This window comes from Megalops cyprinoides, chromosome 22, assembly GCF_013368585.1.
Source record: "Megalops cyprinoides isolate fMegCyp1 chromosome 22, fMegCyp1.pri, whole genome shotgun sequence".
NCBI lineage: Eukaryota > Metazoa > Chordata > Actinopteri > Elopiformes > Megalopidae > Megalops > Megalops cyprinoides.
In genome coordinates this window covers 19,585,863-19,657,951 of record NC_050604.1, presented here as the reverse complement: position 1 = coordinate 19,657,951, position 72,089 = coordinate 19,585,863, and the positions used below count along the sequence as shown (strand labels likewise).

Genomic DNA, 72,089 nt, shown 5'->3' with positions numbered 1-72,089 from the left:
TATCCTGACCGTGTTTTATTCTAAATTTTCTGATGTCTGATACAACAGTCTGTTTTATTGAATCTTTTTACGTTGTTACATTCAATGAGACTCAACATTATGACAGGGTCGGTCATTTATTCATTTCATTCAAGTGAATGAAAACACTCATTTGGTTTAGCGTGTTCCAGCATAAATAGGCTACGTATTTTAATCACAGTAAAAAGGTACTGCAAAAATAAAGAAGAAAAAAATATTTTGGAAATACAATACCCTCGTCTCTCACACACACCCATAGAACTGTGAATGTTCGCCATCTCTATCCACGCATGCGAATAGGCTACGTGTATTAGAGTTTTATACTTTACCTCGTCACCTTGAGCACCTAGACAATGTTAGCTGGACCTTAAACTAGAATAAATTTGAACGGAAAAGATTTAAGTCATGCCTGTCCTTGTGCAGTTATGACAAATATTCATTTGTAGTTAACTGTAGCTGACTGACCACCCCCTAGGTCAGGTGGAGATAATTTGGGTCATTTGTGTCAATTAACACTGTTGACCTTGAAGGACATTCTCTCTCTGTTTAATTGCTTTAAATTTAATTGAAGGGAATAGTCGCATGAACTGGTGCTTCTTCACTTGACTCTCTTGATTCTCTTTATTATCTGATGCAACAGGTGGTTAACGTACGTAAAGACAATAACCTTAAAATGAATAAATTACATATATCAAAAGCTTACAATATAATGTCCCGCCGAAAAAAGGGTGTCACTTTCTTCCAACTCATTTTTAAATGGCCATTGCTGCGTAATCAGACCTCTTGCAATCGACCTGCTGAACAGGCAGACTTCACAGAACAAAACCCAAATCAAAAACTGGACAGATGGCCTTTTGGTTTTCAAGAAGGAAATGGCCTTATTTGTCAATTGACTTCACATGATATCGAACAAATGCAGCACACAATCACTTTATCATCAAATCATGATTTTCATGGTACTGATATTAAGCTACTACTTTGTCTTCTTCCACGAGCTAAACGCTAAAAGCTTACTGAAAATAATTCGTGAATATATACAATTCATATTATTATTGTTATTATTTTTTATTATTACTGTTATTATAATATTATTATTTTTTATTATTATTATTGTTATTATTATTATTATTATTATTATTATTGCCCTTGCAACACCAGAATTAGTACCAAAAAATGTTCTTACCGTCGAATTTTAAAGGCTTGTTTGTTTAAAGCAAATTCTGCTTGTAGGAATGGGAAACATCGTCGGTGATTTTCTTTGCTAAAAATCATTGCGAAATTGCACGTGGAATATTCCGTTTTTTGCAAATGTCAGGCATCGAATCTTAAAAAAAATGGGTAGCTGTTCCTTTAAGGAAAGGGTGAGGGCTGAGAAAGCCTGCCTCTCTTGTAAGCCAGCAGCCAATGGATGAGTGAACCCCGGGGTTTTGGCGCAGACAACGTCTCACCTGGTCAAAACCTCTTCGACAAGCATTACAGTAGAATAATTGCCGATTTCTCAATTAATATTCATGGTAGGGTGAATCCGTTTATTTTATCTTCAATTGACGTGATGCCGTTACACAGAAAACGTCTTCTGGTTTATCTGGACCTTAAGTAATTGCTGCAAATCTGCAGTGAAGACATAGACCAAGACATCACATATTCCCGTCAATTTGGCAGGTCTGAATTTTTTTGGATTCGCCTCTGACGCGAACGCTGTCTTTAGCGGCGTATTGTAATTGGTTATTTCTGCGCTGTTTTCCTGTTGTCGGTAATTCAACCGAAATCCGCCGAAGTGCACTGATAGCTACTGCTGTCGGAAGGGCAGCCAAGTATTAATCACGATGGATTATATACGGTGAGTTCTTCCCCATGTTCTGTGTGTTTTCCGGACGAGGGTAAAAGCCTTACTACTGTAAACTCTATAATGGTCTGTGACCTGCACGAGAGATTTTTTCCCCGTTAATTTTTGGCAGTCTGGGATATACTGTATGTGATATATATTCATGTATATACATGTACATATTCTGACATTAATCTTGTGGCAAAAAAGTGGTTCGACACGCAAATATGAACACAGCAATGGAACACACTGGAATTGAAGAGGTGAATCCAACGCATCAGCAGCACGAGCCTATCAGTTTCGGAATTGATCAGATTCTCAACAGCGCGGACCAAACCAGCAGCTGCATGCTACCAAACCGGACCAGCGACACGGATTACCAGCTGGCGTCCAACGTGTACGCCAATGGCTACAACAGCGTCTACAACCCGGCCTGCTCCATGGCCGCGGGACTCCCGGGCTCGTACAATGTCAACATGAACATGAACGTAAGCATGAACATGAACGTCAATGTTAACTCTGGGAACGCAGGAGGGGTGATTCGGGTGCCCGCGCACAGACCCATGCCGCCCACGGCTCATCCGCATGTCCCTACTCATCCGGCGGCCATGTCAACCGGTATGCCCACGGTGCCAACAATGTCTGGCATGGGAAACGTGGCGAACTTCACCTTTCCTTGGATGGAGAACAGCCGAAGATTTGCCAAAGACAGACTGACAGGTAAGATTGTTTATGGTGTCTCCCTCTTTTCCATTTTAAGTGTGTGTGTGTGTGTGTGTGTGTGTGTGTGTGTGTGTTTTCCTTCCACCATTCCATTAAGAGTATGGGAATATTTAAGCCGCTTATAACTTCAGAAGTATCATGCATTCAATAATGTAATAAAAATAAAATACCAACGTGCTGTCAAAAAGTTTTTTTTCAAATGTGCAGTGGTTTATGCCACTGCTGTTATTGTAATACACGGACAATAATGGACGGAATAGACGTGATTTTTTTGTATATGTCATAGATAGGGTATGTTTCTCGAAATGTAAACACAAAAATGTTAATATTAAAACTGTTTTGGAGGTTGCGCTATTAAATACATTGATTTCATGGACGTATGACTACTAATACACATCCTCGACCCGTCCTTTTTATTTCTGAGGTTCAAATTTAGCGATAGAAATTGAAGCTATTTAAAGATTTAAAGAAGCTTTGGTTCTATTGTAAATAAGAAACCGTGTATTCGTGCAAATAGTAGGATACTGTGGATATATGAAAACAAATAATTTCGCACAGCATTTCTTCATGGGTTTTCATCGTCTGATGCTCTTATATTCTTAACTGAAATTTGGTGATATATTGCATTTGTCACGCAAATTTGTGGCAGGCAGCGTCCCCATGGTTATAAAGTAATTGTCTAAAATGACCTCATATGTGCTTCAGTGAAATACAGACAAGAAAAATATTTTCTATTTCACAATTTAATCACATTTCTAGCCAAATAAAGTAAATATCTGACACTTATAGATATCGTGAATGGAAACAATTAAATGTAGGCTAATCGTTAATCAAATCCGCTGGTATATTAACTTCCTCGTTCAAGAAAAGCTTTGGTTTTTAGCAGAATTAGCTTGACGCGGCTTCATTCAAATGGAGGAAAGTAATCAATCATTACTCATAGATTAGTTCTAATTAAAGTATTATTGAATTAAACTGACGTAATTATAAGCATAGAAAGTGGTGTAATTTCGCTTGGCTATGTGTATAGTAAAGTAGTAACTAGGCCTATACCCATGAAACCTCGCCGGTCTGTTGCAGGTATTGTAAGATAAATTGCTGCGTACTATTCGTTATTAAGTTACATATTTTAGCTCTCTGCTATATGGCAGATCTTTTTCAGTTAAGTTTAATATCGCTTAACAATCTAGAAACAACCCAGCGAAAACACACAACAGACAAGCTCACAGAAACCTTATGCGCTGAACTTTTTGGATTAAAAAGTGTCATAAATACTTTACTGGGTGTTTGCAAAACACAGTATATGTGTAAGACACTAATGTCTAATTTAGACACCTCTACCCGAAACCTCTTTATGAGAACTTAAATTGCTAATACAAGCCGATTTGTTGGTGTTGCAGTGATTTAAGATACTTAAATGTAAACTGAACGGCTCCAAGGTTAGCCAATTATTCGGTTTGATATACAAGAAAAAAATCCTTATGCGCATGTTCTATGTACGAACGTGCTCCAGTCAAAAAGCCTATAACCCATCGCGCTTAAATTTAATACGATCTGCAATCAAGTTTGGGCAGTGTGTTATTGGCAAGTGAACAATGATATTGATATAATCTGGGCCCAAGGACGTGCTGTTGGCATAAATAAGCAGCAGCCGCTACATTCAGCCCCTGACAATAATTTTATTACGATGTTCTTCGTTTAAAACGTGTTTTAACGAACCGCCGCTAACCTTGTGTCTAGCTCGTCAGATGTTTAGCCTACCTTACCTAAAGATATCATTGTGATAATTACTCTGCGTCAGCCGTTAAACCATAGACTGCCGTGTTAAACGGGGTATGTACAAATTTAATTGATTGGCGTTTTGTTAAGTTGAAACTACAGTAGCTGTATTGATTCAGCGTTTCGAAATGAATCACGCGAATACCTGAGATGTTTGACTGACAAATTGATGTTATGCGTAGGTTAACAAAATGGAAGGGTTCAAAGGCCGTAACGAAACAAAAAGCACACAAAAAAGCCGTTGGAAGTAAGAACAAGCTGCAAGGTGTATGCAGTATACACTGTGTATATTGTAATATCCATCTGCACTGTACTGTACCTGATATTTGTTTTGTTCAAAATGCCGTAAACAGGCCTATTAAATATCATTACAAACGGTATGGAATCTGGAACGATTCGATATAAATAATGGGGAGGAAAGAGGGTGATATTTCATATTAATGGGCTTTGACTTAATATGTTTTATCTTAGGATCACAGACGCATCCCGTTATGAAACAAAACATGAGTTAGAAAGAGGGTTAGGCTATATTAAGTTCCCCCGAATGAATCAAATATTCTGTCGTTTTTTTTTTTACGAAAAAAAATTTGACTTGTCAAAATTTCGCTGATCAAATGTGTTGTTAGGGAAAGGAAATATTTTTTCTTTACTAATACGAATTGAGGACAAATTAATTCAAAATTTTGGCAACTCGCGACGTGTTAGGTTCTGCAGACAAGGTTTGTGTGCATTAACGCTTATCCTGACGTCATATAGGCACAGAAATTAATTTAAGAGCAATATAAATTCTTAAGAAAGACATTTGTGACTGGTTATATAAATGGAGAAAGGTGTGACGTAAATACTTTTAGAATTGTATTCATAGTGAACAAGGTACACTCGTTTGGTTTGGTTATTTTTTTTTAATGGTTCAATTTAGAGTCGGCTACTGCAAAGAAACTTCACAGAATGTAATCAGGCAACACATTAATTATTGTATGTGTAAAGAATGAACTGGAGACAAAACCACAAACGCATTAAAAGTAACACCTAGTGTTTTAGCAATCCTCAGATATAAAATACATCATGTGTCCAAAACACCCACTCACTCACTCACTCACTTGTAAATGTGACAATAACCGTAAAAATCACGAACTGTATGAAATAGGGCCAGCGCATGCGCAAACAGTGTTTTCCTTTGACCGGATATATTTATTTTAAGATTGAGTGATGTCGTCACACTGTACACCTTTTACACCGTCACACTGTACACCATGTCCGCAGAAAAGTAAGCAGTGGGCAAAGACTAAACCCGCGTTTTATGAGCTTCATATATAATATTATATTTCAGATATTAAGTGTTGTCATTCATAAATTTCGTTGTCAGGTCGCACGTTAATTTTCTTTTTCAATTCACAAATATTAACATGAACTTAATGCTAAATTCATGCGACATAATGGTCACACATTGTGAAAACTGTCAACAATGATATCCTCAAGAAATTTGTAGATGAAATAAGGCTTGATTATTTTCTGTCTTATATTAAAAATGATAAACTTACACTTATATATTTTCGATTGGCAGAGGCTCTTATTCAGAGCAACTTAAAAAAAAAAAGTGCATTCAATCGGGTTAGGCAAGTGGCTGTACAGATACCTCATCATCAGTACCATACTAATAGTAATATAACACAGATTGGGAATCATTGCCACAATAAGTGTTGCCATAGCACACACAATTGCATCAACGTTTTCATATAGAACTGGCATAATCTACTATTTCTCAAAGTTTTGATCTACATAGAATTCTCTTTAAACTGAACTGAAGGTAAGGTACTCCAATATGGAATTATTTGTTCTGCTGAAAGACAACTAATAACGTCCACATACACACATGGCTGCCTAAATATGAGGGAAAAAAAAATCTCAAATACACTCAAAAACAGTTAAAGTGTATTGTCCTCTAGTCCAGCAAATCTAATGCTGCATAGTGACTACCCAGATTTTGTCAGTGTAAGGTCCCGGAGTGAGAAGCAGGCATATGCAGGGTATAGCTCTCATCTGCTATTATCTGTGATAATATTCAGGCAGGATCAAGGTTAATTTTTCCACTCTTCTCATTAAGTGAGACTGCATGGCTCTTGCACCAATAGGCCAGCCTGTACTACAGGATTGAGGAGATGTGTGTGGAGACAGTGCGGGCAGACGGAGGCTGACCTACTTTGGCAAAGGGCAGCAAAGAAAAAACGCAAACAAAACAGACTCTGCATTTAGATGTGAAATAAACGGTGGTGTCTAAACAGAACCTCCAACCGTGGCATGGATGAAGTGCTACATGGGCTTCTGTTTGAACATTCACCATCAACATCAACACACAAAAAACCAAAAATCCTGCTTTGTACCATGTTATACGTTGCTTAATACTGTGCTGACAGGACGGTGGCGATTTCACAGAGAGCGTGTATTTGGATGAGGAGAATCCCCGGTGTGGGTGTCTTCTCAGTTTCCAATGTTTTTTTTTTCTCTGAATAAATGTGACATAAAGTGGCACAGACTAATGACAGTGGCTGCAGGGAAACAGATCGGTCTTTCGTCTGGCCAAAGTGGAGACTTAAGTGCTTGTGGTGGATATTGTTAGTGTCAGTGTACTACTTGGCCGTTTTGGTGGAACAATAAAGGTTGTTATAGGTTCCGGGTATTTTGCCCATCAGAGGGCCTGATTCAGTTTAACTAGAATCGAACATTTGAAGGAAGATTCTACTTTTTCATTGATGTCACATTCTTCATTCATTTCAGGACCCGCCAAACTCATAGTGTCTCAGTAGCAAGAACACGGGAACATTGAATTCATTATTCAAAATTAAGGTGATACTTTTGAGAGGATTGAATTAGGTCCCTGGATGTTAACTGGGAAAAGCAAATCTCAGTGGTACTACCTTAGTACTGGGTTTCTTTTGATTGTATAATAAATAGTAGTAGATGTAGCCTGTATTATTCAGTATCCCCTTTTGAATATTTCACAGATATATTTATTGGATTGAAACACAGGTAATATTCGCAATGGGACAAAAGAGCTCAGTCACAGGGAGGCGTTATTAAGGATAAATGATTTTCTTAAGGGCTACGATTTCTCAAAGGCAGAATTTTGTTTTTTGATATGGAGATGCCAGAATGCATTTACTCACACAGGTCATTTAGCATTCTCTTGGCGAAACTCCTGAGTGATTCAGAGCAAAGCTGATTTGTTTCCTGTCCAGCATGGATCTGTGCTGTTAGAGCTCGTTTGGGCTGAAGATAATGACTTCCTAATCAGAGATGAATCTCTGAGTGTGCATTTCAAACACACCAAGCTTTCTCATTCTGCATCATAATTATATAGATTCTCAGAGAATCAGGATTTAAAAATAAATAAAATTAACTGGAATTTACTTCTTGGTCAGTGAAGAAGCTGATGATGCAGCTGCAATTGAGGTCATGTCTCTTGACACTTCTGATTGGTCTCTGGAAAGCTACACAAGCCAATATTGTCTGATGCAGTTATGAAATACTCTGTACATATGAATTGATCAAAAGGGAAAAATAAACTGTCATATTAAATGTATAAATTCAGTTTGGATTTTGCCATTCAAAGTGCACATGTTTGTCAGTGTATCTTTTAACATGGACCACTGTACCTTTTTTAACCTCCTTGCTATTGTCTATCAGAGGTCATACATGTGTGTGCTGTAGCTGGTGGAAGATGTTGCAAGAGCTCTTAGGGCCAAATCTGAAGGAAGCCCGAGCTTTTACAAATTCAGCTGGTATTAGTTTGAACCTATAACTACACTTTCTGTGTCATTGTATTGTGGTTGATGCCACTCTAAAAGCTTCACGAACATAAGCTTGGTATGGAAAATTACTGAACAAGCCAATGTTTTTTTTTCTCTTTGGAAAGGGTAGCTGAATAGTGTAGTGGTTACAGCAGTGGACTCTGGAACTGAGGGTCAGTGAACAAGATGGGAAAATGGCTATATAGCCCCTTGAAGCACTAGCCTTCTGGAATAGTTTGCATCTAAAATCTCACTACTAACAACTTGCAACAAAAGCGTGCTTTGCGGTCATAGCTCAGAGATTGACTTTAGTAGGAAAATGTATCTGTATGGTAATGTGTTTATTGATCACATTTTAACGAGAACATTTCTCTGATCACCTTTCCATGCCAAAGTTTACATTTTATGTTGTAGTGTTTGGTAATAACATATTTCATAATAATGATGTTAATATGTAGCATAAGATAATGCAAACATACATAAGGCACAGTAAGTTCTGTGATTACTGATATATACATTACTGTGTTATTTGTTTACTGTTAATGAAATTACCAACACACAACACACATTTGTTACACCCTTATAATTAACTGCTGATTTTGTTTTCATTTTATTTAGGTATGTGATGCATACCATCTGATGTGATTCACTTAAACTGTGGCTTACTTCAGTCAACCCTTAGAGTGGTTTTAGCCTAGATGCATTCTGATAGCACATCACTTTCCACAGGGCAACAATATCCTGCCACAGAGAGATGCAGCTTTTTTGACAAATAAAAATGGACAGTGTCGTACACAAATGTCAGTCAATTTTATACCTTTTTCATTGAAATTCAAAGAAAGCCAAAGTACGGGCAGAGAAAATATTCTCAAAGGGCATGAGAAGAGCAAGCATCCTGAAACCCTGAAACCTTACAGATACGACTAACAGTGACGTGTGGGAGCAGGATAACATTTATTTAATTTCTGTTTACGGTTGCACAAACCTTGTGTGGGGGAAGTGTTGCATCAACACATCATTTCTGTTACTCTGAGAAATGTGCAGTTTCTATTTGTATATATCTGCTTGTTCTTGGAATGTGATTTGCAACCGATAAGTAGTTATTGAGTACTTGCTATATAGTAGGTACTTGCTTCCCATTGAACTTTTAAATTTACATCAACATATTGCTTGTAGAAAGAGGCCTAATTAATTTCTGTTTATGCAGGCAGGTTTCTGTTAAGGGATGGTCACTGCCTGAATGAAAGATAGATCTGCTGTAAAGAAAATTAAAAAGACAGCACTTCAGACAAAAATATTATCCATCACTCTTTCCAAGTACTCATTTTTCCTTTTCTTCTATTAGCTGACTAGCTAGTTTTCTGTTGTTTCAAGACCAATTCTTAACATATTGGAGTTTAATGGGATCTATTTTTAGCTACTGATCGGCACAGTTGATTAGCTAAATTAGACCTATTTAAGGCTCTGTGGCACAATTTTCTCTTGTTTGGACATATTCAAATACAACTAACTAACTATCTAAGCAGAAGTTTTTCCCTTTCATCTTCTTGTTATTTAGACCAATTTTGAGCAGTGTACTGTAGATTTGGTGTTTCTGTCTGGGAAATAACTTATCCTGAAGCTGTTAAAGGCAACTACTTAAAATATGTAGACTGTACAGTGGAATGTTTGCAGGTTGATTGCTTTGTTTGAGGTGTTCAGGGGTAATTATTAGTGATTGAATTTGGCTGGTTGAGCACAGAGAGAATACGATCCTCAATCTATGTTGTAAAAAGAGTTCTACAACCTATTTTTGATGTAATTTAGAGAGACTGTGTTCATGCCATAGAGGGAAAAGGAAGAGAGTTTGGAACTATCTTTGGAGAGAGAAGAGGAGGGGGGTATAATTACAGGAAAGAGCATGAAGCTTGCACAGAGGCAACATCTCTAGAAATTGTGATTTTCGTTCATTTCATTCGATACAGTGCAAAAAATGGATAATAATAAAACCAGCAGTGGCATGGCAAACCAGCTGAAAGACGACAGTTCCTTTATCTCCCTTTGGCAGCAGCTCTTTCACCATTCTCCGTGACCCGGCGGATCGGGCACCCGTACCAGAACCGGACGCCCCCGAAGAGGAAAAAGCCACGGACCTCCTTCAGCCGGGTGCAGATCTGTGAGCTGGAGAAGCGCTTCCACCGGCAGAAGTACCTGGCGTCGGCGGAGCGCGCCACCCTGGCCAAAGCTCTCAAAATGACAGACGCTCAGGTCAAGACCTGGTTCCAGAACAGGAGGACGAAATGGAGGTAGGGTCCACTGCAACGTCCTGTGGCATGAAAGAAAATAAAAAACTTTTGTTCATCATTATGGCATTGCAATGCTTTTACTCCACCAGAAATTGTGTGTTTCTTACCCAGACCGTTTTTTTTTTTTTTTTTTTGGTTCTCAAACTGTGAGGTTATATTAGGGAAACAAAGCAGATACATGAGCCTTCAATGCCAATATAAGAGTTAGCATTTTCCTTCTAACGAATAAGTACTGTTTGCTATAATCTCTTAACAACTCTATTGCCTGTGTAATGGAATTGATTTGAAAGGGAAGACAATACACATATACGCATATGGTGTTATACAGGTTTTAAATTGTTTCTAGTGGGATATTGGGATATTCTTCAAGAAGGAAAACCTCCAGTTCTTTGAGAGATGAAGGAGATTGAAATCTACAAAGCACTCAATGTTCTAGACCTTTCCATCAGTGATGTTTACATCTGGTTATTGGGGAATTTAACAGCGTGTATGGAGGTGTTATCATTTTAGAATATGGGAACATCTTGAGGAAACAAAATTTACACCAAAGCATGCATCTGGTCACCTACAATGGATTCATTTTCCTTGGCAGCCTTACCATAAATATCAGCTTTGTGAAGCTCACAATTTACAGTTTTTGTTGAGACTGGGTAACAGAAATGTAGATTCAGTACTGAGACCATTTTTGAGGCCATTGTTTTGTGGTTTTAGCAACTATCCTGTCAAGTTCCCATCCATCTTTGTCAGGGAGCTTTGACTTGCAACCGCTGTTCCTCTTCCCTGATGTGGTTTTTCCTTGTTATGTTATCATGATTTTTGACACTGCTCCCCTTGACACTTTTATTTTGCCGTTTCTGCAACTGAGGCACCTGCACTTCGGGCAATAGCACTCTTTCAAATGTGCCGCAACTTATGTTGTCTCGTGTCTGCCTGATGTCTGTCTCATGTTGCTTTTGAAACACATATTTAATATTTTACAGCAGAAACATATTAGTAATTAGTATTGACATGAAAAAATACATGTGCAGACTTTTAGATTTTAATGGTTACTTCAAAATACGAGCCATTGTTCATTTGGTGTTTCCATTACCATTATATGTATAATTTTGATAATTATTTAGATAATTAGTATCTAAATAAAACCTTTTTCATATGACTATATTAACCAACATCAGTACAGATGGATCATTTATAATGTTTTTTTTTATCTTTTAAAAGAGGGAAGTCCAGGGAACACATATGCATGTGTAGCTAGTCTGCTTCCAGAAACACTGGGGAGATTCAGTCTTTCCCCTGAAGATTCACCTTTAGGCCTCCTGGTATTAAAACCAATAATATAGTTTTGCTGAGCTTGGTTCTTTTGCAGAAAAAAAATAAGGAAACAAAATTACTTGACCCAGCAAAAAAAAAAAATGCCCTGGTTGTAAAATGTTTGCCTGGGCCTTGCTGTGCAGTATTGACCCACTACTCTGAATAATGGAGCGCTTTGCCCATCAGAGAAATTATATCCTCATCCACTCAAGCTGTAGCAGCCAGTGCTTTTAAAGTAAACGATAGTATAACTGAATTATAATGAGGCTCTTAAACCTTCAGTTTTATACACAAGGTGTGGCAACAGTTTTTTTTTTTTTTTTTGCCCATGAAGATATTTCAAAAATAATGGAGGAAAAATACATTAAGGAAAATAGCTGTGTAGGAATGTGTTTATTAAAATAGGAAATGTCTTAAATACAAAAGAAATGCTTGCATATTTGAATTCTCAGATGTAGCCTATAACATTTATCAGTTGAACACATTCCAACAAAGCCAACCTTAACGAGTAACAACAAGTCCAACGTGTACAACATTACCCTCAGTCATTCGTTGTAAAACTGGATTATTGTCAGGCAACAGTGTATTTAACATTACGTCTTGACCTTTATATCATCTCGGAAAGTTAGCATTAAAACGTATTATACATCATTTTTGTAGCTAATAATACAGTATTACAAAACACTAAACATACATGAAATGCCAGGGACATTCCTTAGTTTTCATGCTGAGTGAATCTGAAGGGGGGAAATTGAGTACTGGAAAGAAATATATTGTTTTTTTTTTTTTTTTTTTTTTTTTTTTAAGAAACGCACATGAAGCTGGAACAGAGACCCGCATATTTCAGGTGCCTGGTTTGGACACCATTTAATTACGGACTTTTCCCCCAGAAAGGGCTGGATGAAGGATGGGTCTGCATGCGGCTTGTGTGCATAACAAGCCCATGATCAAATGAGCAGATGAGAAATCGCATTACGGTAATGCCGTTTGCAGCTATGCGTGGCTAATGGGTGCTGAATGCCGTGCATGAACGCGGACTCCAGAATGTCAAACAAGAGAACCGAAGAGGTAAAACCAATGTAGTTACAAAGTTCTGGAAGGAGATTATTTACAGAGTAAAGCACGCACAGGGGTAAAGCTGGTATACTGCTGTATTGCTAGCTGGTATTATATATTTTTCTTTCGTATGTAATCACTCAGCGCACAATTGCGCAACGCTGCCGCGCGCCTGATGAAAGTACTCATTGGAATTGTATGCTTGAAATTGAAAGTTGCAAACAGATTTGTACAGTAGTATCTCGTTACTTATTTTCATAGTAATACTTTCACGTGATTATTAAGGCCAACGTACCCGTAACGTAAATGAGAGCAAAACTAGTCCCAAACCAGTTACGTCCATGAGTATACATTCCGTATTTTCTTGTACCTGAGTGAAGGTTTCTAAGCAAGCGTGTCGCGTTTGCTCTACGAGCCGTACATAGTGCGCATTACGGAGATAGAGGACTGAGAGTCATGGTGGTACTGTTCAGGGAAACCTCATGAATGGCTTTAGATAGAGTAGATAGAATATCAAATTATAGATGTTTGTGTTGACATATTAAATAAAAACTTATGCAATCTTGTGCATTGCAATTCTCTTACTGTATGTCTGCGTGAGCTGAAATTAAGAATTAAGCACCGTGTAAGTAAGAAGTGAAATTTCCGTTTCAGTTTACAGTAATATGTATATATTTAATGGGTTTATTTGTTAGTGCCACTTCATTTAATGTAATTGCTGTTAATTTCTGCAGTTGACAAACAAATGCAATTGACCAAAAAAATCTATTTAAACCATTTATTGTACTGTATATTAACATACTAGTTACTATCTACTGATAGAAGCCAAAAGTAAAAGACAAAGATTATACTCCAGTAAGTTGACACTTAAAAAGTACATAATACAAATAAACAAACAAAAAAATCGTAACACTAGAAAAATTTTAAACTGAAGTCTGGCTCTTTGAGTATGGGTTTCCTTGCTGTCTTGTGAAGAACAAATGGATGAAACAGCAAGGGCTTCTGTCCTTGCTTCAAGCAGTAGCCCAATTCAGTTCAGCTCTCCCCCATGTTTCAACAGAATAATAAGACCATTTTCTGGTTCTGAGGTGTTTAAACAAATGAAATATGCAGTGGAAAGGACCTGATCCATGAAGACAGCAGCCACTTTGACAAATGAAACATAAGATAAGCCATTTTCCCCTCAGGTGGAAGGAGGGCTTACCATGAAGGCTTTGTGCTCATGGTTCAATGCAACTATTTTCAACAAAGACGTGCCTTTCAAAGAAACTGTCAGAGGGTTGTGAATACTATGCAGAGGTGTGCGTGTGTGTATGTTTGTGTGTGTGGGTTTGGGGGGGGGGGGGGGGGGGGTCAGCTTGTAGTTATTTAGAGATGCATAATCTTACCTGACCTACTTACCCAGGAGTGCCACACTATTTCTCAAGGGTTACATGTGGATGGTGTAGAGAGGTTCTGCCACCAAACACTGATCCTTGATCAGTTTTAGTGTCATAGGTAACAGCTCTGGAAGCTGATCCTGAGTCAGCCTTACATATTCAGACCTTTCTGGAAAAGAATTTGTAATGGGCCCAAATATTATTACTTCTCTGCCATAAGAGAAAAACATTTAATTAATATTTGTAATTAAAAAACTGATTGATAAATACTTTATGAATGTAATGTAATGTCATGTAATGTATCTTGATTAATACTTGTCCTTCCTCGTTCTCACCACTAGGAGGCAGACCGCAGAGGAGCGGGAGGCGGAGAGGCAGCAGGCCAACCGCCTGATGCTGCAGCTCCAGCAGGAGGCCTTCCAGAAGACGCTGACCCAGCCCCTGCAGCAGGACCCTCTCTGCCTGCACAACTCCTCCCTCTACGCCCTGCAGAACCTGCAGCCCTGGGCTGACGACAACAAGGTCACCTCCGTCACCTCTGTTGCGTCAGTGGTCTGACCTCTCACTGTAAGCCGCGACCCCCCCGGCCTGACCCGGGACACTGTACTAATGGGGGCGGGGCATGGAGCAGGCGGGACACATGAGCTGGACTGGAGAAATCACTTCTCCCAATCCCAGGGGATAGTCCCCCCCCTCCCTCTTTTCCTGAGTTTGTATTCAATGTGTGACTGTGATGGCATAATTTGCCTTCCCAATGTGCATTTTTTCCTTTTTCTACCACAGGAGAGACAGAATTGACTGGAACAGACTTCCTATTTTTCATTTTTGTCTTTGTTTGTTTCCCTAGTCCCTCATTGTAATGGATGGAAGTGTTGTTGATAATTACAGCCAACTGGAGGATGAAAGAGTTAATGTCTGTTTTGTACTGTCAAAAGTACAACAATCAATTTTTTGTTGAATGTGTGAAATGATATCTGTGCATACAGAAATAATGGGGTGCTCAAATGCCATTAAAAGGAAAACAAGTCAACAGCATCTCTTTTTCTGTTTTATATTTAACTAGACCATTTTTCCACCCACTGCCCAGAGTCTATATAATAGTGGTAAGTTCAAACCTTTAAATTCAGAAATTGTGCAATGAAGCTTTGTGGAGATGGGGTTCATATTTAGAGGCTGTGAGGGTATGTTTCATGAGGACTGCATCCCTGATCAGTGTGTGTGTGTGTGAGTCATGTTGCGTAACATTTCCTCAGACTTTCACTTTTCCTTCAGCCATCAGTCTAGCAGAGGACAGGTCTTTACCTCCACCACTAGGGAAACAAAACATGGAGGCCTGCACTGTTGTTATTCACCTTGGCAAGGAAGCAGCATCTGTGAGCTTTCTGAGACGCCTGGCACTTCACTCGTTTTGTTTGTTCTGCTTTTGATTTTGATGGGATCCATGATCCAGACGTTTTTCTCCAGCGCACTTAGATATCCAGCCCAAATCAGGGACAATCCAAAAACACTCGGGATGCAGATCGGTGAGATATCCTTGTGTGGCCTGCACGCGGACGCGCCCTTTTCTCTTGTGTCGTGTCACTTTGGATTCAGTATGGTTTCGCATTAAATCGGTGTGACTTTTTCAAGGTTTTTTTTGTCATCAGAAGTTATTGTGAGCTTCCATATCCTCTGATTCAATGTCCACCCCATTTGCATTTATCAGAAAAACTCAAATACATCTCATTGTCACAACATTTGTGCCCATTGCTGTAATGTCTCAGAAAAAAAGTGTGTCAGTTGGGGGGAGTGGGGGGTGAGGTATACCTTTCTACTAGTGCTTTGGCCAACTGTAGTGATCAAGTATTTTTGTTAAATACTGCACTGCTATCAAAATTGAGAGTGAACTCTGAATTCAAGGAGAAGTGACTGATGTCCCTCTTTTTGTGTATCATTCTTTGTAGAAAATTTACAAAAAAGATGTTTTGTTGTTTTGTGTAAAAATTTCTAATCGCTGTCTGTATGTATCTTATTAAACAACAGACAAGGTTGGTGGTATTCAAAAATTTCCATACTCTCTGTATAACAGTGTACATGCAATCAAAGTCCTAGCCACAAATATGATTTTTTTTTATGACAGTTTTTCATGCTGTCATCAGACCATAACCACCCCAGATACAAGGCAGTGAAAACAATGTTATCACCATGATAAAAATGCCCTCATGGAGTTCAGGGAAAACAGGAATTTCAATTCTGTAGGTCACGAAACAGCTCTGTGTGGATCTGCGTAAAAGAGTGGTTGCCAAGTTACACCCCTTGTATGTGTGATTGTGTTGATATATAGATCTACTGTAAGATGACATAAATCCCCAGAAACATTAATGGATCATAGCTCTTATTGCACTATCATACAAAATGCAGTGGACATATAGAAGCTCCATCTGTGACAGGTTATAGGGGAACTTGTATGAGAACAGCTACCTCAGCTATAGAGGCAACACGTTTTCATTTGGTCCTCAGGGGATCTCAGAGAGAGGTCTTCCACAGTTGCCCGTCTATCCTTTCACACTTCTCTTCCAGAGTTCATCCACTGCAGTATTTAATTTTAGATATACTCTTCATTTGATGTGGTTTTGCATGTGTGAATGCAAATGATGCTATTCAAGTCAACATGGATCAATGTCACCAACAGTAATAGTAAAACAATAACCAGATGGCCTTAGCAACAACAGTACAGTACTTTGCTTGGTTTTCTATTATGGTACTAAATATAATAATGTACAATTCTATACAACACAGTAAGATGAATGCTCCCCACTGAAGATATATTGTAATATCAAATTGCAATTTTCATTTCATCCGCACATGCAAATACATTGCCGCTTGTTTACAATTCAAATGCCGCCAACGTCCCACATCAGTCGAAGTTATGTCCATCAGTATCCCCCTTGTCAAATGTTAAACAGCTGGTTAAAAATAGAAAACAAAACCTCACAGGGAAAAGGTCCATATAGCACTAACAACAGTATTTTTATTTTTACTTATTTATTTAGAAAAATTATTATCATTCCAAATATTTGATTTGTTTTTCCATTCTCATTGACAGCGATGAGCGGTTGTTGCGCAAGTTTGCTGTTATCGATGGCGTCATGCTGCAATGAGCGCGCTGAAGACCGAGCGCAAAGTGCAGCGCGGCGCGTTTTATCGGTTGCGACCGCGTCACGCCTGTCTAGGATCCTGTCAGCTGCAGGCATTTCTCCAGGTGATGCCCTCTCAACCCCCATTTCCTCTGTCAGTTAGCGGCGCTTTTATCTCCGTCTCCGCCACTATGCGGACATGACTCGGCCCATTTCTTCGAAATTCCTGATACCCACAGGTTTTTTAAAACCGTGCATTGTGTTTCACTACAGGTGCTTGGAGATGTTTTTCGATTTCTTTTTTGGAAGGGTGTTTTTTCAGGCTACGGTCGGAACGCTTATCCAGGGATACGTCACTCCACAAGGTACGCGCAGCGTTCTGATCATCTCACGTCACACTCTGTGCGCGGTTCCCCGAGTGTTGATGCACGTTTCATTCAAGCAGTCGTTTGATTCAAATTTCGTTTTCTCCACTTCGACCATGGCAAACCGCCGCCGTAAAAGCAATCAGCGGAGCTGTCGTATACCTAATGGTGCTTGCGATGTTTGCAGGAGACACTTGGGATAGATTGTGTAATGAGAGATTATGTAGCCTATTTATGTCTTTATTAACGTTCTTTTTGCACTGTATGCAATGGCATGTGTATGCACGCTGTACTTCCGAGTGAATCTAGAAGAAGTCTTGTATATTTTTATTTAAACTATCTACATGCAAGTTTAATTGAGTGTGGCTTCAATATGTTTGCCCTGTTCAAGGCACTGAGGCATACCTAGAAATTTGGCAAATTCCATAGGGTTACACAGTATAGGAAAAAAAAAAAACATTAGGCAACTACTACTTTATAAGAAACATATTTTTGAAATGAAATGTACAATTATTCTCAGACATTAGTGTTGATTTCCAGTAACAGTAACACTGCATAAAAAGTGAATGGGAATGTGTTGTCCAATTTCAACAATGTCAAAGGCATTATATCCACTTCCACTAAAAACGATGTCTTACCTGCCAGCATCACTGGGGTCAGTGAAAATCAATTACATCATTTACACCACTGGGGTTTTCATAGCTCATTCAGTGTTGTTCTGTTTTGTGTTCTCAGAAAAGAACAACTGTCACTGTTCACGTTAGAACTGCGAATGTCAGCAGGTTAAAGTGCACTTTCATCCATGAAATGCATTAATAGCATTAGAAATGTATAAAACAGCCAATCAGTATCATCTGTGTAGCATGCCTCCTGGGCTCTATCAGTGATTTGATGAAGGTATTTTGCTTGACCCAGTTTACGACAGTGTAGAACTGTGAACAGCAAGCAAATATTAAACAGCAAATCACAAAGTATACAGTAAATACAGTGCTGTACATTTAGTATAGTATATGTGGTATGAGTATACAATAAATACAGGTGTTTCATCTTGGAGTACAGCTAAACCTATAGGAATTTATGGGTACATGTATTGATCATAACAAACATGAGTGGAAAGTCAAAGCTGTTCATTTCAGTATTATCTGTGAATTTACATTTGATCTTTGTTTCTCTCTCTTTTGATCTGAACACTGGCTGTCTCTCAGATGTTATTGTGCACCAGCATAGATCATCTGCAAAACAGATTGCAAATAGATTTCTCAGCAGTTGTCTACACGTTTCACACATTGTGTAAACATTTGGGATACGCCATGTGTTTATACGAATGACAGAAATAAGTCCATCATCCAGAAAGGCCTCTCCCAGCTGTTGCAAATTCACTTCGGAAGAGAGGGCCACAGAAGGCTGCAGAATAATGTCAACACGAGGACGGGCTGTCCCGCAAAACAACTGTGGTGTTGAAAAGCATTTTTTTGATTGACATATGAGATACTTTGGGCCCTATATACTTGAGCGGAGGCTGATCGTTGTTGAATTTGTCCTTGTGGATGCATGTTTTTGGGATGTTTTCTGTGACGTAACACATTGATTCCATTTTTATAATGTATTCCTCTTTTCCCTTGTATTAGTCAAGATTTTATGTAGTCTATAATAGTTGCTGATGTCAGAATTTTCATTTTTGTTGTACGTGACATGTGTAATATGACTCATCATTCTGTATGGACAAATGGAAATTATATGGAAATGGATGTGGATGTTGCTATCCACACACAGGCACACACACACACACACACTAGATCACTGACTGATGTTTCAAGCTGACACCAGACACAGTAATACTACACTGCAGAGAAACACACCAACTGAAACATGTGATCAAGAATGTGTTGATGGAATGTCATGTTGCACTGACAAAAGAGAGACTACCTGAAGCAATACTGGATTGAAAGTGAACCTTTACATGTCGAGGGGCTCATACTTGCCAATGCTTTGGGTCATGTTCTACCAGCATTCTCTGTGACAGCACTGCACCTTGTGGGCCTGATCATTCAAGCACAGCATTGATCCTGATTCCAGTGGAAGTGGTAACTGTTGTGTTAAGTTGGCTGAGTGTGGTGCATGGACTGGATGAGCACCCCGAGTCTGTTTGCACGCTAAGCAGATTCTCTGGTTCCCTCCTACAGTCCAAAGACACACTGAAATAGTAATTTGGTATGTCGATTCTTTGTTTATGTGTGTGTGTGTGTGTGTGTGTGTGTGTGTGTGTGTGTGTGTGTGTGTGTGTGTGTGTGTGTGTGTATGTATATGAGTGTGTGTGTGTGGTCTGCCTTGCACAAGAGGTACAGTAATCATTTTGAATCCCTGGCCTGGCTGCATTTTCACACCAGTCTCATTTTGTCAGTAAATGTAATGCCAAAATCCCCAACTGATATCTGTGATCAATCCATTTATAGGTTGCAAAACATATACTGCATTCTGAACGTATGTTTTTCAATGGCAAACAGATCAATTGTGCATCTACTCAGTTTACAATAAACAGGATTGTTGATTGTACAATATACATCTGCAGTGAATATAAGTACAATATTTAAAGCTTTTAAGGGCCTTTTTCCAAAGACTTTCCTAAAGACCCCATTGGTTCAAGTATCATATGATGATCAGCAGTTTAGGTATTCAGCGCTATGGCTCAAATTGGTCTGCAGAATAAGTGTTGTAATTGCAGTGGTACTGTGCTTACTGAATCCATAGCAGCGGAAGGAAAAGCAGATGAATGTGAAAGTGCCGTATCTTGGCGATAACTTCGCTGGCCTCATCCCCCTGAGTCATCATTGATGCAGCACAGACATTCCCACATCTGCACATTTTTAATGAAGCCCTACAGAAAGGGAGAAAATTGCTGGGCGACAGCTGTTCTGGGATGTTAATATTGTCTTCCCCTACAGTGGTGTGAGATCAGGTTTCCACCGAGACAGAGCAGGAAAATATTAATGAGAAATTCACTATAATACACTGGTGAAATAATGGTAAGTTTTATTATTATTTTTAACTTCAATTTTGTGTTTACTGCTTTGGCAGTAAACATAAAAAGCATCGTTGCCGTTTGGCCAGTTGATTAATTAATAACAATATTTCTCAAAGTGTGCCTTCAGTTCAAGAAAACAACTTTGATACTAATAATGTGAGCTGGGGACTTCAACTAAAGGAGCCTGTGCAAAAATGTCAGTATGTGTCAATATCTAAATAAAAACACATAAATATGAAAACATAGCATGTCAATTGACTGCTGTGTTCATGAATTTGAGAGCTCAGGCTCAGAAATGAAGGAAACGGTTCCATCTAGTGGTCATAATATAAAATGTTTGTTAGTTAGACTTCGGCAGTCCAATACCATACACCCTCATTCACCCAAAAGCTTACTTTTTATTGCATTAATATTATACACAGATAACCTTTTCTTACATTTGGTCAGGGTGGACTTTGGGTTTATTTATGTTTCCGGGAAAGGTGGATTTGTCTTATTCATTCATTTCACATCTTGAGTCTTTCCTGTTGGTTGCATGGACAAAACTGCAGTAAAAGGATGAAGCTGACCTGCAGTCTGTCACTCAAGGCATTAGAATCAGTAGTACATCTTTACACCTGCAGTGTAAGATTAAGACAGGGAAACAGTATCTGTGACATCATTACCTTTCAATCCGATTTGGGCTGCAGGTGTGTGCTAGCTGACTCCCAGCAGGAGTGCCTGTTCTCTGTGTGGGAAAAGTGCTCCTTATGTGTATTTTGCCTCATGGGCTCTCTATACCTTTATGCCTGGATCCTATGTAGTCAAGTTCAACCAAATAGGTGTAGAGCCATCATTTTTGTTGGTGTCTCTGAAGCTCTCAAGTGTGTGTGTGTGTATATATGTGTATATATGTGTGTGTGTGTGTGTGTGTGTGTGTGTGTGTGTGTGTGTGTGTGTGTGTGTGTATGTATATGTGTATATATATGTATGCGTGCATGTGTGTGCATTCATATTTTCTGATTTCAGTCTACCATCTACCAGTCTACCAAGATTTTACAAAATACAACGACTACATACCAGTCATTTCCCAGACATATTCTACAATGTATGTTTCTGTGTTTTTTCCAGTTATACCACTGGCAGCTTGACTTTCTGACTTGAGGGACTGTATCAGTGAGCTGCATACACTGGTGCTAGTTGCATTTGGCCTCTCTGCAAGGACTACCTGTGCAGCCAAGTTTTTACTGATTTTTTAAAGTAATTTTTGCAGTTTTATGTTAACCCCCAAACCACTGGCAGCTTGACTTTCTGACTTGAGGGACTGCATCAGTGAGCTGCATACACTGGTGTTAGTTGCATTTGGCCTCTCTGCAAGGACTACCTGTGCAGCCAAGTTTTTACTGATTTTTTAAAGTAATTTTTGCAGTTTTATGTTAACCCCCAAACCCCTGAACAAGTGTATTGCATTGTGCAAATCAGCATAAAACAGGCCATCAATTAATACAAAAAAGGTTTCCTCTTTTTTATCAAAAAGAGAACCCCCCAGACCCTGTACTGTCAGCTTCCACTGAAGATGATGACGATGACATCAATAACGCTGCCGAGCCCCTCGGTATTTAACGTGATCAGAGGATGGATAACTGAAATGCATTCATACAGCAGCTTAACAAGCCCTCTCAGCAGAACATTTTGCAACGTTCTCTCCGCTTGTTTTTTTGTTTTGTTTCCATCGCCACGGAAACCATTGACTGACAGCTTGGAATGTTTCACTCACGGACAGACGTGCTCTTTCGCTACGGGACGAGTTCTGCCTGCATCAAACTGGTACGCATTGCGCAATCTCCTAGGTGTTCTGGAAAATAGCTGAAACGTCTCGCGAGCGAGAGAGCCCAGTCAATACACGCACAAGGAGCTTTGGTCAAGATTTTTGGCTCCCGGCTGGATTTTGTTGGCACGGTCCGCGCGGCCTCCCCCGTTGCATTAAGAAAACACAAGATAGGAGAAACTACTGTATGAAACGGCCCGCCGAGCACCGGTGCCCTCCGTGTCTGAGGTGCAGGGGAGCTGAGCTGGCCGTGACACTGAAAATAGCACGTCCCGCTGATGGATGCACTGAGTTTGCACCACCTGTGTGTCACATCAAAGGGCAAAAGAGCTCCCATTGCTTTCATCTCCTGTTGCCAGACGAGTTTCCAGCTCCTGCCATCTACCTGCTGACACAGGACCTCAGCTACTTCCCCCAGCTAGCGGCAACCTTCCTGTTCAGCTCTCGACTCCTGCGCTGTTATTAGAACGTTCAGCAGGGACCCTCATCAGGAGCAACTCGCAGCTTGTAACACAAGTGCAAACATGACAACTGAAGATAAGAAAGAACATCAAAAAAAATAGTCTAATAGTTTTACACTTCAGGAATTCAACCACTATTTCACATGCATTATTGTGAAGCATAACAGTTCAAAGTTTGCCCTCGATTTCAAAACAAAGGAGAATCTTGGGATAAACTCTAGAGTTCTCATGAAAGGCTATATCACATTTTTGGTTTTGTGTCTTTGGATTCACATACTAAAAAATGTCCAGTAGGTGTCAGTGTTTTAGCAGGTAAAGTGAGGTCAAGTTTCTTCGAACTGAGCAGAGGGGTGAAGCTGGGAGTCATGTAGAACAGCGCAATGTCAGAGCACTGGTGCCAGGTTCAGGTCTCATTTCGCAACATTCAGTGCATTTATTGGTAGAAGCTAAGTTCGTGGTTTTAACCTCGATATTGAGGCAACAAAATGCATTGAAAACATGCACTGCCCTGACATTCAGGTCACACTGCAAGATATACGTTATTAGCCTGCCTAATAATTTGGCTCTTATTGGCCAGTGAGAATAAATCACATTCCAACCATGGTATCATGGTAACAGATAGATTTAAACATGACTACCTGATTTACAAAGCAACGACAACCACTGCAAGAGTTGGTTGGTGTGCTCCTCTGTAAACAATTTCGATCCTGAAGCCGTTTGAGGCTTAGAGGATGTTTACATTTCTCATCTTAGTATTGATGTTCATGTAAACTATGAAGGAAATGTTTCTCAGTGAAGCAACATGACACTTATGACTAAAAATCAGTTTTTGCTGTATTTAAGTAGGCTTATAATTAATTTCTTGGTTGAGAAACATTTTTGAGAAAAACCCAGAACACAAACAAATGAAACTGAGCATTGCCCACCATGTCCTCCCTCCCTCTCCCCCATTCCTACCAAAAATAAACAAGGTGCTGGAGCCACACACCTGTATTTAAGCAAGGCTAATTGGACGGGTTTAACGGGTTAGCCAATGGTAGGCTTCCCTCTCACACACATTCCTCACACAAACACAATAGTGATTATTCAATCTGAAGTGAGCTTGAGGGAATCGAGATCTGGGATTGGTAAATTCATGAAGGGTCAATGGAGACCAAAATTCCCCTAAACCAGCATTTCCCAAACCTCTCCTGGAGGACCCCTTGGCCTGCATGTTTTAGATCTCTCCCTGCTCCAACACAACTGATTCAAATGATCAACTCGTTATGAACTCCCAAACCTGTTCTGGAGCAGGGGGATATCTAAAACATGCAGGACAAGGAGTCCTCCAGGAGAGGTTTGGGATACGCTGCCCGAAACACACATTCATTCATCGCCAATCACTCAATCGGTTTAAGATAAAAAAAAAAAATCATGTGTCTAACTACTTTTTGACTGATTGACTGATTGATATCTTTTCAAAAAGCTTATGTCTCAAAATCAGATCATTGAGACTAGAAAATCAACATTATCTCTTTTCACCATGTGTGACTCTAATAATGAAAATTGGTGATTTGGTGGCTATTTTTAATTCTTTTAAAACTTGAACATGAACTTATTAATGAGCAGTTTTACTACAACATTCAGTTGTAGACTATAAAATTCCGTCTTTTAACATCCAGCTGTTATTGTTGAACAGCTGTATTGGCTGCTACCTTTCCTCGCTGTTCGTTGCTTCATTTTATTGCTGTATTCCATTCCCTATCTGTTGATGAAAAGAAAATATAGAGTAAAAGTCTAACCTTAGTTGTATCTTCTGATGGAATTCAGCCTGGAAAAAAGGTGCTACGTGCTTGTCTAGCATTAACTGTCTAGACTGTGCTTATTTCTGTACCACTGTATTAACTGCTTTAAAATAGGGGTCATATTGACTTTGTCATTGAATTCTTCTGTGCCCATCTGGTTTTCTGCATCTAAAACACAGTGTCGTGAGTGTAATGACTGTAGTCTCCTCTGTAATCTCGGAGCATCAGTCATTGCGTGCTTTTAAAGAGCAGGATGCAGTGAAGGTGCTGGGAATTCTGATTCTCTGCCTTTCCCTAACCCTCTCTCTCTGTCTCTCTCTCTTTCCCTCTCTCTCTCTCTCTCTCTCTGTCCCTCTCTCTTTCTCTCTCTCTCCCTCTCTGTCCCTCTCTCTCTCTCCCTTTCTTTCTCTCTCTCTCTCGCTCTCTCTCTCCCTCTCTGTCCCTCTACCACCTGCCCTTTCTCTCTTTCTCCCTCTGCCCCTCTCTCCCTCCATCTCTGTCTCTCTCCAAGCCCACCGCGCTCACTCCCCCATGTTCATTGCTCTCCGTCCTTGTCTCTTATTCTGCTCCCATCGGTTATAGCACTTCAGAGCCACCCCGTATGACATTTCTTTGTGTGTCTGTGCCTGGATAAGTACCTGCTTTACGAGTGTTTGATCCCCTCCAGGGAGAGAGAGCAGCCGAGCACTGCTTCCCCGTCTCCCACAGTCCCACACTCTGCTATTACAGCACTGGCTGCAGGGACCTCTGGGAAAACCAGAAACCCGGGGCCGGCTTTTCCATATCAGAAGCAGAGGAGCAGAGCAAAGCAGCACTAGCAGTCCTCTGTTATCCGTCTAAGCTGTCGCCTTTAAGGAGCTGAATTCAGCCCAGCGTTTTGGTCTGGCCTTAATGAGCACCTGTGCTGTGCTCTTTAACAGCTTGTCAAGGGTGGTGTTTTGCTGAGCGGAAGTGTGGGTTACACACCTCGACTAATTGATTAGGTGGCCCTTCCAGCGGGCTGTTTTCTAATGGGCGCAGAGGTCTAAGTATGAGGTTAAGACAGGGGTGTGGTTGACCCTGATGAACCCATGGGCAGATCACCCCCCCTTTTATCTGCACATCTCACTCACAGTGGCCCAGGTTGCACACAAGTTGGGAAGGTATATATGTGTGCAGAAATGTGTCTCATTGTGTGTGGAAGCCATATATGGTCTTCTCAGTCTTACTGACTTCTTATAGACTTTAGTGTTAAAAATCTGTATAATGATTAAACAACCTGTTTTTGTTTCCTAGGGGCTGACGTGCGGGCAGAGAGAAGGGATATACATTGTAAAGGGATCATTGCTACCATTTCAGGAGGTGATGCACTCATGACCTGACCACAGAACTGCTTGTTTAATTGTTGTGCAACCATATCATAACCATGCTGTATTCAGTCTTCTATAGTTATGTAAATAGAACCAATGGTTTGACTGGTGGAGTCATTTATGGAGTGAGCATTGCATATAACATTACATTAGAGCCACTTAGTGGACACTCTTATCCAGAGCAACTTACATATGTTACAGCTTTATGTGTTACAGCTGTTATACAGCTGGATATTTACTGAGGCAACTCTGGGTTAAGTACCTTGCTCAAGGGTGCAGCAGCAGTATCCGAACGGGGAATCAAACCTGCAACCTTTCAAGGCCTGCTTCTTACGACTATGTCACATTACTGCCCATGACAGTTACCAAGCCATGGTTAATGCTCTCTCTCATCTTCTGAAGTTATGCTGTTCGATGGCATTTTCAAACGCGCAGTTCATTGTTATCATCTGTTCAGCTGATCATTTTAATCTGGACAAAAAGCCTTCGGTATGATGTCCGCCCCCCCCCCCCCCCCCCCCCCCCCCCCACCCCTGTGTGTTTGGCGCAGTTTCTCCAGTGTCCCGGGAGACACCCTCACAGCGGCCCTCCCCTCCAGAAGGGGGTGCCACTCCCTCTGAAACGGCATGACGTGGTGGCAGTGCACAAAGAGGCCAGCCCGGTGCGGACCGGCTGCCATCGAACAGCTGCATGCCCGTTATTATAATGCGAAGCTCTGAGTCCCTGTAATCAGCGTCTGGCGCGGATGATAAAAGCAGGGGCCCTGGGGTGTCTGCTCTCCCGCTGTTTTAGGTCACCAGCTGTCCCAGCGCAGCAAACAAGGAGAGTAGGCTCAGCAATGAATAACACGGAGAAAGGGGTATGCTGCTGTGGGGTTCATTACAGTACATTATTGGCATTTAGCAGGTGCTCTTACCCAGAGCAACTTACATAGGTTATAGTTGTTTTTTTTTTTTAAACAATTTCATCCATTTATACAGTTGGATATTTGCTGAGGCAATTGTGGGTTACATACCTTGACCAAGGGTACAACAGCTGGGAATCGAACCGGCAACCTTTTGGTTACGAGTCCTGCTCCTTATGCTACACTAAGCTTCGGAGTAGAGGTAGGCTGGTGAGGGGTGTAGGGGAAGGATATGTGTTGGGTGGAGAGCACTGATGAGGGGTTGTAGAGATTTCTGCAGCTGTGATGTTTTTTTGTGGCTTGAAGACCTAAAGGCTGTAGGGGTAACATTGGAATATACCCCCAGCCTGTTGCCTTTGTCTCCCCTCCAGACCGGGGTCTCTAGCTGCCAGATCTGGGAGAGTCTATTGACTGATCAGCTGCTGCTGCACCTGTATGGAGGGTCTCTGCTGTCCATGGTCCTGCAGCACTGCCAAGATCCCCAGGGTCCAGGCCTCCTGAGTGGCCAGAGGACAGGACCTGAGAGCAGCCATCTCAGCTCCCACGTCACCCTTCCTGCCGTTACAGCATTCTGTTCATTGGAACTACTTTTAGCAACATGGAAAAAAGGCCCAGCCAGGTGAGGCAAGGCCCAGCAGTCCCATTTCGTAGTTGCCATTGTCCACACAGTTCAATCATATTTTTCACACGGCATAGCCTTTGAGGTTGAGTTCCTTATCCATGGTTACACTAGAATTTACCACTGAAACTCAAGCTTGGCAATCAACATACCCAGTTTTCTAACCACAACTTTTCATGTGCTGTGTAATTGGCATCAAACCTGTCCCAGGTGCAATAACAACACTGACTATTAAGACATAATATTTGGAAAAGTCTTGAACCCTAGAGAAGTGTAGTATTGAGAAAAATAATATGCCTCTGATTAGTCAACCCCAGAATGAGGTTGAATGAGTGTAGCACAGTGGTAAGGAGCAGGGTCCATAAGCGAAAGGTTGCTGGTTCGATTCCCCACTGCGACACTGCTATTATACCCATGGGCAAAGTATTTGACCCACAATTGCCTCATTAAATATCCAGCTCTATAAATGCATCTCAAATATGTCAAAAAACTGTAACCTATGTAGGCCGCTCTAGATAAAACCATTCGCTAAATGACAATAATGTAATGTAATTTAATGATTGGCAATAGACATATAGAAGCTCTCTAAGAGATGCAAGCCGAGCCTTCTTGTCCCATCTGCGAGAGCTGTCGCTAGTGATTTAGAGCGGGAAAGTCTCCGACACGGGAGTGAGCCTTTGATGAGGAGACACGTGCAGATAAATCAACGCCACGGCCGCGCAGAAATTCCCATCAGCCCCGCGCCGCCGTCACGCGCAGCTGACAGCAGGTGAGAACCGCTCCGAGGGATATAAACAGCGTTTGATCCCCCCCCCCCCCCCCCCTCCCAAAACCCCCCCTCGGTTGCAGGAACATCTGGGGGCCGACCGCGGTTCAAACAGCCGGGGCCCGGGATGTGTCAGGCGCGTTGCCGTCGAGGCTTAGCGCTCGTCATACGCTCTGGTATGCGCACTTATTACACCCCGCCCTCCGTCCGCGCTCACTGATCCTCTGCCAACGCGTAATGCTCTGCTTTGTAGTAAGGGCTGAGTCATGCTTCGCAGCTATGCAACAGGTCATTAAGACTGCTTTATAATTAGTCTCCTACCTCTCCCTCTCTCTCTCCCTCTCCCTCTCCGCCTCTGATCGTGTAATAAAAGAACTTTCAACCTTTTTAAAATATTTAAAATGGAGGCAAAATAACTGTAATAATAAGATGCCAGATTATTTTTTTCAATTTTTTTTCTCCATGATTATAATGTTTTTGCTATGTTCCTATAACTGATTAATAATTGAACACAGATCACTGTGCTTCTTTCATATTGCACCATCTTTTTCAAAAGTATTCATTACGACTTTCTACATTAAACCACAATGCAACCCACAACCAGGCTGCTTACAGATACACGTATATTTATGGATGAAATAATAAATGCAATTGTTCAAATTTAATCTAAGGTTTCAGTAATGTAGAGACCCATACAAAGTGCCATCAGACCAGACTTGTTGTCAGCTGGTCTTATAGCATAGTTGCTACACTAGATTTTGTAGCTTTTTTTTTGCCATTTTGTCATTTCTTAATGATGAGTGAATTACAAGCATGAAAACTGGTGCACACTCTTCTCACATGTCAAGATATAATTTTGTAATTTACACTCATGACACCCAACATATGGATTTTCCTCCATCCTGGATTTTTCAAAAGCACTTAAAGCCCATTTCAGATGCTACACACAGCAATCTTATGTCCCTTACCTTAACACTCCCAAGGGTGCTTATTTTTTGTTTACTTATACCATCAACGAATTTGAACTTATTCTGCAGTTCCCCAGCTACCTCTATGGTAGTCTAAGTCCCCTTCAGCTCCCAGAAAACATTCTGTCAGGGCAGATTCTCTGTTAGAGCCCTGCCTGAGAGGGCCTATGGGGGAGTGGCTGAGAAGAAGTGGGCCAGAATTACATGTAGCACAGGTGTGCAACTATATTTTTTTTCCTGTGCTACATCTGGCAAGAGAGTGACATTGTCTGAATTCTTTGTTGTCTACATACATAGGGGAATGCCTTTATTCTTTTATTGACCCCCTTAAGCAGTTCCAAACTTCTGGTAATAATGACTGTCCCGTAAATACTTGATGGATCAGAGCTAACATTGTGAGAACAATATGGGGTTGTTGTTCCTGGAAGAAATAAAGCCACAGCCACTCTCCACAGATAGAAAATGATGGAGGGTCAGGTTTATCCATGCAAACCATATGTAACTGGTGACACAATTGTCTTCCCAATCCTTCTCCTGGCAGGTCCTGCGAAGTGTTTTCTTACTCATACACTCTGAAGCGTCAGTGACAGTTGGTGTGTAGTCTGGATATCTGTAGATATATTTTGGCTGCAGGTGGAGGAACTTGGAACCAGCCAGGATGCTTGTTCAGACATCCACTGAATGCCTTCTCACCAAAGTTGCCACTGTAACAATATTTCACCTCAAGAGGACAAGGCCAACATAAGACCAACATCTTAGTATTTTTTCTCTTAGAGGTTAGTATTAGTATTAGTATGAGGTTAGGTTAGTATTTTTCTCTCTTAGAGGTTGTGCCTCTTAGTATTTTATCACTAGTTTTTTTTTCTTCAAAGGGGAAAGAGTTTGTAATCTCTGTAGTTTTGAATAATTTGGTCTCATTTCTAGAGAGTGGTCTCTTCGTGATGCCTTCATAAATATTGCATTTACCCTCAAAAAACAGATAACGGGCACCTGAACCCAGTGATGTCTATTAAGAAAAATAGTCTTCTCTCAACTTTGCCTTGGCTGGATATTTGTTAACAATATTTTAACAAAGTGTTTTTGTCAATCATAGTAATAAATATGCATGCTCACAATTCACTATAATAACTGGGTGTCTCCAAGGACCACTCAGATCCAATTTCATATGCATGTCTTTATTCAATAATGCACGTGAATTAAGACTGCACGTGAACTTTTACAAAAAAAAAAAACTTTTTCACAATTTTTAAAGCCTCTCTCATGTTGTTTATTGCCTTGTACATCAGTGCTCCTATTGAATGGGCGTCAGCAAATGTTCCCTCCATGTCTGCTGAAAGCTCTATTCGTAAAGTGTAATTGTAGGATATCTAATTCTTTGCTGGGCCAGATCCAGACTGGGTTGTTGTTGTTGTCCTGCTCAGATGGATTTCACAGGAGCAAACATACTGTGTTTTTCTCCACTCTGGGCTGAGGCTACTCAGCAGTACTGCCATACAAGCTTTTTAATGCTTTTTTTTTCCTCTTAATGCAACCCTGTTTGGAATGGCAATCTGCATATAAAGACCTGTCACACTGGGTCAACTTCTGTGCTTGTGCAGCAGTGCTGAAATGAATGCAATATTCTGATTTGCTAACATGCAGCCAATGGCTCTTTTTTGCACAAGAAGTCACACAATGAAGCGATAGCTGCTACTCCACTGACATCTGAGTGACTAGAGAGCACCTGATGAACCCCTGGCTGATCCCCCCCCCCCCCCCCCCCCCTTGTCCCCGGCAGAACAAAGCCAATTTGGCCTGCCGCTATGGGCTCCCAGTCACTGTCAACAGATCACACATCTTATTTCACACCCGTGCAGCGGGGCTCAGCCTGCACTCGAGACAAGTGCTTTACTGACTGAGGCACTGGGGAGTCCACAGGCTCCATTTTAACTGGATTTTGGTTTATTGTTCTCCTCAATGGATGAATGAAACAAGGATATCCTTTGCTGAGGTCAAGAATTACACAGAGTAAAACACATTTTAATGTGTTTAATTGTACAGAATGCAACGATTTTAAAGGACACTTAGAACCGTTATTTTAGAATATTAACTAATTTACTTTACAGCTACAATATATGTGTCACTAGAATTTCCCATTGATGTCCACTGTTATGGAAAGCAGCTTTCAAAATGACATCCTGGGAAATTGTTTGCTCGGACTTACCATACATGCCCTATCAATGACCATTACAATCCTTAACTACATGTACAGCATGTCCAACCAAAAACTTTCCCTTTCACATTTTAAAGGCCTAACAATACCAATGCATAGGTTCAGGTGTTGTTTTTCTTGTTTAAGAAAATTGAACGTATAACTGGAACCATGACTGTTTGGAGAGAACCCCAAAGATGTTCAGTTTTCTTTCAGATAGTAAACACGTTGAAACAAAGCCTCACCATTCCTCCACCCGTTGCATCAGAGTAGAAATTTGGCTCAGTGTCCACTGGGGGGCAGTAATGTTGAGGCAATCTGAGGGGCCCGAGACCTTAACCATGGAGCGCTGCCAAGCCGCTTTTAACCTGACGTTCCACCGTCACTTTCAAGCATTATTCCCCCCGCTAACATTGAGCAATGAATCACATTCATATGGGATAGCAGCACCTGGAATCAAACCCCGCCTCAGAGTAGAGTTACTTATGACAAATTGCTTTACAGTTCACAGAAGGAGAGCGTGGAAATCCCCCCTTCCATAAATGGGCTGTGTTAGCCAGGGCTTGCCTTGTCGCTCCGAGGATGTACAGGATGTAGATATAATAGAAATGTTTCAATTGCATCATCACCTGGATTCGTGATTTATGAGGGCTAGGACATGACAGCGTCTGCAAAAACATTTTCAGCAGTGCTAGGTGTCTGAATATAGGGTAAAGCTTTGCTTGTGATTTTATTGGTGTTTATTGGTGCTATTATCAATCTGAATACAGATTTTTGCATATGAGATACACAGTACATAGACAGGGTGTTACATAAAGCTGGAGCATATATGTGCAGTTCTGCTTACGGCTAAAACATTTTGGGTGAAGAGTTTGATGTGAAGGCAGACACATAAAACACATACAGTATGTTGCTTTCACACTATAAGTCTCATCTTTGCTTGAGTCGCACATATATTACGCCTCCTCAAAATCATAGGCGTCAGCCTATTTATTGCCAGCTCCCGCTTTGTATAAATATCACTTACAGGGATGACAGTGTTCATAACATGCATCACCAAACCTATAAGCTGTTGTTGCAGTGGTGCTGTTGACGCAGGGGAAAGGAGTGTTGGCTTATACAGCAAGCCCTCTCTGGACACGCACACCTGGACTGGCACCAGGCTTGCAAAAAAGGTGTTCAGTCTACAGGTGACCCGGCATGGACCTTTCCCAGATTTGCACCCATCACCCCCTGAAACCTGCTGGCCTGATCAGGGGGCAGGGCTGCCAGAGGGTGAGGGAGTGCCCTGTTGCCTGCTCGCCTGCCAAACTACAACCCAAAGTATGCGGCGTGGGGCAGCGCTTTCCCCGTAGGGTGAGAAAAGAATTTTGGAATAAATAATAATTTACATGTCTCCAATCCACTAACATATCTCTAACGCAACTTCTCACAGGCAAAAGAGTCGCCACTGCATGCCTATATGTGATGGCGAATTCCCCCTTTTGCTTATAATTATGTCAGATTCCCACACGTTAATGTTACTATGGAAGCACCAATTGCAGCTGTCAGTTCCCATAGAGGCAGGTAGTGAAAACTGTTGTTAGTAGGTCTCAGTATGCTAATAACATAGCTGACTGAGCAGTAGTTATGCAGTTGGTGTGCAGTTCTCTAAGTAATATAACTAGCTTGTTAGCTACCTAAGAAACAAAGGTGTCGTCAAACAGTCTCTGTCATTTATCTATAACAGTAATCTTAACACGAGAATTGAGCAACCAGAGGTCAAGGTATCTCTTGTTGGCAACACATTTGGCAATGAAAACGCCATTTCTTCTTGCTTATTCACATAGAGATGAGTGACAGGTGAATGGCTGATGAGTAAATTCATCATCATCTGGAGCAACACGCAGACAGGCGTTTGCATCAGCGCTGCCGTCTTACACCAGGAGAACTCTCACCTCGAGTGCAAGTGAGGTCTTCTGTAACACATGCACGTGTGAACAAGCAAAGGGCAGGGCCCAGCACTGCTCATTACAACCACTGCGGAGACAAAAAAAAAATAATTAATGTGTGAATGAACATCTCTTCCTATCAATCTCTTCCTGTCAATGCCCACCTTCCTACCACAATGGGGTCCTGTATCCATATCATATGGTGTCTCTGTCCAGTTAGTACAGCATCTCTGCATCCATATCATGAAGTGTCTAAATCATGCAGTGCCTCTTCATTTATACTGTATGGTATCTCTCTGTCCATGTCATATAGTGTGTCTGCATCCACATTGTACAGTATCTCTTAGTTCATCTTGTACATTAGTTCTGCTCTGATATTGTATATCTCTGTTCAGGTTGCATAGTAGCTCTGTGAGAAGCACCTTGCACATGCATAGACCCCCTCCACACAGGCAGTCCAGGGCTCTGCTGTCTCTGTTTCCATGAATTCCACTGCTGTTTCCTCTAAATATCTATATTAGGCACATTCTTGAGAGGTTCCTTTTTCCACTCGCGAGTCAGGTGTTATGCAATCTTTTGTCCAGTCAGGCTGTTGCAACACACAACTAGTGGAAACTTGGGGTAGAGTCTGCGTGTGTGTGTGTGTGCGTGCGTGCGTGCGTGCGTGTGTGTGTGTGTGTGTGTGTATGTGTGTGCATACATGCATGCTTGTTGGGTGTGCCTCTCATGTTAGTCAGTGGTCCTGCCAGGCTGTGGAATTTTACCTCAGCAATTGCTATTAGAATGTCTGCCTACTACTGCCATGACTGTTGGTTTTCTGAGTAGCTGGTGCAAAATGAATGTTTAACACTGGATCGGCCTGTCAATAAACACACCCTCTACGAAGACCCAGAGGGTGGCTGTTAACTTATTCGTTGTCTGAGCGTTATTGTTGCTGTTTCCATCAAACTTCCAATGTTATTACATGCTTATAATTCCCCTAGCTTGTCATACCCCCTTGCATACAAATCGCATTCTAAAGTCATAATTATATACATTAGATGATCGTGAAATAAACTATATTTTCATTTCAGCAGAGTCACATATGTCAGACTCCATTAACGTGTTGTGCTGCTCTGTGTTTAGTCCTGTATGATAACAGAGAAGGGTGATCCAGCTATGCCATCACACGCTGCTGTCTGCAAACTGCAATGCATGTTTACTGTACATATAAAACAATGTACACCAAAGGCCCTGTGCTCCATATACTGTATGTTAACACAGTGCAACATTGTAGTTCACAGAACAATTTCAACGATGCTTTTCTTTCTCATGCACTGTATGCGTATCCGATCTCGAAACAGTTTTGAGATTGCGTGTTTACTTGTAGCGGGAAATAAAAAGGGCGACAGAAGACACCCCTTAATAGCCTCAAAAACTAGACATTAGATGCGTGTTTAGATGAGAAATCGTTAGTCACTGCTTCTGGTAAGCCTCCCCGGCCAGTAAACACAGCGTAGGCAACAACAGCAGGCCTACATTATTAGGAGCTGCAGTGCGCCTCCACCAACATGCGCCAACACGCGAGTTGTGTTACCTTCGTCGCTGGCTATGGCAAGGATGTGCACTGCATACCTCTTCCCGCAAATAAGGTTTTTACAAAAGCAGGGTAGAGGCAGAAGTGATACTGCTCTGAACTGGAGACACTGGTTGCATCAGGATCAAAGCACCTTAGCAATGGTTGACTCTGTGTAAGATAATCCTTCTCTATGGGGTTTAGATCATTTTGTCCCAAATATTGTCGGTCTGAGCCACAGCTCTTTGCAATTCCTCTTGCTTCGCTGTGCCTAGTATCATAGTTTGTGATGAAGCGCAACTGTGTCTCAGCCTCCTGAGAAGCTGCAGAGTGAGCACAACACTTTGGGCACCCTGGTTTTGCCTATGATGACCAGTTTCTGCTAATTGGCTTTTGGAATCGAAGGACACTGAGGCGAGTTAGCAGGTAGTTAAAGAACAGATTCCTGGATCTCTCTCTCTTTCTCTCTCTCTCTCTGTCTCTCTCTCTCTGTGTTTATGACGTGTTCATATGGTGAACATTAGTGTCAGTGCAAATTGATGTAACACAAAGGAATGGACTGGAATAAGCCATTGAACCAAGGGAAGTAGCAGGTTAAAAAAAAAAATTCTGGTTCCCACTGAGTTGCTGTAGCCATGTAGCTCCATCCACATTTGTGTCCCAAAATGGCAGTTCAGCTGTAGTGTGGCTGACCCCAGAACCCTCCTGTTACAGCCTACACCAGCCCATATTGCATTTGACAGTACATAAAGGACTGGGATCTCTCCCTGGAAACATCCAGTGCTTGTACAATGGTCATTCCTGTTTGGGACACCAACAAAAATAATGTGGGGAAGGATGCCGATTATATGCACGCCCAGGTTTAAGCTCAGTAGGTAAAACTGTAAAATTCAATGACATTCAGTGACATGCAAATGAAACCTAGCCATCTACCTATCTACCTTGCTTGCTAGAATAGTAAGCACTGAAACGTTGACAGACTTTTGGCTATAATATTGTAGACATCATAAACACGCAGACTTCCGCTTGAATTGCCCGGGTTCAGAGGAAACCTGTTATTATATCTCAGGTCGTGCCAACACACTGTCAGCCAGGGTCGATTGGCTGTGGAAAAGCTTCCATCTCGCCTCACATATAGCTGACCTTCAGCTAGGGCGGGTCAGTGCAAATGCAGCTTAACACTGAGAGGCTGGCTAGAGGTGTGGTGGAGTGCTCCAGTTCAGTACAGTCTGAGATGCGGGTGTGGTATCTCATCCTCTCCTTTACCTTCCATTAATGCAGCAGCTTTGAAACTTTGTAAGCCAGCGGGAACTATAAATCATTCATTGTCTCCTCATGACCCATTGAAGATCCACATACATGCAAAAGAAAACTAAATGTGTAGGAAATTAAAAAAATAATAACAAATATCTTTACAATAAACACATTTTAAACTCTTTTAAAACATACTTTTCCTGTTTGCTATATATGGCAATTAATTGCATTGCAAAAGATAAAAAATTAAAAAGTAGCATTGACATTTTAGAAATGCAGATGCTAACTGCCGATATGGCTCACTGATGATGTTATTAATTGCACTCTGATTACATATGTCCATTTTATTTCTTTACAGTTCAGTACCTTAGACCCAATTTAGGCCAGCAATTTAAAAACAAAAGCTGCAATATATCCGTGACAACAATCAAAGCCAGTACAGGATGGGTTTGGCAGTCTCGCAAGCACTTAGTTATTTTATTTCAAAATATTTTACTTAGTGTAATGAGTGCCACCATGGTAGTGGAATGAATCACAATGACAGCAACATGATGTCATTGCGTAGTATTGTAAGGTGTATGCAATCGATCATTTTCTTTTCTCATTTAATGTCTTCCAAAGTAGTCTTTTGCTAAATGTTTTAATCCATAATGTGTTATTATATACACATTTAATAACTGAGTGAAGTTCCGTCGTTTATAGTTTATTAAAATAATTTTGAATATCATGACAGTGATGAAGATGTTCATCATATATTGTCATGCATGTACTAAAAAGTGAGACTAATAAATTAGCTTTAACAGGAAGGGAAAACACTTGACTTCATGACATCCGGATTGCCTCTGTTGACAGATAATCACCATCTCTTTACTGTGTTTCATTAATTTCAGTCTGCCGAATACTCCCAAGAAACCGTCAAGGTCCGTGTGGATAAGCCAAAAATACTTAAGAGAGCTAGTGTTTATCGGTGTATCTCCATAGTCTTTCTAAAACAAGCCACTCCGAAAAAAAGGGGGGGACCGATTCAGACTGATGGCCTTTCACAGTTTACCCTATCAGGTGCAAACCGCCGACAAGTTTCCACCCACTAACAAGAGAAAAAAATCTCTGTGCCCAAATACAAAACTCAGATACTTCGCTGGCAGCGTGAACAACAAGGACCGGCTGCAACTTTTTCAACATCGCAATGTTGGCATGCTTCTTGGATAACAAACAATTTTATTCTCAAGGCGACATATTCGTCTCAATATGTCATTTTTGCTTAGACGTGTTAGTTTAAAACTGTTTTCTTTCTGTCTTGAAACAAAAGACTAGAAGATTAAAATGACCCACCCAGCATGTACATTCAGATATACCCTGCAGGTACATTTAGAATTGAAGCTCCTCTGATCTTTGGCGCAGCTCGCTTGAAGGAGGGAAAAGGAACAGTCATTGGATTTTAAGGGTAACTTTCAAGGCGCTGGTTACAAACTGAACCCTCACTGCGCACCGTGCAAACAGTGTCCCTTCACCGCTCACAGTGTCCGGACACCGCGGATGTGGACTGAGTGGATCTGGGGGGAACGAAGCAAAACATTTTATTTTTCTTCTGATACACTTGAAAAAACAAGGAAGCGCCCAATGTTGCAACCACCGGTACGGTTTTACTTTATTCATTTGTCATTCCGCTGGGATTTCAGAACTCCTCCTGGATACTTTGTATAAGGACACCGGCGGAGTTTTCCTACAGGCTTCTTCCCCGGGGGTTTAAAACGCTGGAAACAGGTGTATTTGAGCAAGTCAAGATGTCCATTCTCCCTTCAAGGTTCATTTACGTGTAAGGATTCCATTTTTCACTCCTTCAGATAATCGCGCGTGCATTCTTGCCAATAGAAGTCGCTAAAAGCCAGCTTTTACTTGCTGTTCAGGTATTAATTCCGTGTAATTACCTGTGATTTATTTTGTTCTTTTTTTCTGTCCCCCAGGTGTTTACATTTCCTAGTCCTCTATTTCCAGATACAGGTAGGATTATGACAGCTGTTAATGTCATCATTATGTGTTTTTGAAGTTTTCTGAAGCCATTGCAATTGGAAATCATATTTGAAAATAATAGTTTTGGTAATTGTATTTGAAAAGTAACGCGCTAGTCAACTGCAAGCTATATATTTTCAGAATAAAATGCTTCGACATGTTCGCAAATCTAATTTAACCTGCTCTGTTGCAAAAGAAAAGCCATTTGAAATTGGTTCTTATGTGAGCTATTTGCAAACAATTAGGGTTTACAATGGTGGGCTTTAGTTTTAATTTTAGTTCTATTTTTGCTTAAGAAAGACCTCCAATACTTGCACAAGTTCAAAGTTTGGCATCTTGGTCTCCCTTCATTTAAATTTTTTAAAGGGGGCAAATGTAGCTTGCATGGTTTTACCTCTCGTGGAATACCGGCAACTGCATCTGAAGCGTTGAGGGTGTCCTTTGCATGACGTGCTTGACATTATCTAAAACTGAAGAAAACTGTTAATTCTGAACTAAATGAGTGTACACAACTGCATACAGAAGATGCGATTCTACTGAAAGCTGCGACTGAACCTGTATTCCGCAATAGCTTCATCAATAACTTAACACTCGTTAGTTGACATGTATTGGGTTCATGAATTGTAATTAGTTATTTCGTAAACGATTTTTCATAGGCATGCTTCGAAAATTTCATTGCAACATTCACCATTTTCGCCTGCACCCGTTGTTAGACTCTTGATATACTGTACCACACGCGCAATATGCAGTGGCTATTTGTTCGTGTGTTAAATCACAACTTTTTCCGTCATTGCTTACGCTCTGTCCAGTTTGAACTGAAGGGTGGGCTCGAAGGTGAATATTGTCACTTTTATTTAAAAATCTAAATATCGATTCAATATTACTTAACGTAAACATGGCTATAAAGAAAATCCATGTACAACAAAGAAAGACACCTGTAGGTCAAACCAAAAGAAGCATCAGAGATAATATATTTAAAATATATTAATACTGTTTAGATATTATCTTGTCATGTACTCATTTTTTTATTATTGTGCGTTTGTTAATCGAATTAAATTTCAGTTTCCAAAGTAATTGAATCTTAGCTTGTTTATTAATTTTACGATTTATTTGTCGCAACCTTCAGCCGTGCCCGTTTATTACTGAACTACTCCTTTCGTTTTTTCCCCCCTAAACTGATAAGGCGTTCCGTGTGACTCATCTAAAAGACGCAAGGCTCCTAATTTCAGAACTTCCGAGCCACCGGGCTGCCTTGAAGCTTCTAACACAGATTAGTCAGAGGAGGCCATGGGAGTAGGAAACAGGTTATCTCTCCCCATCTCTTACACCGTGTGCACATTCTCAATAGCATTCAATAGCAGTCATTACACTGACATCCTTTTATGCGAGACACATCACCTTTATTTACAGGCTGTCAGTTCCACAAGTCAGCCTACTATTATTATTACACTGTATGCATGAGCTAAACGTGTCTTTCACAATCAGCAGTTCAAATTAAAATTGCAAATTCACAGGCAATGTTAGGATGAAGGTCCATAACCAAATTTCAGAGTTTGCTTTTCCATTGTATTTGTTGACATCGTTCAGATAAAACAACGGAATGAATATTCCTCTGAATATTTCCAGAAAGAATACAAAAAAAGGCACAGAATCGTGATAAGAACACTAGCTGTGATGAGACAATATAAAAAATGGAACCAGTTCTAAACCAGTATTTAATTTTGTTCCAACTGATTTGGAATGTGAGTAGGTACAGTAACTGGAGTACATGCATGGTGGTACTCATCTGTTACTCCGCATACAGCAGTGTCAAAATCCGTGCTCCTCTAAACTAGAATGTGTCACATTGCTAAAATCAGTTCCACTATACAGTTTGCGTGGCATGAACTTTAGAGTAATTTATGAGACGTTGTGCACCTGATGCAAACATGCTGACAGTGGAATTACAATGCGTTATTGTGTTGTGTTATATCTGCTTAGATTGAGTGCCTGGACTACATATTCAAAACTATCCTCGCAGCAGTGTAGGTGAAAATACTGGATTGTTGACTGTCCTGTACACTTCCCATTAAGTAGGTTTAATTGAGAGAACCAGCTGTCTGGGACAATCTGTTCAAACCTCATAGCCCTGTCACAAAAAAGATGTAGGCAGCATCTCCCATTATTGAAGAGATATGATAGAGCATGTTCATGTCAAACTAGTTTTATCTCTACCGAAACACTGTTTTTAGAGATGTAGAAATCACAAGATCACAGCAGACGCTGCTCCCAACAGGATGTGTAATCTAGTACTTGTATATCTACAGTTGTAGTTAATGCTAGCATTCACGTCAGAGTCTGGTTCTACATGGTTCAAAGCACACACTGCACTGGGTGGAACCCTGATGTCACAGCATGTGAGAGAGTATATAAACGAGCATTCCGGAGAAAAGGCTGAGTGCAGTACTGGAATAATACATTGATCTTTCCAATGCACACGCAAAACACGATTCATAGGTTACATATGAATGCAATTCACGCATGAGTCATGCATTATGTCTGCCTCATTTGTAGGTAATCAGTTATCTCAGCTGGTTTCTTGACAGTTCAGTATGTAGACACGTATGTGTGTGTTTAATGTATGTACTTTTTGCTGGTCGAATATTTTGGCTGCTCGAAAATGCTGACCACACATTCCCCTGTGTGTTCAGGCTGTCAGAATTTTAAATTTTTCTGCCTTTGTCATGCAAACTTTAACAGACATGAAACTAATCAAATTAGACAAAACTGCAGCTATGAAACTACATACTGTCTCTATGGTGCTGGTCTATAATATTACAAGCTAAAAACACAAGTGAAAGTGCTGAAATGAAATGAGTTTTGATGTTCACCTTTCAGATAGAAGACCCCTCTAATGGACCCCCTTGCTGAGGTAGACAAATAGGTCAAACCAATGTGTTTGTGATGGGCCATTTTATAACCATTTCATAATGAAGGAGGGCACATTTGAAAGAGACACCCCCTCAGCACTAACAAAGCCTGTGGTCTGAAGAAAATGAGACACAACTTGGTTACATAACTGTATGCGTTCAACTTGTTCCAAAGGACTTGGCACAAACAACGGCGTAGTGTAAGCAGTCAGATATTTTATTATTTATTTTTTTGAGGCTGTAATTATGATAGTAGCTCTTTAATTGCATATTTGTAGGTGTTGTCAGATTGGGCATATGATGTATTATTTATGTGTCTAATTGCGTTAACAGAGGCTGTACATATGACGGTATTTTTATTCTGAGGTAATATGTTTTATATATCAAATATATTTGATAAATATTGACGTCCACACTTGAAAATAATAGGCCAGCCACTTGCCAATTAGTGTAGCATAAAAGGCATGAATTGAATAAAGTTTTGAATTGGATTTTCTAGTCTCTTTACAATGCCTTTGGGACCACATGTGGGTCTTTTTGGAACTTGTGTTGCAAGTGTCCTATATTAGACTGAACAGATCTGCGATGGAAGGGTCTGGTGATGGTGCCAGACTTTTGAAGTTCCGCCCATTTGCATGGTTCTCACTGGGGCTTTGAAGCGTGATTTAGCCTTCGGCCCCCAGGCTTGTGTTATCCTACGTTTGAGATACGGTGCCAGAAAAACAGCACCAGTCTTGTCCTGTTTCATTCTGGGTTTTTTTTTTTTTTTCATGAGTGTGTTAGAAGCTGACCTACCTGAATGTCTGTGTTTCCCCTCGGTCGCTTAGGGTGCTTCTTCTTTTATGAATTAATGCATGTTCAAGCAGTTCTCACCTCGCTGGCTGACAAATCATTCACTCGGTCTGTGGTTCTTTTTGTCCCGCACGGACGAAAACAATAGGGTGGCACCGTCAGATGTTTGCGGACAATGAAACGAGCCTTTTTTTCCGAAACAAGCCTTCAAATTTACAGGGAAACGTTGACGAGACACCATTGAAATCGAACTTACGTAATTCGTTTATGCATATTAAATCTGCAAATGAGCATTACATAATTGCGAGGATGAAATGCCAAGTTTGCTCCACACACCAGCAACTGCACATCATTCCAGTTCCTTCGTAGTGCAACAGTGATGGGTTTATTTTAAGCACTTTGAAACAGGAGTGGCTCAGTTGTGCTCCACTTGATAATTCATTTGTCAAATTTATGATCACACTAGACTTAACAGTTGAGCTGTGCTGCTGTGCTCTACTCCATAATGAATTGGGATTGGAATACATTTGCCACAGTAAAGAAATGGCAGGGAAGCGTAGGGGTAATAGACCCAGTCATTTCATCAGAAGCTTCCAGTTCTGAGTCATAGGTGCAGCACTGCTGTTGTGTCTTTGATCGGTGTGTAACCTGAATACCTAGCTTTAAAAATGGATAATATGAACAACGCATATGTGTCTGGATAATGGAATCTGCTAATAATGTGAAACATTATCATTACTTGCTCACGGTACAGTGTTGAATTCCTGTGCGTTCTCTTTAAATTGCGATCGGTTATCACCGGCTGATGTTGAAACTAGGGAGGCAACACCAGCTCGGAGTAGCTGAGCATGTTGAAAATCGGTGGAAGCAGGTCATTTTCGTCTTGAAGGTTTGATATAGGGGAATCACTTTTTCTCTCCGACTTGGTAAAGTGCCATAAATTTACCGGGGTTAAAACAACACGGCATCCGAGTATGTAAATGTGTGCGTGATTATCCACCTGAGGACTGCCATATTAAAGGCCGTGACTGTATAATTACCTCACAGTGCAGCTGCGGAACTGGGTCTCAGCATGGGTGGAGATTCCAGGGGTTGAAAAATGTAGGTATGTTCTCTCTCTTCTGTTGTCCACAGTTGGATCAGTCAGCAAATGCATCAATGTGCAGATTCATAGTAGGATTCTAGAGGTGTTTTTGCTAGTCCTCGACGTCTGCTCTATACCTCAGTGAGAGCGTGCTCTTCCAGATGGATCATTATGGGCAAACCGGGTGTAATATTTTTGTAGATGGGATGGCTGTGTAGCATAGTGGTAAAGAGCAGAGCTTGTAATCGAAAGGTTTCTGGTTCAATTCCCTGGTGTAAATGGATAATTTGTCAAACAAAAAAAAACTGTAATTGATGTCAGTCGCCCTGGATAAGAGTGTCAGCTAAGTAACAACAATGTAATGTGGTGTAGAAGGCGGATCCTCCCTTTCCATACATTTTATCAGAGCAAGATGTTTCCACCATATCTACTGAGCACATTTCTGATTTATTTATATATTTATTCAGATGCATGTGTCTGATTTCAGCCTCTGGTGGATGGCTGTTTTGTCATGAAAGGACAGAAAGCCTCAGGTGGGCTCTTGTAGATGGTCTGGAAGAGTGACATAGTGCTGCTTTCTCAACATGGCTAAAGGCACATATTAGGTACACAAAATGCTGAAATAACCAACTGAGGTTATTTTAAATGTTAAGCTTAGCACCTGTGCAGAAATACAGTTTGGTTGAATAGGAGATGCTCTGACAACTTGTATAGCGTCAATAATCATTCATTCAGGTCCAAAGTCTGTTGTAACTTAATAGCCCACCATTACCATGTATCTGTTAGGCAAAAGTTTCGGAACATTGTGTTAAAATCAACAGTGGTCAGGTTCTTAAATACAGTCTGTTTAATAGTGAAAATGTTTGCACTTTAGTGAAATCATATGTGAGCTTATACTTATGGGATATTAAAGTTAAACAGATGCATTGCAGGGTAATACGTCAAACGAGCGTGTAAAATTGATGTGGTCCACTCCCTTCCAGGAATCTCAGCAGAGTTTGCCTGATTTCCGTTTCTACATCGTGAACCACACGAGGAACCCTGACGACCTGAGCCGGAAGCAGATCCGCATCTACCAGCTGTACAGCCGCACCACGGGCAAGCATGTGCAGATCCTGGGCAAGAAGGTTAACGCCAACGGGGAGGACGGGGGCAAGTACGGTACGGGACTGTTCCTGAGCTGTAGACATCACAGGATGGTTCCAGAATGTTCCTGAGCTGTAGAGATCACAGTATGGTTCCAGAATGCTCCTGAGCTGTGGAGATCACAGTATGGTTCCAGAATGTTCCTGAGCCATAGATATCACAGTATGGTTCCAGAATGTTCTTGAGCAGGAGAGATTACAATATGGTACAGGAGATTTCCTGAGAAGCAGAGATCACAGTGTGGTACAGGAGTGTTCCTGAGCAGTAGAGAGCTTGATATGGTATCAGACTGCCCCTCTGCAGTAGAGATGACAGGATGGTTCAAGAGTGTTCCTGAGTGATAGAGATCACAGTATGGTTCCAGAGTGTTTCTGAGCCATAGAGATCACAGGACAGTACAGGACTGCTCCTGAGCAGTAGAGATCACAATAAATTATGAGAGTGCTCCTCTGCAGAAGAGATCAGAGTGTGGTACGAGAGTGTTCCTGTCCAGTAGCGATCAGTGTGTTGTACTAGAGGGTTTCTGTGCAGTGGAGATCAGTGTAATGCATGAGAGAGTTCCTGGGTTGTAGAGATCAGAACCAGCACCTCTTGTGCAATCTAATATCTTCTTTTTACACTGAGAATTACACAGAAGGGAAATTCATCAGTTGAGGCTAAATACATTACCAACATGTGCTGTTACATGAGCTTGCTGGATTTTGTTGAATGACATCTCCGTTTGTGTCCAGTCTGAATACACTGACTCCATCATCTGTGTAAAATTGATTGATTCCGCTTGTCTGCAGATATAATTTGTTTCTTGTTTGGTTGCCTCATGGTTAGCAATGGTTAGCAACAGTGAGTAAGTAATGTAGACTGACATTAAAAAGTCCTGGCTTATAATGTGACAAGTACAATTTGTGTGTAGTTTGGATATTTTCAAAGCTTTTTGAATGGGGAAGGGGGGGCCGTATTCTCATGTGCCCCATACTAAACAAACTGCATTGTTGTAAATTTCATCCATGTACAACTATGCCAAAGTACAACTATGGCCATTCAGTAGACATTATTGCATAATCAGAGCAAAAATCAACGTAATATCAAGAATGTGTTCATACAGAATGCTGGAGAGAAACAGAAATAGGGGGTCTTTGCCTTGAGTGGGAGAATCGGTTTTGCTGGAATACCATCAACTCAAACATTGCCACCGATCTTTCCTTTCATAAAATGTGTTATCTTTTCAGCTTTGGTAATCACGATAGCGACTACAAAATGACAGACCCCATGAAAGAGAAGGCCTTTTTCGTAAATCTTTCAGGTTCGTTTTCCAGCAAAGGTCCCAGGATCCAGCTCCTCCAAGAGAGTTTTTGTGCATTCAGAGCTAAATTGTCCTCAATACTTCTCACTGCTGACAACATGCAGGAGAGAGAAAATGACCCAAGCAAAGTGGGGGGGGGGGGTGTTGGGGGGGGGGCACGATGGCCCTTAGTCAGTTCCTAACTTGTAGGTGAAAGTGACACTCACTGCTGTTAGCCAGGAGAAATAAATGGGGAGGTGGTGAAAAATTTAGTTTTAATCTTCGCAGTTTCAGTGCTTTGAGCCATTTTGGCAGACTGAAAGCACCGCAGATCCATTCACAAACCTGGAAGCAGCTTTCATCCCCCAGCAGAATAAACTGTTCTTACAATAACATCTTTTGTCTCATCATATTACTACCAGACTACCAGATAGTGTGTAACCCCTTTGTTTGAGTAAATAGATGTGTTGTGTGGCTGAAATCAAATGAGAAGTTCCTTTTATTGATCATGCTACCCAGCTAGAGAGCTGGGGATTCATTCAGTAGATGCAGACAAATATGTTTAGTAGCAATGTTATGAATGGCACAAATGTTCAGAGTGCATTGAGTACATCACTGATACACACAATGCCAATGTAGTGTTCTGCAATGGTGATGGTACAGTTGTCTTGTTCTGCTGTGGTTTCCAGTTGTTCAGAGATGTGAAGAAGTGCTAATGGCAGCCATGCCGTTCAGTACTGTTTAGCTCAAATTCTGGTTGCCAGTGTGCTGTTCACTGGCCTTATACACCAGTGCCTGTTGCTTGGGTCATATGCAGCATGTGCTTGGCTTGTGGTGCTGTTTGCAGGTGTGTCGTTACGGTCGCGGGGCGAAAGCATACGTGCAGGTTGCTGGGAGTTGTGCTCAGCGGCGTTCGGCTCATAAGCTGGCTGCAGGTGTGGCGAACAGCTGTGTCGAGCAGTGGGGGTGTGCAGCACACCCACGGGGCTGGAGTGGGGGTGTTGCTCTGTGTGCTTGTCAGAGCTTGAGTGGAAGCAGAGCCAGGCATTCCCATGGGCCCTGCCAACACGCCCCCTCCACCCCCCCCCCCCCACCCCCTCCCTCAAGCACCAAGGCCCAGGAGCCTACTGACATTCATTAACATACAGCCCAGTGAGGCCTCATGTTCACAGCAATAACCCTTACAGTCTCACTGTAGAGTCAAGTCAGAAAACCAAGAACACAAGAAAATGGGGGGTGAAGGGGCAAAGCACTAGAGATCAGGCAGTTACAGGTTTGTGTCCTGAAAGGGATTGAACTTGATTTGTTTTAGTGTAAAACCAGCTGCATAAGTAGATAATGTGTAAGATCTAGGGCCATGTCATAGATAGTTCCAGTGAGCCATTTTTTTACAGTATTGCCTGAAAGAGACTGTCTGAAACAAACAGTGGTCAAACTTCATCCAGACTGCAAATCAAAGGCTGACAAGATCAAAAAAAGGTTGTCTTTGGTGCTTTGCTTCAATGAAATGCCTTGGACATATAGCAGCTGAATAAGGTTATCCTCTTGACAGGTCAGCAGTAAAATCTAATAACAGCAATCACTTATTACTCCAACAGGTCCTGATAGTAGGAGTTCTAGCACAGGCTGTACTACCTGCAATATTACTTATTTTTCAACTGTATATGGGAATTTTATAAAGGGAGGCAACACATGTTATCAGCATAATAAATGAACTCTGCTGAATACAGCTGCCATCTGGCATTGTACTGTACATGAAAGACTTAAGGAAAAAGGAGTTGCTTGTAGATGTAGAAAATACTATCCTCCAACGCCATTCCACTGCATGAATCTAATACAAACACTAAGCAACCAATCCACTATATATATACTAACAAAGGATATTCCTCTCTCATCACCATACTCATATTTAATATTACTCCAGTTGCTACTTTCAGAATAAAAAAGGAACTCTCCAGAAGACAGGCAACCTGTTACCGGGTTTTTTTGGTAACATATACACATATGAAGAAGACAACAGACTTGTACAACATATGTTTATATACTGCTAATAGTCAAACAAGTGGTGCTCCTAGTTAAACTGAAAGGAAGGGCAAAAAGCTAAAGCGCTAAAGTCGTTTAAAGGAACAATTCAGAACTGGCCACCCTTAGTCTTCTCTTCAAAGCCCTGGCGTGTTTAACAGATCGACCATCTTTAACCTTTTAATTGAGCGAACAAGGACTAAAGAGACTTCAGCTTGAAACGTAATCCCGAGGCACCTGAACTGTGCGCGGGAGTTCAAGCAGATCTCTTACCCTTTGAGGCCAGGCCAGGTGGGGGGTGGGGGGGGGGTTTCCCTCGAGCCGGAGTTTCTTTCAGAGAGGGAGGGCAGTGAGAGGTGAAGCGGACACAGCTTCAGTTTCACGCACTTCCTGTTTGTCCAGTTGGAATTATTTCGCTCGTCTGCTCCGCTTCGGATTGCGCCATCTTACAAAGGCTGCAGAGTCATCGTGCTCGTGCAACTCGGAGTCAGTGCGTTAATACGTCATGATTCATAAATGTTTACTGTACCTACCATATCAGACCTCTGTATGACACTTTTTTATTTCATGTGACTTGAATTGAAGCATTTGATCGAGATTTCGGTTTAAACTTCATACTAAGGTCCCGGTTCACGAACCGTTTAACAAAATGTTAACTTGTATTAGCTTATTTATGCTATTAGCATTAACAAATTGTTTTGCAGTACTGGCTATTTGCATTAATTATTTGTTTTATGCCCTAACAGAAATGCCAATTTACTCTTTAAATGAATTATCTATGCTCATTAAGGATCTATTAACACAATAAAGTTTTCTCGGACCAAAAGATAAGAGTTGTTAGAAAAATATAGCAGAAGTGGGTTTCAGGTATCTGGACACCAATGTTTGACCCTTGAGCAAGGTACTTTAAGTTCTCCCAAATCCATCTGTATAGGTTACACAAGAGGTCAGGCTTTAGAGGTGTAAGTCTGATAACAATATTACTGCTTTTAACAGTATATTATAATAACAGTAACACTTCAAGGATTAGGATCAGGACTCTGACCTATGATATTAACGGTGCGTCCATGTGGGAGCCAACAGTATGTCATGTTTTGTGTCTGGCCATTGAATAATCTTCTTCCTCCTTTCTCTCAGCTCTCCTGGTGGTCGAGACAGAGACATTCGGGAGCCACATCAGAATAAAGGGAAAGGAGAGTGGCTATTACATCTGCATGAACAAGAACGGCAAAGTCATCGGGAAGGTGCGTGCGTCCCAAGCACAGACTCAAACACTTAGTCATACTTAAGGTCAGAGGGTGATTTCAGTTTTTCAGGAAATTGGCAAACCCCCTTCAGGCACAGACACACAGGAACGCTAACACTGCCGCTCAGTAAGTCTTTCTGCCACTCAGTGGGTGTAACCCGCAGTGACTTCCGCCTACTGTGACGTCACATGCAAAGCCTCTATAGCGCAAACAGTTAAGCTTAATTGAGGCAGCTACCCAACTTTAATGCTATGGCAAGACATAGACAAAAAGATATTGAATTAAGACTGTCTTTCACTCAGTACATCTCTGGTGGTGCATTTCTCCCTTCAAGGACTGACAGCAGAGGCCTGTCAAACCCAGACCAGTATTCAGCCAACAGCTCAATCAAACCTAATTGATTAAAAGCAGCTGGAAGAAGAACTAGCATGAGTAGTGTGCTGCCAGGAGAAACAGAATTTTCAAAATCCTTGTTCAAGATGTTTGCCTGACACTTAAACTTTACTGGTATGTTTTGTTTTCAGTTTGTTTCAGTGTAATCAGTTATCTTGGATCTTGAACTCTCTGGAAGTTTGTAGTGGCACTGCGGCCATCAGGGCTAATACCAAATAATTTTACATTCAGATTGTGCCTTTGATCGATGACAGCACATTTTAGTACTATGAATCTCACAACAGCAGGGAACTGCTGTGTCTGGACAGGATGCAGGAACAGGTGTGCTTTTGAACAGCATTTCTCAGTGAGAAATTCCTCTGTGGCTGTTGCTGGCACTGTTTGAACAAAGAAAAAGATGCTGTTCGATTGACAGGCTGTGTTCTCCTTACAGCTCAATGGGAACAGTCAGGAGTGCGTCTTTGTGGAGGAGTTCTTGGAAAACAACTACACAGCGCTGGTGTCGGCCAAGTACAAAGGCTGGTACCTGGGTTTCAACAGGAAAGGGAGGCCCAAGAAAGGCTCGCGGACCATGCAAACCCAACAGGAAGTGCACTTCATGAAGCGCGACCCAAAGGGCAAAGTGGACCCGGTGGAGGACTTCCCTTTCACCACGGTAACCAAACGGACACGCAGGGCAAGGCGTTTAAAACCCAACTCCCGCGTCAAATGACTGCTGGATTTCTCAAAGAAATCTCACGCCTCTTGCCTCAAACGTTGAAGGCCGATCATTTACACAGAACAAAAAAGTCTATTTTTATACACGAGGAGTGTGAAATATTTGGGATTTCCGGGATATTGTTGTTATTATTTGTCTGTTGTTTTATTTATACTGGATAGAAAAAGGAGAGAGACCTTCCTCAACATTTTTGTCGCTACTTCAAGAGGAGAATGAACAGAATCTGTTTTCTCACTTCATGGGGCTGAAAATGGAGTTCCAGTTTGATGGAAACCCCCTGTTTTAGGGTATAACAGCAGGACGGATCCCATGAGATGCACTGGGATGGACACAAGGGAGACCACAACGGAGTGACACTATAGCACGTTACATTGACTCTTTAGGTAACTGCTTAGCTTTTAAGTGCAATATTTATAAAGATTTTTTTTTTTTTTTGTATGTCAGAGAACTTCTGTGACACGTTCTCTTTGGCAACCTAGCAGCAATCTGGCTGGTGGAATGTGCTGAATTCACTGTGGACTGCATTATTATTATTTTTTTATTGGCATTTTTGTGCACCCTGTGATTCAGCTTGACACAGCATGTTTCGACTGGCCTGGCAGCAGTTGTGATGATAGTTATATGTAAACAGAGTGCTGGAGTTTAAATGTATGAAAGGCCAGACTTGTTACTATTATGGCAGTGCTCGGCTGTGATAAGAACACAAACCTTGTTGCCAGGTAAAAATCACGTGGACTGAATTTGGAAAGAAAATCTCTCAGATCCCTCCCTGAATTTTATTTATGAAATCAAGATAATTTATTCAAAATATGTGGTAGTTTTATACTTTCATTTTCTACTCTATGTGTTCTCACACATCTACTTTAAATACAGAAGTAGCCATTATTTGATTATTCTGTTTTGTGAGTATAAATTATGACTCCTCCCCTTTTAAAGACAAGTATGCTTCATGTAGTCATTTGTCCTGCAGAAACCAGACAGCCTTTCAGTGTACAACCATTTGAGCTCAAATTCACAAAAACAAAAATTTCACCTTTTTTATGATAGAGCTACAATGTTGCAGTGATGTTCTCAGAAAGCAGTGGGCTAACTTGGAGGCTTTATTTCTGCCCCAATAATATGTAAACAAACAAAAATCCAAAGACATTAAAAATTATATTTTCTCTGAGTTTCTGAACCAATCCAATTTGAGTAAACGAAACGCATTAACTGGAGTGACTTCATATATACCCTGGTTATTTCTGACTTTGGAACCTCACTGTACTGGGAGCAGTTAAATACCTCCTCTTAGAACTGGCAGGGGCGGAACTGGCAGTGAGGGGCACCTGGATTTACAGAACTCCGAAATGGCCTGAGACTCATACACAACCACCATTACATGGTTCTGACTCAGTATTGGTTGGGTTGTATACTTATCTGCTACGGGGCAGGTTTTGTTTTTTTTTATGTGTACAAGATGCTACTAACAGCGTGACACATTTATGACTTAAAAATGTATGCAAAATATTTTTATGACTATGATAATATATTTATTGCTTTCCTTTGTAAATACAACCTAAATGAATTTTTTAGGCCTGTTAATAAAGTGAGGATTATATTTAATAAGGAAATGGGATGGTTGTGTGTATTCTTTTTTCTTCATCTACACCTATTATTTCCTACTTTTAGATCCAAGGCTGAACATCTAAAATGATGTAGTGGGAGTGGATTGTCAGCTGGAAGTGGTTGTAGTTGTGAATCATTTCAAGAACGGCATTAAAAATGGAAATGTTGTTACTGAACAGAGGAAACTCATTCATAGTCATTGCCTGGTGGAGCAGGAAAAGGTAGTGGCAGGAGCGTGAGGCTTCAGGAACCCCAAAATTAGTGGAGCTGTGATGTGCTCAGTGACTCACTCATTTTGAACCAATCAGTGTTCATCTGTGGAGCACAAAGCCTTTTGATTGGTTTGTATGAGTCAGTGATGGAAAGTTCATGATATCTTTGCCATTCATGGGTTTCTTGAAGTGTCACTTATCAGTGCCAGAGTAAAGAATGGTTTAATTTGACAGCACTAAAATAAAGACTGGGTTCACTCTCCTTTGAAGGCAACAAGCTGAAATGTTTCCTGTCTTTATTTTGTTTTATTTTGGGTCTTCTTATTCCTTCCTTTAAAGGATAAAAACACATTGAAAAATAAAGAGAACAGAGGAACTGTGTATTAGTCCTCATTAATTAAAAGGATTGTGAACCTATGCACCCCACTGCCCCCATGCACCCTTAAGCATCTTTCAGAGTGATGCAGGAGTTGGCCTGAATTTAGGGAATAAACATATAATTCCGTGACTAACACTTTTGCTGGACAGTAATCAAAAACTCCTTGACTATACTACTTGAGAGTATAATAGCAATAATTTGGAATATAATCTCTGACATTTTTAAGAAATATTAGGGCAAATAAAATAAACAAATAACATATTCAATAACTGAATATGAAAATAAAGAAAATAATAATTTAATACAGCAGATCCCCTGCCTCAGTACTCTCTTCGATACTCAAGTAGGTAGATATATGACCTTTCTACGAACCAACTGCAGTCACTTGACACAAAATAATGGAGTAGTGCAGTAGAATGATAATTCTTTACCATTACTTCACTATTACTCTTTAAATAAGTAAGAAATCAACAGACCAGCTGTCGTATTTATACTTACATTATTAATAATTGATTATTAATAATTTGAGGATATAATTGGTAAACTACTACTATTAAAACGTGTGTTAGCTTGATTTAATTTGTTCTATGCAACTAAATAGCTAGCAGTCTACATTAGGTAAAGAGAAACCATGTAGGCTTGACCCATCTTGTGTTTCCATAGCTGTGCTGTGCTTTAATTGTCCCTTTGCCCAGTAGTGTTTATTGGCAAAGAAACAAAGATTGTTAAACCCAGTAATTGAAATGATTTATGTTCCATAAATAAAGCACTGATGAAAGCATTTTTATTTCTTTTCTCTTTATATTAGTTTTTGTATTTTATTTTATGCTGTGTTGAATAAATGAGCAAACATGAAAAATAATTCCAAGCTAATTGACTGACTGTACTAGTTGAACTAAATGTTGGGGTGGCAAATGATATTTTATGGAGAAGCACTGTGAAGGCTCTGAATGGCTTGTCTCGGGACCGTACTGTAGAGCCTCCTTGGATGTGTCCTGAAAGCAGGAAGCTGACTGGTTCACTGGGGCACCCTTATGAAAGGGCAGAAGTCTGTCCTCACCATACACCCTCTGCACACCTCCCATGACACTGACCTGTGGTTTATAAGCACCTCGAAAAGTCTTTCAACACAAAGGGCAGTGGGGGGTGGGGGGGTTTGCAGACACCGGCCGGGGGAAAGGAAGAGACTTTTTTTCTAAGAGTCAATAAGGGGCGAGAAAAGAAGGAATGCTTTGAGTATGCAGTCCCTGGGCTGCTGTTTCTCTGTGATGCTATTGTAATTCATGTGGCTATTATCTTTAGGGTCTGTTGATAAAAAAGTAACACACATCTTATACTAGCAAGGTAGAAGCAAGGTTGCTTGCTAGTCACAAAATCAAATGTGGGAGCAGCCAGACTAATGATTGCTTTATGCCACACCAGTGTAGTTAGCTGTGTAGCTAATCAAGCTTTTCCCAATAACATGAAAAGTTTGCTACTTCTGAATTGTGTAATGCACCTTTAGCTGTATGAACTGTTGCTTAATGTAATAGTGTACATGCAGGTGGCACGTCCTTTGAAAGTTTTATTTCCTGCCTTCCACAGACTAAAACCTTGGTTGGGTTGGGTTGAGTTTGAACCCACCCATGTGGAATTATACTGTGAAGCCTAGACATGTTTACTGGAAATCCTAAGTATTTCCAGTAACACACATTAACTACCTGAGAAAGGATTCAAAAGATTGTTACAAAGTGCAAAACTCTTAATGCCACGACACAAACTCTGAACTCTAACAGTGCAAGTTTCATGTACAACATGTATTTATCAGTTCTGACTGAGAAAAACTTGAATTCATCACATCTTGAATAATCAAATAATAATCAAATAATCAAAAAAATAAACTCATCACCAACTGTCAGTTGATTTATCCAAGCAAAACACAAATGGAACTTATTAAATGCAAAAATATTCTCAGGACAAAAAGTTTCAAAAAACAAAATTCCTAATGGTAAATGGGAATAAACCCTAAATAAACAAGTTCTAAGAAATACAGAAAACAATACAATACTTAAATAAGTAAAGACTGGTTGTATCTGTTGTATCTGTTGCCAGTCATCCCAATCAATCATAACTGTTGTTTATTCACAATTACTTTATACTTAATTGAACATATTCCCATCACTGTGGCTTTATCTCAACCTCATTATGCTGAAACATAACTAAAAAGATTTGCTTCCTGGTAATGTTATGCCTTTTCAAAATTTGTGCAATTTGTGGCTGCTGACAATTGAATAAGTTCCTTGGAACATGTCATTATTAGCAACGATGCTTCTTTGACTCTTCCTGCGGGGAGTGTTATTTTTGGCACGGATCCTTCCAGCTCGTGTCGTTGCCTGCACAGCACGGAGTTTACGGCCACGCTGTCATTGTGGTCTTCCCCTCCCATCCGGACCAAAGAGTACAGAATTTCATATGGAAATCAACTTTACTTTGTACAAAAGGTGTTAAAATGACAAGTAGCGCATATCTGACTTGTGCTATTGCATGATTTTGTAACTCCAAATTTTGCACATCAGGGGTACAGTTTGAAATAAGAAAATTTCTTTGTGGTCTTATGCATTACAAAACTGGTCTCTAATTAAATTTTTTGTGGTCTTGTTCATTACAAAACTGGCTTATAATTAAAGTTGACCTAAAATCAATTGAAAGACAGGAGCCAATGGTCCATATTCATAGGAGTTAAAATTTGCAAAATAAGAGGACATTGTCACTCAGGGACCTGTCCTCAAAGAACTTGGCACATTGCAACAGAACCAAATTCATATTCTCCTCCAGCTGGGCCTTCCTTAACGTTGACCTTTACTCATTGGCAGGGAGGCCTGGAACTGAACCAGTAACTTTTAGGTGAACCATTTCAAAGGTGTCAAGGGTATTTATTTGATAAAAAAAATCGTTGCACATTCAGGCATATTTACTGTTCACTCATATAATATCATGGGACAGTGCAAATTTCAAAGATTTTTAGGCAGGTGTGCAAATTTTGGAACCAACTGCTATCCTCAAGTGTTTGTCTATCTATATAAATTTCTGTATTTCCATCAATATCTCAAAAAGATAGATCCTTCTCCTAATTTAAAATGATCCATATTATATCTTATAGCGAATTTGTCACGAAGTTAAGGCTGTTTAAGAAAATGTCTCTCGCTGTTTAAACAAGAGATTCAACTGTCAAAAATAATGAGTTTTGCCAACAGTGTTGCTGCCATCACATCACATAAACTATAAAAGAAGTCCTTATACAGGCCGAGGTATTGTGTCCATCATAGTTCCCTCATCAGGTTGGCGTTTGATTAACGAGGGTTCTAATGTCTGATGGTGGTACATACATGTATGGAAAATAGAATACATATCTATGTTTGTGGACAAATTAAAAGTTGCTTCAGCTGGTGGGACTTAATCTTATAGTCTCCCTGATGCTTATGAAATTATTCATATGTGTCTAAAATGGGTTGTTTTTTCTGCTTTCCATTGCTATGCTTGAGTTTATGTTAGAAGCTGCCAATGATGAGCTGTTACCAGAGACTGAATGCGCTTACTGGGCCTTACCATTACAGATTTTTTTACGGACTTTATCAAAGACTTTTGAAAGCTTAAATGAATCAGGTATCGTTTCTAACAGATAAAATACTTGGAGACTGATAAAGACCTCTTCGGCGGACTTGCAGTGATTTTGAAGTTGACAGCCAATTCTGACAGACAGCTAAAAATCACTTCAAGAAATGTCTTTTCAAGGTACTAGCCCAGCACTGTGAAAAAAGTTTTCTGTCTTTTTTTTGATTGAAGCTGCAAGGGGTGATGTTTTGCGATGTGGAATAGTAGGCAGGTGAACCTGTGAAACAGGAAGTGTACTGTTTTATATTAGACTGTAAATTACAGACTTTTTTTCCATCCTGTATTTCAATAGTCCATTTGGCAGCTGTTTCTGGTGCCCTACTTGTTGTGAAACAGTCTGGCATATTGCTGCCGAGGCATCTGTCAGAGTGAGTGATATTAGAGTAATGTATTCATCTCTCTCACATTGTCCAACTGGAGAGAGACGTGTCCGCAGCCATGTATACAAAGACCTTTGTGTGGTCCAGGCCTGGAACACAAAAGGAGTAGAGGTTAGAGGTTAAATGAACAGTGTACCGCAATGCAATGGGAGTACATCCATCGGCGCCATTAATCACTGAACTATATTCCCTTGGGGTTTTTTTTTTTTAACACATGCAACTTGTGAAATATGAATAACATATCAAGGCCCCTGTAGAAATAACCTTGTGCGACCCCTTTCCAGTACTTATTATTCATATCTTGCTGTGTCCTTAATGGTAAGTTGAGATGAGGAGTTTCTTGGTTTAAAATCAGGCTGTCTGTTACTGCAATGGATTCTGAAAATTGCTTAACTGAAATCTGTCTGTGTAACTGAAATTTGGAATAAAAATTAAACATGAATCCTAACAGAACTGAACTCAGTATTGTTGTGATTAGAAACATTTTATAGATGAGGGAATCTGATGCTTTTAAATGCAACAAAAATATTATGATTATTATAGATTACATTACCACCAAAAGGGGTGCATGAGTTGACTTCAATTCCATTTTTTTAAAAGAAGGAGTAAAAACACACACAAAACAGAAATGCCACATGGTCTGTACACTCATGTCTTCTTTTGTTAATTTGTTCACTTATTTTTAGAATCACCAATGTTATGATGAAGGAAACCCATGTGTCAGCAAAAAGAACATTTTGGAAGACCTGGGGGGGGGGGGGTTGGTTTCTGGCTTTAGGCCATTGCACTGCTACAGGACACCCCCTATGCTCCCCCCCCCCCCCCCCCGCCCCCGCAATGTTGAAAGCCCCTTCACTCTTTTTCAAAGCTGCTCCCTTCAACAAGCTGATAGTTTTGAAGGTTCTGAGGGCACTGCAGGTCATTACTGAACTGGACCTAAGCAGTTACGGTTGCTCTGTCAGCCAAACTGGTTACTGCATGTTGTAACTCATATGACACAAATGTGATGTAAAAATATTAACACAGAGGGCTTTTTGGTTAATATGGTCCTTTTTTTCAATGCAGTCTTAGTAATACATGGTACAATTCATATTTTCATCCGTGATTCAGATGTTTACTCTGATGAGGTAAAATCAAGTCAATGACGTCTTGCTAATTAGTCCACGTTCACCTTGCATGACTCATAAGGTCTATCCTCATTGGCCAGTGAACCATGCAAGCTTCAGCCCTCTGGTTACAAAGCGGGCCCTGTTCTCTTGGGTCGAGCATTGGGGCCCTGTCTAGAGAGGATTAGAACCTTCGAGGCCAAGAATGCAAGTGTATCCCAGGCTTTACACATAAGGCTGGGAGAGTGTGGTCCATGGATGCAGACAATGCACCTGATTTGAAGCCTTTTCCAGAAGAATGACAGGCACAAAGCATTTGTCACTGAGGGTGAGAAGTGGGGCACATCCAAAATAATAAGTATATAAACAGAAAGCATTCAACCTTTTCTTAGACCCTTCAAGTTTATTTTCTGCCATGTTTTTTTCCCCTTGTCACTATCATATCACCATGCACGCAGAGAAAGACGTCATTTTTTATTTGCAAGTAGTTATTGTCGGAGTACTGCATTTAATTGCTGTAGCAGTTTTCCCCCACGGAGGCCCGGAGTCGTCAGACGTGATTAGTCAAAGTAACGGAGCATGATGATGTCGTGGGATGCCCCCGAACCCTAGGTCAGGGGTTGGACAATGCAAGCGTTCAGCTACTTAGCTTCCTTTGCGACTCTGTGACAAAATCTGTTTGCCCAACACTAATTAAGATGCCTGCTCATTTGCTCTGCTGAATGGGCTTGACGAAGGGGGTCGTCCAACGAGTTGACGTGTCCCTGAGCACAGACAAGCCGGCCTGTGTCCACCCTGGGATAATTGGTGTCCCTTGCAACACGCCGCTTCCCAGGGCTCGCCTTTGTGCCCCCCCCGGATGTCCTAAACAAACAGAGTACCACCCCCTGCTGCTGAGCATGGTGCACAGAGCAGCAGGGTGCCAGTGGCCCCCCCACTACCCCTCACATGTACAGGAAGGGGACTGGCATGGTGGCTCAGTTTTTTTTTTTAAATGCCACAGTGTGTGCTGACAGGGCAACTTGCCACTATGAGGCAGGTGCTTGTAGGGTTAGGTTTTAATGCACAGGCGTTTACTTGGAAGATTTCAATTCCCATTTTTACATTTTTGGGATTTAGCAGCCGCTCTTATCCAGGGCAACTTACAATGATATCCATTCATACAGCTGGATAGTTTACTGAGGCAATTGTGGGGTAAGTACTGGTAATGGTGCCCCAGTACACAGTGCAACCTTTGGGTCACAAGTCCTGCTCCTTAACCACTATGCTACGTTGCCACTCATAATTCAGCTGAAGAATTTTGGGGAAATGCGAGCATGCAATAGTTTCAGCCCTTTTTAGCTCCCTGCCTTCATTCTTTCTGTGCAGATGGTGCCAGATTGGTGCAGGTTAGAAGCCTGCATGGGAAGTTGGGGTTGGTGAATTATGCTTCTAAACAGATATGCCTTAAAATTAGTATTCTGGACTGAAACTGTATTAAGTACAGGCAAATCAATAACTGAATAAGTTCCATTTTTGGACCTGCATGTGTCTCCATTAATTGTTAACATGAATAAGCACTTGATCGTCTTACCTTCCTAGCCTATGCTGCATACCAGCCCACCTTCAAATGAATCTTGAGTCACTGCTAACAAAAAAATCAGCTCTCTTATTGGTAAATAACATTTTCACAAAAAAAAAAAAAAACACAGTACATTTTACTTGCTACCTTATCCCAACAGAGGGGTTACATTCCACATGCCAGCACAATAAGGCAAGTTTGTCTTTGGTTTCAGCAAGCAACACCTGCTGGCTAAATTAAAGGATCAGCACTAATTGCTGGGACTGCGTATAACGTGTGTGTTGTGAGCTACCTCAGTGGATGCAGGTGTGGGGATCGCCACGCTGCTGTCAGCAATCCTTAATGTCGGAAAAAAAAATGTTACATTTTTGGGGGAAGTGTAGAAAAATGGAAAAATGTTCATCATTCACTGACACATACTTTGATCTCCTTCTCTCTCTCTCTCACACACACACACACACACACACACACACACACACACACACGAGAGGTGGTCAAAAGTACGGTGTTAATGAGATTAAGTCTCAAGCCAAAATAAGTGCGAAAAACTCTAAAACACTCCTTTTTCCATGTAGCATTAGTGGTGTAAAACCACAGCCAAGATCTGGGGTGTCAAACCTGCTTTTTGATATGTTGCACATTTGTTGATTTCTGTCCATCTTCTAGGCTTAATTGGTCTAATTAGTTTACAGACCATTACATGTGTGTTTCTTCACATATACACTGCAGTAAAATAAACAAGGGGTTAAGGGCTCAGATATAATCTTCAGTTGTGGTATAAAATTGGCAAATATGCAGTGTGTGTATATATATATATATATATATATATATATATATATATATAATCTCAGTGCAAACGACTGGGCCATTTTTGAAAGCTAACAGAGCAGTTGTTGGAGCGCAAACTAAAACACACGACCCTGCAGAAATTGAACTTGACGGCCCCTAACAAGAGCTGGGCTCCCTGCCATTGTGACAGACATTCCTATGTATCGATCTGAAGTGAATAGTCAGCACACTGCCCAGTATTCCCCAGTGAAGGTTTCCCAATCAGTTACTGACAGCCCTGAGCTGCCTGTGCAGCTACGCGAGTCCACGATTCGCCGCCGTGTTCGGAGCGACTGCTTGCTGCCTTGGCTCTGTTGTCTTGGTTTTGATTCCGTCGAACGCTCCCTGACGAGGTTCATCTCACATGCGGGTGAATCCCCTGTTGGCCCACTGAATAACCCCTCAGATGAACCCCCCCATCAATCCCAGTAACCACAGTGGCTACTTACTGTACCACACTGTGAGTTACCACCGCACCCCAGTTCTGAAATACATGTTCACTTTTCTACAACTGTAGAACAATAAATGCAATAAACAGAACTCAGAGGGGGAAAAAAGCCACGACAGTTTGGCAGAAAACCTCAGCCCTCATTTCCAGTCCTGTTATTCGAAACCTTCAATTGGTGACAAACGCCAAAACATAAAGTTTGTTTTTGTTTTGAATGCTATATTTAAGCTCCTGCCTGCATCTGTCTGGAAAGCCAGCTGATAGTGGAACGGCGCTCGTCTGACATGCGGCCAGGTTTGGATCAGGTGAGGCATGGCTCCAGTTCAGACTCATGGTTATCTCCAGGAGCCCCTGCGCTGTCTGGAACCCTGCTCAGGCATCATGCAGGTGAACACAGACCGGAGCTGTACACACTCAATAAGCAGGTGTGCAGGTGAGCCAATGATGCCAAAGAAGGTACCGCATGTCCAGGTGCCCAGGCAGGCCGAAGGGCCACACCAGGACAGGTCTGTGAATCCACTGTTCCAGTGCAGATGTCGTTGAGCGGCGTTTTGAAAACATCTCCTACAAGCAAACCACTCAAAGCGTCTGTGTGAATCCCACACCATTTTCCGGTACCCTGTGGTCGTAATTCTGCAAAATCAGAAGCAATCTATTTGGCGAAATTAACTTATTTATTCTAGTTTGGAGTATGGCTGAACAGAAGACTTTGTCAAAGCATACTTCAAAAATGAGTCTTTCTGATAAATGAGAAAAGGATGTTGATATGTGTAATGTTCATACTTACAATTCTTATTTTCTTCAGATTTATAAAAACAAAACAAAAGAAAAAAGTGGCGATTATCTGCCCAGACACCAATGAAGCGAACTCTCTCCCTGCAGCATTCAGTCTCTGTTTATTCAGTGTGCTGTGAGGCTGGTTGAGTTAACTTTCCATTCAGAGATCCCGGTGCCACGTGTTAGTTCCTGAATTATTAAGGTACAAGATTGCATGACAGTGCCTGGCTCTGGAGACGGCACAGTCAAGTTCTTGGAAGGTGCAACTGTTAAGAAAATAAACAGCCAAATTCCGATCGTTATCTGACTATCAAGAGGGTCTCGGAGGGAGTGCCAGAATGATCAAGGAGCAGTCGTCTGGCGTTGGATTATTTGTGGTTACCTTGCAGTTGTGTTACTTTACAGCAACAACAAAAAAAATTTTGAACACCATACATTGTACAAGTTACATCTTTAAAATGTAAAAAGCAAACAGGGCAATGTGCTAAAAACATGTCAGGGCATTCAATAGTGGGGATTTTGCCCTATATGTTTTATTCTCACAGAAAAAAATGTGGAATTTTTCTGTATAAGGGTGGATAAACCCTAATGGTAAAATGTCAGAATAGTCATGGTCTGGCCCTCAGGTATGCCATATGAATAAATAACATTGTATTTGCTTTCATACTTTATTCACAACATCTTCTTTTGTTTGCAGCCATCAGCAGAAAGGCATGCAAAGATATTTACTCTCGAGCGCGTACACACCTCTTTCCTTATCGGCCTCCCATCGTTCCGTCTCTCCAATCTGTGCGGTTACAGTCCCACTCACATTTCACACTGGGTGGCAGTTAGTGGAAAAGGTATGATTGAAAACCTACTTGTGGCTTACCACTAAAAACGCCACTTTGAAAGACGAGACGTATTCAAGGGATCCTCTGCAGCGAGCCTCAGCACACTAATCCATTAGATATCTCCTTACTCTGGTGATATATGAGTAGATGCTGAATCTCCTGCAAAACTCCTCACCTGTAAATTTCTCTACAAAGAAGGTGCAGTGCACCAACAACCATCACCCTGCTTCCTTTTATTCATTTTCTGTTAGCATGGTCACATGGTCTAATTTACATGGAAGTATTCCGGATGTATTGTGTACCACTGTTTTGGAATGGTTCTTTGTCAGTTTGTGTGTTGTAAAGTGGAACCAGTTGTTTAGTTGTTTAACAGGCATCTAGTAAACTCAATGATTTTTACTCTGTCACATAGCAATTTGTCTGGTTACCCAGCTAACTCAATTGACTTTCAATCTGATCAATTAACGGCAACCTTGTTAGCTAGTTAGCAAGTTCAGTCAATAGGAGGGTATTTGGTGTTATTATCACATAGGTGGGTTTGCATGGTATCATAGTAAAAAGTGTGGTAGAATACTCCATGAGAGGTCCATGAGAGGAGGCTTTATATGATACCATTTTGATGGCTTTTATCTCATTTGAAACCATAAAATATGTGAACGGTGAACGTCTGTTTTAAAAATGCCCTCCACTCTATTACAGAGTTTCATTTCCACATTTTAAACATTTTCCAGCCACATCTAATACCCACCGAAGGGTTGTGGGCAGATCAATGAGGATAGCTTGTTTCCGTTGACTGCTGTCTGGGACTTTCCAGTGTTACTGTAGTCATTCATCAGACAGAGAATGAAATTGTCTTAGCTCATGTCTTAATGATTCATTCACCTTAAAAAGCATCTGGTGCCTGAAGCCAGTTTTGGTCATGCTGCTGGGTCATGTACCATGAAGTTGCTAATGATTATATATTGCATTTTTTTTGAAGATTTTGTTGTCACGGTAACCTTCTGGACACATTTACATTGTAGAACTCGATTAGTATTTCAATTAATTACATTTCTCATAAGATATGAGCCATCATAACACAAATGATAGAGAGATCCTAAGAGGCACAATATCCTAAGTGTATAAATATGCAAATATGAATATGGCTAATTGCCCTCTTACAGTGGGGTGTCTTTTCTACTTTCCTTCCTTCTAATTAACAGATGCATGATCTGCGAATGATATTATTTCTTCTGATATTATTTGGAAATACATGCCTGGATTCAATGACATTTTGAGTGCCTATATCTTTGTTGGCCTGTAACATATACCACAGACTCCTCAGGTGATTTTGACTACTCAGATACTTCTGTCACAGGTCTGGAAATGGTCCTCATCAACCCAAACCATGTATGTGCTGATAACAGATGATCAGTGTTTTATCCAGCATTCAAAGATGTCTTGCTCTGTGAGATCTTGCTAAGCTTTGTAAAGCATATTAAGAGCTCAAATCAGCTGCTCCCCATTCACAATGACTATTTGTTTTTTTTCGGTTAAGTAAGATTAAAGCTGCATGTAAGACACTTGTTTCTCCGCCAGCCAAGATTATACTTTAGGAAAAGACGCCATTACATTACATTATTGCCATTTAGCAGATGCTCTTATTCTGAGCAACTTACCTCGGTTACAGTTTTTTTACAATATTGCCCATTTATACAGCTTTACTGAGGCAATTGTGGGTTAAGTACCTTGCCCAAGGGTACAACAGCAGTACCCCGGCGGGGAACTGAAACGGCAACCTTTTCGATTATGAGTCCTGCTCCTTAACTGCTGTGCTATGCCACTGCCCCATTTACTGGTGATATATGCTACTGGTGTCTTTCTCTACCAGACCATGGTTTCCAAAGCCACTATCACAGCCTCCATACTTGTTTAAAAACATGCTGGGTACCGATTCAGCTACCTTTGGAGTACAGCAGTGGCCTCGTTGACCCTACAGGTCTAGATGACAAACGTCAGTACGTCTCAGTGGAAGGGATAAGTGCTGTCTTGGCAATCCGAAACAAACAAGAAAAAAATGGATGCATATTTTACAGCTGGAATCATAACAGCGAGCTCTGTTGTAACACAGCCTCCACTGATTCACCAGGTAGACAGCAGTGCTGCCAAGACAAGCACCTCTCCTCCATGATTGGCCGACGCGGGTCATCCATTATCACCATGTTTTACGTCACGCTCGCGTATGCAAAGGGCTGTTTTGACTGCTTATTACTACAGCCGATGTGTGAAGTTTACGAGGAGGGAAGCCAGTCTGCTAAATGGGCTGCTGGATTGATTGCAGCACCAGAGAGTGATCTGGGGTTTGCAGCCTGAACCTTGGGGAATTGGATATCTGAAATATTTATAGAACAGAACTACTTTTGAAAAATAATATGTCACAAATTTATGCCATACAATTTCTTGTGAGTACCGATTAGGTCAAAACATTGAAATATTAATATTATTAATTAGCAGAATAAAGGATATGATTCGTATGTCATTCAGACAACTCCCAAATGATCAGTATACACCCTGTGGATATTATGAATGCTCTATAAATGTAAATATAGGGAAAATTTGCATTGGTCTGAGAACCGAGAACTGAGATCTGGACCTCCTTGAATAAATGCCATTTGCAAGCAATAGCTGTCTCAGGCTTATTCTGCAAGGCTCTCTCAGAGCTGCAAGCATGCACATTTCTCCAATAAAGCTGTACGCGCCTGACAGTAACCACAGTTCACAGCAACCCTCACTTTGCTGGCAGGGAGAAGGTCTGAAGTGGCCATTCATCATAAATCTCCAGAGATCGCTATAATTCACTGGACACAGTCAGTGAAACAAATTCATCCAAATTCTGTTTGTCTCCATCAGAGATCAGTAAATTGCATGCACATTTTGGATGGCCAGACAAAAACTTCAGAGCACAGGAAAAAAGTAGCCGATGTCATATTGCTGTGCTAGAGCCATTGCAAGTATTTACAGCCCTGACTTTTATTATTTTTCTGCAGCTAGCACATATTTGGAAGTTGTAACTTGATAGCATGCATTAAAAGTGACAGAAGTTTTGTGTGGTCACATTGCCCCACACAACAAAGTCCCCAAATAGAGAGAATGTTGTAATGAATTTGCTTCCAGTTCTGCGGTCTTCCCAGTCTCTGTGAAGACAGTGACAGCATTCATGCAGCAATTCAGGGCTCCTTAAAACAATAACTGCGAGTTTGCCTGTAGAAAGCGCAACCACGTCATTAGAGTACAAATGATCTCTAGTGTCCACCTGTAGGTTTTGGATGCATTGGTGAAATACGCTGGCAGCCCTCACACCAGCTGTGTGTGGACCGACGGGGCCATAAGAACATGCTCTCCAAAGTTCAAAGGGCCACAATTCAAAGTGCATGCCTTTAGGGGAGTAAGAGCAAACAACTGAGACAGCAGACACAACAATTTATACCATTTTATATTTATTCCATTAATGCATTCATTATATATAATTGATACAATATCATATTATAATAATATTACATATATTGATACAATTATGGCAACAACAGCACAACGGTATGTGTAATGACATAAGCAAACATTATTATCACAGAATTATTGCGCTGTGATAATCAGAATTGTTTTCTGATACCATCTTGGCAGGTGCCCAGATCCGCAAGTGAAAAAGATATGTACACACAAGGCCTCTGTAAGAAATGACCATGGGCAGTGTGATTGCTCTCCATTTGAGAAAGACGCTAATCAGGTAGTACACAGGGTGCTCCACCAGTATTCAGCAATGACTAATAAAGGGCATAATTGCGCAGTAAAGCTTGCAGAAAAGGTTGTGGTGTTTATCAAGTATTTACCACCGCTGTTCAGGTGAGATGAGGGTGATTTTGCAATATAGCTAGGGAAAAAGGAGCACAGAACTCTTGCTTGGTCTTATCATGGACTTGTCTTGGTGTGAACACATCGATTCTATTTAAATTGGAGAGAAGAGAATTCTTTGTGATTCTGATTAAAAAGTACCTTCATTTGTAAAGTATGATTCCTTGTGCATAACTGTAGTGACCACAGGAGTGCATAACTCCTGTGATCACTGTGGTTCACCAGACAAATTTTCCTAAAGGGCACATGCACCTCCCTTCAGCTTCAGAAAGAGGGCCTTACACAGTTGTGAAAAACACATGAGAATAGAAATCTACAGCCCTGAGTTCATGTTAAGATGATATTGTTAACAGTAGTGGAATGGGATTTATATGCAAGACCCCCTTAATCACATATCTCTTCGGTCTGTCTCTGTTAAACATGGGCCATTTCTGGTGTAGTTCATATTGCACAGGTTAACTTATGGTAGGGCTTGGATGGTGTTATACTTACACTGACTGTTCTGGGGGTGTTGTTAGCCTGGTCTGATCCTGTTGCTCATTTAACTTGATTGGATACACTTATGTTCTATTGTGCTGGAAGTCACTCTGTATAAGAGCGTCTACTAAATGTAGTGCAACATAATGTAATGGAATGTAGTTCAGGGGGATGTTCCAGATGCATGAAGGAAACATGTTTAACAGACATGGAATCCAATGTAACACTGTTTCTTGTAACATCCATTCCAAGAGAATGCCAGTACTTACAGGGAGAGTGTTAAGCTCTGCTCTAAGTCAGATTAGCCTCTGTTCAGCAGAACACCCTGCACTCTAACCTGTGACGCTGAAGTATATCGCAGAACTGTTAAGAGGGAATCAGACGCCATTAGGTAAACTCAAAATACCCAAATGTTTTGACAGATTCCAAGGTTACCGAAATATTTTGATGAAAGCTGCAGCAAAATATTTTGATAAGAAAGCCAGGAAGATGAAATTAATGGCACATTGTCGGGCTGATGTTGCACTTACAATTCTAGGTATGCAAAAAGATTGGACCTAACCGCTACACCACAGACTTTGGCAAGTGAAAGAACAAGTTCTTGAGCAGATCCTCTTTCCTTTAGACTTTCAACAGGTCACACCCTTCTGACATTAACTTTGGAATTTACAACAAGAGCAACACTGAAAGGAATTATTTAATCGAGGTGATTAACGCTCACTTGAACACACATAGGGGTGGATTCACAAAGAGGTGATGGATTAATGAAAGGATAAAAAGGAATGGAATTTGGTGAGAGCTGGAAGTGGAAATCAGGGCTGTTTGTCCGTTTTCCAAAATTGGAAGCAAGGTTCAGTGAGAAAACAAACCCCAAGGATGTTTTGTTGGATGTGCAAGCAGCCATTGAATTGTGTGATATGCGTGTGGGTTCATCTGATGACACTCCTCCACTGAGATTCCTTTTCATATACATACATACATACATACATACATACTAGTACTTCCTTTCTAATGCTAGTCCAGGTCTCAGTTCCTGTCCAAGGTCCAGGACCTTTTGATAAACTGGTGCACTTTGATAAACACACCATCTTTGTAAATTTAACCCACAGTGTCTTCTGGTCTAAACAAATCAAAAGAAATGACAATTGAGCTAGAATCGATGGGTAACGACAGGATCAATATTGAGGTTGAATTGGCCCCTTGGTATAAATGTCCCCAGCTATAGAGGGACCCTTGAGTGCCTTTGCAATAGATGAATACCAGCTCATAAGAATGCTTTGATTGTGCAAGATGAAGAAGAAGAGTCCCTATGTGCATAGATTGCCCTTTCTTATGGAAAGATTTCATTTTAGCTGGCAGAAGACCAGACATATCAGACACAGAGAAAAATAGTAAGGGCAAACAGACTCCCAGCCGTGTGAAACAACTCATCAAAACGATGGCTACCCTACCACTGGGTCACAGGGTTTTCAACTTGTGAATACTTTGTAGGGCAGCAGAGCAGTGTAAGTGGTAAGGCAAACAAAATCTGCATTTTCCCAGAGATCCTGGCAAAAGAGTTTCTTTTTTTACATTTTAGCAGCGGAAAGATGATGGCTGCTAAATGAGAGAGGTTTCCTGTCTGAAAATATTCATTCTACCCATGCAGAAGCCAATACCTTTAGTCACCAGAGACAAAAAAAACAATTTAAAATTATGGCCATCTCTCTCACATGTTTCTACAGATGCTAGCTGTCTGAACCAGTTATCTTTACCAGCGTTTTCTCCGAGTTGCTTGCAATTGGCGATTAAGGAACCGGGTTTACAACCTAAAACTTGCTGGTGTGATTCCCAGGGAGCAAAGCACCTATAAATTGCCAAGCTGAAAAAAAAACAGATGAATTGTAAAATGATGCAAGCTGCTTTGTATAAGAGTATCTGCTGAGCAAGTTTTATTGTTGTGTTTCATCAATATTCAGGCCATGAAATGTGCAGTCAATCTGAGTCAAATGCAGCATTTATATGACATATTAAAAACTTCAACACCGTGTCAGTGGCAAGTTGAGGTGTTTTCAGCTTTCATACTATAAGAAGATGCACCTGTATGTAACAGTACAGCATGTAATAAAACACCACAACAGCAAAACCAAAACTACAGTAAATAAATATTGTTCCATGGCCCAAATTCCAAAGGGACAGCCTGGAATCTACATAGGTCTCGCACTAAATACTCAAGCATACTGTACCTATTTTAGCTTCTGTGCTACCACTTCAGTTATTGCATGGTGTACTTACAATTGAATGTCTTCCATAGGCAAGATTCACCTATGAAATAGTACTGTACAAATCTAATATTATTGGACTGTTGTGTTGCATTTGAATTTTCTAAGGAACAATTCCTAAGAATAGCGAAATAATCCATTAACAGATGATGATGAGAATAAAAATGACTTTGTTATGTGATTGTAATCTGGGATCCAACTCCTCTTTAATGGTGTACTGTCTCTCCCTCAGGTTCCAGTATGATCCGGCATGCATCACCCCCAGTGTGAGTAAGCCGCAATCGGAAGTGAAGGTAATTAAACTCTGGCGTTAGGATGCGTGCGCTCGCCGCTTGCATCGTCTTCGCTTGTCAGCGGCCCTTTGGATCGCAAACAATTAGCTGATCGGGGACGACATGAAAGGCCTCTGATTTTCGGTTCTTTCCAAAATGACAGGGCACCGACTGCAACCACTCAGCCACTCATCTCCATTACCGTAAATCTGAGCGTTACCCTTTGATCACAACAGGATTACAGGCCAAAGACATCCAGCGCGTGCAACGCAAAGCTTCCTAGCAGCAGACCACTGTCTAAAAAAAATAAATAATAATAATTTTATGCAGAGGGGAAATGATGGCAGTAAACCAGCGTTTTCTTTTGAAAGTGTTTCCTGTATAAAAAAGCAATGTCCTCACATGTTGTTTGCAGACCTCCTCCCCTTTATGTGAACGCCCTCAAAGCCACTGCTCATTCAGGTCAGTCGATAGGATTCTCCAGCACGCTGTGCCAGGACACTACAGCTTTTGTATGCCCCGTACTGGATCACTGAACTTATTCTCTCTTCTTTCTAGATCCTTTCTTTCCCCCCTCCCTTTTGAACCGTTCTCCATGCTGCCTCGTGTATGGAGCCTTTTCAGAAATCAGGGAGCCATTCCTTTGTGAGTCTGTGTACAAAATGCTCTGCTGGCTCTCTGTGCTTATTCTCTGGGGTTCATACATATTTGAACCTGTGTGTCACATCGACGGAAAATTCAGTTTACAGACATTGCCGATAACAAACAAGCTTTCAGTCTAACCAGTTAGTTTTTCACGACCAGCACAGTACATTCTGATGTGGTTGTACTGCATTAGCTGCATTTGTGTATAATTAAACAACACAGACACGTTTGGAAAAACACTGGTGTTGTGTTGTCAGTATTCCTCTAGTTTCAGAGCTTTCAAATCAGCTTTAGAAGTAGTGTGAAAGGCTGCCCCTAGTGGCTGAGTGACATGAACAGTTTATCATTGCAAAGTGCAGAATGACAGCTCAAAAGGATTAAATACATTAGCACGTGCTCCTTTTACGAACCTTTTAATGAGCAGCTCAGACTTGGAACAGGAAAGGATTCAACATTCTATTCCTGTGATTAAAGGCTGGACAATACTGACAGCAGGACATAACAGTGGCCCTTATACTGTGCAGAGTGGAAACTTTCAGGGAAATTGGGGGGGTGCTGATTGCACTGTTCACATTAAACAGCACGATTAATGACCCCCGCCACACTCATGCAAGAGTTTTGTCCTCAGAGAGGTTATCTGCTTATGCTCAATACTCAAAAAATAAAACCTGCGACAAGCATTTCCAGTTGCACTCCCAGCAATGGGTATTTTAAATGTTTAACCTCTGAAAATATTCATCTGAGAATCAGAGAAAAAAGATATTTTTTATGAGAATTTTTCATTCTGAAACTAGCGATAAGCGGTTAACTGCAATATAGCAAATCATTGTCCAGATAAAGTCAAAACAGAGCACCATAATGTTTAATGCCACACTATATGTCCTTCTCTCTTAAGTGCTGATTATGCAACCTGAAAGTTTAAAGGTCAACATTCTACTTATGCTATGTGTCTCAGGCATTTATTCAAAAGAGGCACCGAGCGTTATTTTATAAGAAAAGAAATGAACCCCTTTCCCAGGGGTGCATTTTAAAACTCAGACCCCCCCCCCCCCCCCCCCATTATAAAAAAGAAACGTATGGTGAATTTCAAAATCCAATTGCATATCTGTTTCAGGGTCATTTTTATGCAAGGTAGTATAATTTAGCTTTTGGTTTTTGGAGAATGGCCCCCGGTGCCCCTCAAGATGCAGGTTTGTCCTCATGCGAGCTATTGAACATTTACTTTAAACTTGATCACCCCACTACATTGGCAGGGAGTCTTCCCAGCACATTCAATGACCAGGAATGCCATTTCATCCCACGTCATATTGATGTGGTTTGGCAGTCCCCTCTGCGCCACAGTTTACAGTACAACCATACAATGTCCAGTTCCCCTGTCTCTCCATACAGTGCCCTCTTATGAAGCACACCATCCGTGGAATGCCTTCAAAGACAGCACACAATCTGAGATTGCGTTTCGGCTGCCAGCGTTCAGTAATGACCCGCTGTAATGAACGACACACAACCAATTCCAGAATGCTTACATCAGATTACATCACGTAAGACATTTGTCCAGCATTCCTTGCCTGGAACAGGCGTGGAGCTGGAACTGGTAATGAGCTGCTGGCTGCTATCTCTGATGAAGAACTTTAATCACCGCGGTGCACATATGTTCCGTATATCACAGTGTCCTGCAATCAGCCCCCCAGCTGCAGACACTGAGGGAAAACACACAGACCCAAAGCAGAGCATTTTTTCTGCGAGAATTTTTTTTTTTCCAATTTCTAGTAGTCATCAAAAAAAAAAAAAAAAACCTCCCCATGTTCTGGTCTATTCCTCTCTGACAAATTACTATCTGATGGTTGTTTTTTCTTCTTTTTGCGTGGCTGTACGCCAATGTATGTACATACCTGGTTTATTCATGTGACCAGCCCTTAACGAAACAGTTCACTGCCTTTTTTTCATACACCTTTTTTTTTTTTTTTGAAAACCTTGTTTTGCAGTAAGCTACTGCATTACTCTGCCAAGTCCATAATGCAGTTCATTTAATCACACAAGCTTTAGCATCTCCAGTTTACAATAAGAAACCAGAAAGGAAGAAGCGGCGTTTTATTTCTGGCGCTAGTGGTGCTACTCTATGGCCAGGGCTCTCAAAGCTGAAACAGAAGTGAGGGTCTGGAGAAGCTCTGCCCGTTGATTATAATTCTGTGCGTTCTGACGTTACAGCTGTGCTTGCCGTGTTCGCAGCAGTTTTCCCTAAACCAGTTAAAGTATGTTTGGAATGTGTGTTTTTTTTTCCCAAACACACCTGGACACAGGGTACAGAGAGAGAAAAAAGTGCCTATGTACAGTAGGTGATATACAATCGTTTTAATCATTTCCACATCGAGACATATTTGTGTTTGACCTTTAAAAAGGATTCTCTCGCTCTCAGGTCTGAGCCGTTGGTTTAACAGGTCAGACATAATGAACAGTCTCAGACTCCTAGAGTGGGAGATTTAGGACTCAGAACAAAGACCTTGACCCACATGCCAGGAATTTAAACAAAAGTAAAGGAGTATAAGGACACTCGGCCTGTTTTGCACTGTTCATGATTAGCAGGTGGGTCCAGCTTTTGTTATAATTCAATCTTTGCCATATTTTGAATCCCGCCATATATTTGTCTGGGGCAAAGCAAAACATCTCGCAGCAATTATTATATAACTGGTTTCATGCTCAGGATCCGCTGGCCAGGCTGTGTTTGGTCAATGAAAGCCGAAAACGCCCATTCTGACGAAAACGTATTTTGCTTTACCTCATTCTGTCCTTTTATCTGTACCCTGGAGGGTGTGATGGCATCAAACAGCGCTGGCGGAGCACATATGGTGGATGTCAGAGGTGTAAAGAAGTACAGTGTGTGCAATGTCACTGTCAGGAGGAGAGCTGTGAACC

The 72,089-nt window shown here is 40.9% G+C and overlaps 2 protein-coding genes across 3 annotated transcripts; both read left to right on the top strand.

The window, feature by feature from the left end:
* Positions 1–2,044: 2,044 nt before the first annotated feature.
* Positions 2,045–14,865, top strand: LOC118769866 (T-cell leukemia homeobox protein 3-like). 2 transcript variants are annotated; one of them, XM_036517247.1, is made up of 3 exons: positions 2,045–2,563; positions 10,184–10,418; positions 14,506–14,865. In XM_036517247.1, the coding sequence occupies exons 1-3, from the start codon at positions 2,071–2,073 to the stop codon at positions 14,720–14,722; spliced, it is 945 nt and encodes a 314-aa protein (XP_036373140.1). In that variant the 5' UTR covers positions 2,045–2,070; the 3' UTR covers positions 14,723–14,865. The 2 variants fall into 2 exon arrangements, with proteins under 2 accessions (XP_036373140.1, XP_036373139.1); XM_036517246.1 differs by having other exon boundaries at positions 10,181–10,418.
* Positions 14,866–37,680: 22,815 nt separating this feature from the next.
* Positions 37,681–49,905, top strand: LOC118769724 (fibroblast growth factor 18-like). Its single transcript, XM_036517009.1, has 6 exons — positions 37,681–37,700; positions 37,936–38,072; positions 38,221–38,257; positions 44,035–44,212; positions 48,636–48,742; positions 49,572–49,905. The coding sequence occupies exons 2-6, from the start codon at positions 38,041–38,043 to the stop codon at positions 49,848–49,850; spliced, it is 633 nt and encodes a 210-aa protein (XP_036372902.1). The 5' UTR covers positions 37,681–37,700; positions 37,936–38,040; the 3' UTR covers positions 49,851–49,905.
* The last annotated feature ends 22,184 nt before the right edge of the window (positions 49,906–72,089 follow it).

Coding starts and splice junctions, on each gene's coding strand:
- LOC118769724 (XM_036517009.1), top strand. CDS start 38,041: ATGTCCATTCTCCCTTCAAGGTTCATTTACGT. Junction 38,258..44,034: donor TCCTCTATTTCCAGATACAG/GTAGGATTATGA, acceptor ACTCCCTTCCAG/GAATCTCAGCAGAGTTTGCC. Junction 48,743..49,571: donor ACGGCAAAGTCATCGGGAAG/GTGCGTGCGTCC, acceptor TTCTCCTTACAG/CTCAATGGGAACAGTCAGGA.
- LOC118769866 (XM_036517246.1), top strand. CDS start 2,071: ATGAACACAGCAATGGAACACACTGGAATTGAAGAGGTGAATCCAACG. Junction 2,564..10,180: donor TGCCAAAGACAGACTGACAG/GTAAGATTGTTT, acceptor TCCCTTTGGCAG/CAGCTCTTTCACCATTCTCC. Junction 10,419..14,505: donor AACAGGAGGACGAAATGGAG/GTAGGGTCCACT, acceptor TCTCACCACTAG/GAGGCAGACCGCAGAGGAGC.